Here is a 68,962-nt window from a genome sequence, read left to right as displayed (position 1 = left end):
GGAATAACCGGTATATTATACATACTAAGAATACATGTGAGATAAATTAAAATACTCTTTATTAATAACATAACAAAGCAGACATGAACTTACATAAGGAATAATAGATGCTATCGCCCCCCCCTCTCCATCTCTTTTCACTCTTCCAGATAAAATATTGTTAATTATTATTGTAGAATAATTTGCATAATTGGCAGCTTTAATAAAATAACCTGCCAGTTAAATTAAAGCACACTCCGTTACAATAAAGGGAGATTTAAGCTGTGTGCAATAGGATGCTGTGGTGCTCCCTCTCTCCTCCAGATGAAATATTGCCATGGTTACCAAACAAAGAAGGGGTGATGTGATAGCAGCCTATGGATGAGCAGAACAAAGGAGGAAACCTCAGCTCCTGTTTGGCTCGTGGTCGCCTTATAATGACATGAGTGAGGGAACAGTCATTGTTCTTTAGCCTCTGTCTAAAAGGATGCAGAGCATTTTTTTAAAGATGCAGCTGTTCAATTATAGGTTTAGCACTGTGCATACGATCTCCAGTCTCGTGTTTTGTGTTTATTGCTTTGGCTTAAGAGGCAATACAGTCTTTGAAGTGACTCTTTTGTAGATTCATAACAAGGAAAACACATTTGTCTCACATTACTCTGTGCTGAATACAGTGTCCTGCTGATGGTTGATATATTATAGCAATAATTGACTTTTTAAAAAAATGAATACAATTTCATTTTGCAGTGCGTACACCTTCCTGAAGTTTATGGTGATGTGGACGCTGGTGCTGCTGGCAGATTTCATTTTGGAATTCAGGCTGGAGTACCTGTGGCCATGCTGGCTCTTCTTTGGGAGTGTTTACACGACTTTCCACTGCCACGGGCTGGTGAGAACAACTCATTTCATATTCTATGCTGCAGCCCAGATGATAATAATTATGTGTAAGATGTTGATAAGACACTGTGGATTTGCAGAATCAATCCATTGAATCTTACTGAAATCAATGTTTTCTTTCTTTGCAGGTAATTTGTGTCGTTTTTGTTTGTGCTGCCTTCACTCTTGACATCTTTTGTTTAATTTTTGTTCCTTTGCACTGGCTGTTCTTTGTGGCGAGCACCTATGTATTATTCAATTACATCTGGCACACAGGTGAGCATACAGATTATTTGTTTTGTGCTGTTAAATCCCAAATCTTGTGACTATGACTTATTTAATAGAATCAGTGCTGTTTTTATCTGACTAAATATCGCTGTATTTTCACTTTCCATCTCTTCATATCTGATTATTGCAAATTTCCCCACAGAGAAAGGCATCTGTATATCAACAGTCTCCCTGTGGATTCTTCTTGTGTACACAGAGGCGTCACTTCGACTGAAAGACCTTAAAACATCTCATGCCAACTTGTCTCATCTTTTTGCTGCTCACTGGTATGTTGATTTGATGCAAATCTGCCTTGGGCAAAATTCAAATGCATTCTCAAAAAGTAACTGAGCTGTTGTAAAAACCACAAATATTCACTTTATTGATCTCCTGTGTCATATCTGATTGAGCTCAAATGTTTTTTGTAACATCAATTAGAATAGTGGATTAAATTCTCCTTTTTACACCCAGTGGTTGATTGACAGTGGGTGAAAATGTTCAAATATACATAGTTTTATCAATAGAGTTGGTTGAGTAGGCTGTGTTTATATTTTCTTAATCTGGCACATACAATATATTCTGACTCTCTTTTCCTCTGCATTTGCACCCAGCATTGGATATCCTGTAGTATATCTGGGGTTCGATGCCACCTGCTACTTCACTAACATCTTCAAGCTGCGAATACAGAAAGCGGTTCAGAGTGAGAATGACTTCCACATGCACCTCCTGCAGCACTCCCTCCCTCCAGGCCTACAGGTTTATCCCAAGACTGGCACAGATGGCAGCAGCAGTAAGTCTGTGCACCTGCACCATTGGTTCATTTACACTTTGTGGTTTCTACTGTTCTCACCACCTGCTGCTCTGCTCTGAATTATTATTTGTTTGTAGTGATTCTTTCATTTTTGGTTCCGGTTTCATTAACCGAGGGGCGTGTGAAATGTGTGCAGTTTGACATCTGAGTCTCTGTAGGTGGCAATATTTTTGTTTGTCTGATCCTAACTCACACTGACCAAATCACTCTGTTTTCTGATTATGGTAAGCAAAATGCTAACAATGCAACTGTACACAAGAAGCTTAGATCAATTATGACATTTTAAAATAGGCCTATATATTTTTGGCATTTTATGTGTTTATTAGACAGTATAGGGACAGTGAGGGAAGAGATAGAGGGACGAATAACATGCAGCAGAGGTCCTTTGCTGCACTTATTAACAAGAGCAGTTAATAATACATGGCCATTGTCTTAAATCCCATAACTATTGCTTTAATGCAACAGTAACATTGTCTAGAATTTCCACAATTATTAAAATAAAACCTTATAAATTCATTCACTCTTTGAGAAGTCACTTGCAGAGATGTAGGAAACATTTCAAGAGGAAAAGTAGAGAGTAAGAAAGTGTTTACACCAGACACTTTCTCATTTAGTTTGATTGGCTGATTCAGCTAAAAATGATGCCAACAAAACTCCAAATACAGAAAATGTGTTAATAAAAAAGTGGAGTTTGAATAGTTGCGCAATAATAAACAAGGCTGGACTTTTACTGTGGTCATATTTATACTTATTTATGTTTTATTCTTATCTGATAGTAACACCATCAATGTGGTAAAGTTACAGAGACAGGAGTCATTATAATGTTTAATGTTTTTTCAGGCTAAAGGAGATGTTTTCATATCACAGCTGCAAAATTTAACTTACAGTAGACTGACGGTATTGACCATTTTTGCTTCTGTCTATACTTGCAGACTCAAAATGGAAGATAAAGCCTGAATCAAGTCAATATCAGTATCAGAACGGTGCTGTTGTCTCTCATGACGAGTCACACACTGTAGACTGCCTCCAAATCCGCAGCGAGGAGAGAGCGACAGAGAAGGGAACACAGGAGTTGAGGTCAGCTGACTCAAACCGGCAGACACCATCGTCCAAAGCCTGTGTCGGCGAGTCCAGAGATCAGCTGTACAGTGGGGCAGGAGGTTCAGAATCCTCTACAACCCCAGAAAATCTACCTCAAGAGGAGCAGGGAAGCAAAGTCACGCGAGCGGCTAAGAGCTCCTCACCCAAAGTCCGCAGAACCAGCACGAACACTCCTTCGCCACCTGCTGGCAGAACTGAGAAGAAACAGAGATCCAGCTCAAAAACTGTCAGTCCCAACCGGGACACAACAGACAAGAGCGCCACAGCAGCTCAGAATTATCACGCCGAACAGATGAGCAAGTAAGTCACGATTAAGTTCAGTTCAATAAAGTTTAGAATCAGTGCTAAAATCTCCTCTTTGTCTCTCTGTTTAACTGCACACTTCTTCATCTTTCAGGCTGGAGCAAGAGCTGAGGAGGCTGAAAGGCGAGCTGCAAGTGAGCCGACAGAGTGAGCAGGAGCTGCGGAGTCACATCTGCAACTTGACCAACAGCGAGAGGAGCCTGAGACCAGAGGTGTCCCTGCTCAGACAGTCCAACATGCTGCTCCAGAGCAAGTGAGTGGTCAACCAAACCCGATGGAGAAAGCTTGTCTTTGGCTCCTTCTGTGGGCCGTTTTACACATTACATCTGTCTGTAAAAAGGAAGGCAGGAATGAAAACTTAAATTGCATACAAAAAACACTGAGAGATGTTTTAATCTTCAAGAGAATGGATGAATCTCTGTCTAACATGGACCATAATTATTGTCATATTTAGAGATTGTGCCTCACAATTTTCTTCCATAATGCTCATCTGTAAATTAATGATAACTAGTAGGCATTACTTTTTTGCCTTTATTGGATAGAATATAATGACGTGGTAGACAGGAGACAAGGGGACAGGTTTAACTCCAAGGACATTGTGTTTATGTGGCATTTGCAGTTGCCATGGTGCTCCAACTAGTTGAATCTGAATCAAATCTCACACAGTATGAGATCTTTATACATGAGAATATATTTTTTCTCTAAATATTCATGATTGTTATGTACAAACACAATCTTAACATTGAAATCATTGTGATAAACATGGGGTCAATTTGATTCAGCTTTCTTTCCAAATACTGTCTTGTATAATAATCACGATGTCTTCTCTTGTACACACCATAGTAAATGTTGTTCAAAATGTGTCTCCACAAAAAGTTTTATATGTAAAGACGAGATGAGCACCACGAGTAGATTGAACCTGAAAAAACATTACGCTGGAGAAATTTGGCTTAGTCAGTAGAAATTGTCCTTTCGACACGTTTAGCACATCAAAGGTGCTTCTATCACTACATCCACCAGCCAGAGGCTTTAAAAGTCGTTTGAGATGAGCATGTTATGCACAGTTTTCATAAGACATGCTCCAGTTTTTAAATCAAGGTGCTCTCCAACTCAACAACTACAAGAATGATGAGAAACACATTAAACATCTCATGTCAGTCTGGTTGGATGTTGCATTATTCCACTTATTTATTGTCTTATCCTTGATGGTATTTAAAGTGAGTTTAATGCGTCTCCTTCAGGATTCTGTGTCTGAGCAAAACCAAGCAGAGGGACAAACAGACCAGTGCGATGCTGGAGAAGAAGACCAGAGCAGAGACAGAGGCCAGACTCTCTGTTGAGAAACAGTTGGCTGAGCTTCAGGCTCAGAAACTGGAGGAGGCGGCCAGCACGGCACGCAGTCTATCAAACAGGTAAGTCACACCTGTAAGATCTGAAGTGGATTACTGTCTGCTAAATATAATTAAATGCTGCTGACCAAAAGCTTAATGCACACATCATTTTTACTGATTAACATATTTACTTGCATCCTGTATAACCATCTTCCATGTGTTTAATGTTTGAAAAATCAAAACCGACTTTCAGAAATGCCAATGAAATGTTTCTTTCTGTGTGAACTGGTCTTCACTTCAAATGAAACCCCTCACTTACCGCTCAATTATTTTCTCCGTCTCCTACACCAGGCAGGAACACTCTGAAACCCAAATGTTAAGGAAAAGAGTAAAAGATCTAGAGACAGAGTACAAACAACTACAGCTGGAGTATCAAGTGAAAGAGAGTCGTGTGGTAGATCTAGAGAGTGATGTTGAGGTATCTTTTTACTCTACTTGGGAATGAACTTGTGATTTTTAAGTGTCTGTGAGTCTCAAGTGGTCCAGTTCTTGGTTGTCAGTTTGGTCATGTAGTAGTTTTTTGCTGTTTAAGTTTCTGATTTCATGTCTGTATTTCTTTGTGTTTGTAAAACTGGGGTACATTTAGTTTTTATTTTGGCCTGCAGTCAGCATATTGCACTTTATCATCACATCAATATGGAGCATTGTTTTATGGTTCTTTTTTTTCTGACAACAGCTGTGTACATTGTTGTATTGTGTGGTTTTTGATTTAATTTTAATGGCATACTCTCCATGAAGCATGCTGAAATCACTGCATTGCTTTAGAAAATTATTTTCCCAGTACAGGATCACAAAATGTGAGATGTCAAAGTAAGTGTTAACACAGAAAGAATCATCCCTCTGAATATCTCAATAATAATGTGCAGTTTTCATGTTTATTGAAAAGCTGGCCAATTCATCATCAGTGTTTGACAACTGTTTTATCTGTGGTGCTTTGGTTTCCTAAGTGAATGCATGTAAACACATTTCTATATTAACAGAAGAAACAAAGTGAAGCATTGACTGAACTTTTAAAGAGGGAAAATACTCAGGAAACCAAAGCACTGATTCCCTCAGGGGGTCACCGCTCAAAGGTACAACTTCTGTTTTTTCTGTTTTACACACGGTCTTACTGTTGGTGTGTTTTTGGACTCAGGCTCTGGGAAAGTACCGCTGTGTGGAGAAAGAGACGGACATGCTGCTGTCCACTCTGTCAGCCATGCAGGAGAAGGCTCAGCACCTGGAGTACAACCTGAGCGCAGAGACTCGCATCAAACTGGATCTGTTCTCAGCTCTGGGAGACGCCCGCAGACAACTGGAAATTGCTCAAGGTTTCACTCTTTCTCTGAATATTTATTTTGTCTCCTGCACAACCTAATTGAAATTCTTTTGGTATTTGTTTGGTCTGTCGTGTGTGACTTTTTCAGGTTAGTGCCTCCAACAAAAGAGGTTAGTGTAGGTTCTGTTTTATTGTTAGTTAAAACATATAAACCTTATTTGTATAGCACCTTTTAAAAACTGAGTAATTGACAGACAAAGCCAAGGCGGTACAATACAAGCAAAGACAACACAGAGAGCAGTAACAAGGCCAACATTAACAAGATGAAAGTAGAAGAACTTAAAATAAAATAAGGAGTTTATAAAAAGGTTTAAAAAATAAAAAAGAACATTAACATTGAACAAACGACATCACATAAAAGCAAGTCTGTAGAATTTAGATTTAGGAAGTGATTTAAAAATGATAGTTTTTATTGGGAATCCTGGTCCAGTAGCACCACCATGTGGTCAAAAAGCATTTCACATGATCCTACATGGCCCCTTGTCCTCCAGTCCTCCAAACATGGTTTATAACATTAGTATGAGAAAAGATACCCATCTGTTATGTGATATTACATATCATTTTTTATATAACTGCACGTTTGACATAAACTATTGATTTATGTCATTGTCATTAACTCTTAAACATAAGATGCAATAGCAGACAGTTTACACATCATATCAAGAGAGAATGATTCTGCAGCATTTGATGGCATTTTATGCAGTGTGGTGCAAAAACGCTCAGTTTAAATGTCCATACATACAGTGATCAGAGTACAGAGTTATGCACATTCTTAATGTTTTCTAGTTTTGAATGTTCCTTCCTTCTCTTCCTATTGCTCTTCCTATTCCTCCTGATTATAGGTTGACATATAAATTCAACTGAACTTCATGAATGGCTCTAGAGGATCCATCTCCTCACATGTACCTTTGTGTGTCTGACAGATAAAGTGATGAAACAGGACAGGGAGATAAGTGAGATGAAGCAGAAGATTGCGGAGGTGATGGCCGTCAGCCCCAACGTTTCCTACATGGCCCCTCGTCCTCCGGTGCCACAGTATCTCACCAAGTTACTCAACTCCGAGCGCTACATGTTGAATCCACGAGCGCTAATGTACCAGTGTCTGAAGAAATAAAAGGATGCCGTCGCCTCTGTCAGACCATTATAACATTTGAGAAGGGGGCGTTTAATGGATTATGTTACAGAGCTAAATGACACCATGAAGTCATCTACTTCCAGCCATGAGTGGAACCAGAATGATCCTCCACAAGTCAAATGCCTTTTTCTGCACTGTTGGTGCTAACCTGATATTATTCTGTAAAATTTTCTGTTTCCTCCCACATAAAAGGTCGAAGCGTTTCACTCCAAAATAAGCTATCTGATATGCAGAGCTGCTGTAGGCACGAATGTTTATGTAAAGATAAATCAGTCCTTTCAGCATAAACCATCTATTTGGGATGCAACACAGAAAAGCACAACATCGCTGAAATTTCAGAACCTGCAGATTTACTGAAATAATAATCTGATGCTTGATGTGGACATTTCTATTCTAAAGAGAAGAAAGAAAATGAAAGAATGAAATACAAAACAGCAGGGACTAAACTGGGCCCAAACATATTTCATCTTTCATATCAGCCTCATATCAGTAAACATTAATTTGTGTTCCCTGATTTGGGGAGTTCTAATTTTTATGAGCAACTTCTGCAGTTTGAAGCCTCCCACAAGTTACCCACTGTAGTTTTCAAAGATTTGATGACCACTCTAGCAGAATGATTCCTGGCATTAAGCAAAGCAAAGCAAAACAAAGAATTCATTATTATTTAGGTCTTATTATAAGTATTATCACACAAAGTTGAAGAATATGATCACCTTTGTTTGTGAATTATCTTGATCTGTTATGATATTGACTAAAGCATTCAAACTTCTGAGATCTAACAAAGTTAACTTATTATATCAGGAAAATGTCTCCTGTGAAAGGAGCATACTATTTAAAAACTTATGCTCTAAAGTATTTAAGATTTAACGGTGCGACAGATTTTGGTAAAACGTGTTCATTTACATATGATGTCTCAATATAGACAGATGATAAATTATAATATAATATTAAATTATCTCCAAGCTTGAGTTAGTTGTGTTAATGGACTCCTGTTGAATTTTATAAATATAAACATACCTTTATTCGGAAAAAATACAAATATTAGGTTCAAACAATATTTTATACACAATTCTTTCAAAGCATAAATAGAATGATTTACTGATAACATGATAACATTGTCATTTTCTAAATTTTAAATGCAAGTATGCAACAATATGTCTGTTTCTGTAAATAGTGGATTAAGCCAGTTTGAATTATGCTAACATTTTACATGAATATCATGGGTTCAGGCGGTTAACTTGTTAAAATCCAAAATATAAGGCAGTTTGGAATGAGATCTCTCATGTTGATTTAACGGATATTGTCTTTGTTTGAAGCTTCCTGGTTGAATCTGAGAGCTTTTTGAGAACAATTTGTGGAGATGTTTTATTGTTGGAGTGAACTAATTGAAGTTAAAGGTGCACATCAGGAAAGGCAGTTCTTTCTCTTTGTTTCCACTGACAGCTAATCGCTATATTTTGCTGTTTGGCAGCGCTCCTGCTCTACAGTGGCAAACTACTGGAAAAGAGAGAGAGAGAATTAAAATAAGGACAGCGGACTGACTGTTCACCATTTAGTCAGCCTGAGTCCATACTTTGTCCATGAGTTGGAGTTATGAATAACAAGAAATGGTGTTGACCAAACATGGTTCATGAAGTTAATTACTGTGCCTATATACATTACTTTCTAACTGGGAAGTAAAACACAAATTTAATGTGAAAGAGTAATGTGTTTGAATTGAAGTGCTATGTACTGTTTTTGTAGTCTTTGTTTTTTATTTTTTACACACAATGTACAGAATTGAAAATACCCACGCAGCTGAAAAACACTCATGAACTGGATGTCGCCATTTTGGTAGCTTTTTATTTAGAGTGTGTTTCTAGGGTGTTTTATATCAAAAATATTTTTTAGTCTTGCTGTACCTTTATTATACTGCTGTAATTTTGTACGGCAATGTGTTCGTCAGCATGAAATGTGTTTTATTCAACTGTTATTTGAGCACACAGTGTGACTTTAAGTATGTACATGAATATTCTTGTACAAGGGCTAAAGTTTCTTAAAATTTTGAACAAATAATTGATAATTCAAACAATGATGCTCTGAAGGTAGATCATCATGCTCCTGATACAACAGGATTGTTTTTTGTATAAATAATTTAAACAATTGTATTTTGTCATTTGTGAGTCTTTGTATGTTATTCCACTGAAACTCAACACAAATCCCAGCAACTTCATTTATTCACTATACAGATAAAACAGCATCAAAAGACAAGTTGACCAAGGACAGGACCATGCAGAACTCCCGATGTAGGCTCTCTCATGAAAGACTTGATGCATTGTTAATCATTTGATCACTATATTTCCTCAGGTTGTTTTACACCGTTTTAAAATTCAACTAGAAGTCATATGCTCGTAAGGGTCCATTCTCATTCAAAAAATACTTATACACTTAACACAATTCAACACCAAGACCTTACGTGCTGATAGTGTAAATCTTTATTTCAGGAAGTGAAAAAGGGGGTAAATGCATTGCAGTAACAGAGCAGTGTCCAGCATACAGTGTACAAGATGGTAACAAGCATGCCAGGCAGTCCCACACTTGTATTTTGCAGTATCTACAGACCCTGTCATAAGGTAGTCACAGCATTGAGTAGACAAGACTTGGATAGCTGAATTTTTTAATAACGCCATTTCCAAATCAACCAAGTTCCTCCTGTTGGTGTGAGGATGCCGGAAGCCACAGGACATTTCCAGCAGGAGTCAAATTATATAAAAAGTGTACAATAGTGCAAACTAGCCAAGAGATCCATAAACAATTAACAGATAAGAGTGGTCTGAACAAATAGCTGAATATGTAAGTGTGGGAGCATGTTTAAGCTCTGCTATCACACAGAATACTTCAGCTATGAAGAAAACCAATAATTCACTGCTACAATATGTTCAAATTTCAGTCCCAAGATTGACCAAAACTTTTTGGAAAGTCACTGCATGATAAATTACTTGAATCTATCTGCACCATGGATATAATGAGAGATCTTGACTCCTGATGCAAGCTTATTGTGTGCACCAGTTTCCATTTAGATATACAGAAGCATACATGCATTCACCACACCTGTTGACAAAACACCATAGATCATGTGCTTAAAGACCAAAGCATCTTCAAATGGCACCGGACCAATCTCTCCTGTGTAAAATGTCATCTAAACACAACCTTTATTTGAACTAGCCCTAATCAATAAGTGCTGCAATGGGCTACTTTAAAAAAAAAACAGAACCTACAGTAGAAGTTGGACCACAGTCAAGTGACGACACCCTTTTCATAGAAAATAACAGCTTGATTTAAAGAAAGAGTAGCCATTAAAAGCATACATTTAAACAACCACCGGCCTTAGTGCTGGAAGTGAAGAACACATTCAAAAAAAGATACACAAATAAATAGTTGGATTTTGAATATTTTATCTGTAGCTGTTACTCTTTAACTTGTGTTGCAGCCGCATGTTTCATGACTACATTGTATTTTTACAGAATTTTGAAGTAGAAGTGATGTTGCATCTGTTGCACAAACTAGCTTGATGCATTCAAGAGTCTTCGAAAACTGATACAAGGTAGGACAATGCCTCACTCACTGCTCAAGAGAAAGTTAAAAGGACCAGACAACCAGACTAGACCTTACAACACCGTAACACATACACCTCAGTATGCCAGGACAAAGATTTTTTTTTTCATACAACTATTAAACAGTTTGAAGTAAAAATGTTTAAAATACAGTTTTAATACTGACTCAAGGAAAATACTGCTGTTATCCAGTTTTGTTTTGCTTACCTCTACCATTTCTTCACTACTTTAGAACGGAAAGAAATAAGCAAAAAGTGACACATTTGTATTTTCCTTTAAGTTGCAACTAGGATTTCCTCTTTTAAAAGAGAAGCAGATGGCTGTATTGGGTGGGAGGACAAAAAAAAAAAAAAAGATAGAAAGCGACAACCACTTAGTGGCAGCTTTTCCCACCAGAGGATACAAGGACAGGCTGCAGGATCTGCAATCAGACCAAGGATTCCTCCCCCTTTCCTTGCAAAGCTTTCCAGCAACTCGGGAGATGGAGCAAAAAGCTAGTCCTGTCGAAGAGAACGAGGAAGACTGGCAGAAGTCCTGATGAGTCCTCCGCTACGAGGAAACCGTCACCGGATTGAGAGAACCATTCCGGCTGTAGAACTTTGAGAAGGCCTCTTCAAGAACAGATGCAAGCCGTGGCTGATCGCCCTGAAATGGAGAGACAGTGAGGTTTAAGAAACATCTTCTGCGTTGGTTATACTACTAATAGACTGAGTTTTAGAGTCAGCAGGGTCATGATGAACTCCACTAACCTCACTGATGAATCCGAGCTGAACAAGCTCCACAGACAGCTCGTTCACGTTCTCATCTAAACAAAAACACAAGGCAGTCAGAACACTTGCATGGTGACCAAGTGATGAGGACTCAATGGGCAACAAGCCTGTCATGTCAGCATCACTGACTATCACAAATTGTGCCATTAAAGCATTCACCTTTGCTACTGAAGTCATTTAAGGAAACCCTGTGTATGAATGGGTCTTCATGAATACAAGGAGGTACACTCATACCATTAACATTTTACAAACTACAGATTGTAGTCATAGCTGCTGGCACTCATGCAAACACTTCTCTGATAACTAATTTTGACACTGCGACTAATGGGCAACAGAGACAAGTTGATACAGTGAACTTGTTAGCAAATAATTGCCTATTTACACAACCAGCAGATACAGAGCGACATTAGCATTCACCTGGAGTCACATTTTGGCTACTTGGTTAATGCAAGTCCAATATTCAAGCTCCTGCTGTAAACATCTGGCTCATCAGCTGCTAAATTATTAACTGCTTTCACTAGCTATTTAGCTTCGTCTACCAGCTGTTTGCTGTTTAGCTTTGTCTGTGCTGTTTGGTACTGAGCAGCTAGTGTACAGTAGAGTTTTTATACTTGTGGCTGAAAAAAGCTGCAGGCAGTGACTAAAAACCACACTGGTGAGAGCAGTGTGTGTGAACCAAAAAAGTAAAACTGTGGTATGCAAGACTAAAACAAGAAGTTGAAAGATGTTCAAACGCTTTGTACATACATGATACTTATGTGGGTTTGTCAGTACTAAAACTGAGGGTAACAGCAATATCTGCAAATGACATGTTGATGTTACAATTTTACGTGCATAAACAAAAACAAAATTGATCTTCAAGAAATATAAATACTCACTTGGTAACAAATCACAGCTCAAGTGCCTGTTCAATTTATCCTCAAGTTTCAACAGCAAGGTCAGCTAAAAGGAGAATGACAAAAAAAATTAACAAAACAGCATGTTCACCAATAACCATAAGTAGAAGTCATATTTAGAATTGATCCTTACATGATGCTTGGTGCCCTCATCAACAGGCTCGATATTACACTGCATTTGAAGGACCTGTGGAGTTACAGAATATAACAGTTAAATGTCTGGCTGAAGAGGAGTACATGAACTGAAGAGAAAATGTCATGTCATGGCCTATTAATACTATAATCAAAGAAATAGCCAATGGGTGTTTTAATAGTAGTGAATTACTATTTAGTCACAAATATCTGACATTTAAGTTATTAACAAAAAAAACCCATGATATTATTTAACTGAGGTCTAATTTCTGTGCGCTGCTACATCCCAGTTCTTACCTTCCTGGTCTCAAGCTCTGCCGGTTCGGGGGTCGGGCTTTTGACTGAGGGGGGCACTATGGGCGACTTGACTGTCTCCTGCTGAGGTTGCTGTGGACACGGCATCCCAAACGCAGTCAGAGGATAGATCCCGTTCCTAATACACCACAGAGAAAAAGCAGTACAACTTAAGCTTGAAACAATTATACTCTACAATTCGGTTAATGATTTCATGTTGTGCTGTTGAACACACAAAATCAGATGGTATATGTAAATAGTTTATTTTTTAATTATGTACTTCACAATTTACATACATTTAGCTCTTGTACAACTGGAATATCCCAATGTTGGCCTAAATTAAATCTAACAAGAGAGTTAAAGGCATTTCAGTGGTGGTATGTCAGTTTCTCATAGTAATTTTCCCATCCACATATTACCATGTTGTTGTCGCTTGTGCCAAACTTCAATAAATGTACCACCTGATTTGACTTAAATGTCTAGGTCCATGTTCCCAGCTGTGGCATAATTGTTTCCTTACCTGACATCTTCTAGGAACTTGTCCAGCTCAAGGGCAGGAAACTGGGAGAGTCTGAAGGAAAAGACAAGTGTTACTCATGCTGAATATGTGAATTTTTTCCATTTCACTCCCCCAGATGTGTCAGGAAAGTTCAGAAATAGTGTCACTTAACTGTAATGTAACCTTTTAAAACCACAAAAAGATTAAAAATTATAAAAAAAAATGTAAATGTATGATTATGAAGCCCAGTCAACATCTAATTTCATATCACAATGTGCTGTGATAGAAGAACATACATATGTATGTGTTCATATGTAAACATAAATAAACATGATAAAGTGAAGACAGAGAAGCACATGAGCCAAAGATTTTCTCCTCTTCCTAATTCCACATTTTAATCTCTATAATGTTGTTTTTGATACTCAAGACTTACTTCATCTGAACTCCCTCCCTGCATTCAACAATCACCAAGTTTGGGTCCATGTTCTTAGTCATCTCTTCTAAAGCATTTTCTGGGATCATATCTGCAGGAAAACATAGAACAAAACAATCAAGTAAAACACTTAGCTCATTTCAACTTTCAAATAAAACAAAAAAAATAAAATGTTTTTAGTCCTTTTCATGTAAAATTGTTTTATTTGTTTTTAAAGTACTGCAGGTTTTGTGTGTGTGTCACTTACGCTGGTGGCCAACAATGCAGTGTGCAGCCAGCAGCTTGAGTAAAGGCACCTCAAACAAGGCCTGGTGAAACAACAGCTCCTTGGCTATGGGTCGCTTACTGGGGTCCACCTCCAGACACTTCTGAATAAATTCCTGAAAAAGTGGCAGGAAAAAAAAAATTGAGGTCATGGATTTCTCTCTTTCAAAGATGCACCCAGGCTTTGAACATTTCGCTCACCCGTTGCAATGTGTCCTCTAGAGACTGAATGGCACTGTTTATGGCTTCTTGGGACACGTAAGACGAATCTCCATTACTCTGGATTTCTAACACAGCCATCTGAGGGCAAGATTAGACAAAGAAAGATGTAGATCAGAACTCTTTTATCTGAAAAGATTTTTGAAATTATTTCCACATTTTCTGTTTTGTATCCTGATTTCTATTTCTGTGACTGCCAAAAAAGCTGAAAAACACTGACTGCCCAGAAGAACAAGCCCTCCTCTCACCTCCAAGGCGCACATTCCAAAGGAATAAATATCCACGGCTGTGGTGACATTGGCAACAGCTGAAAGCAGACATAAACTGATCAATATCACAAAAGCACCACCATTAATCACCACTGTATCTGAGACAAATGAAACGCTAGCAGGATCTTACCTCCATATTCTGGAGCAAAGAAGTGAAGGCTCTTCTGCTCTTCCCGGCAGGTTTTTACATGGTTGTTAATGGTATCTGGAGCAACTAAAATTGTGGAAAGAAACCATGAAAATATTAATATAAGGGTAATAATAGTCAAGGAATCCAGAGCATCAACAACATTTAGTTATTAAGGTACATAAAACATTTTTTTCTCAAATATCTCTTGTTGTAAATGATTTCTACCTGAGCCAATCTTGATGAGGCCGTTGTGCTGGATGAAGATGGTATCACATGTCAAGTTGCCATGAATGATTGGAGGGTCGCAGGAGTGCAAATAGCTGGAAAAAGGTGAAAGAGAGTAAAATGGTTGATTAATGCAGCTGTGTAATGAACCGTCCAGACCTCTTAGATCACCTAGGGCAGATCTGCTTTCTGTCCCCAGAGTCCAATCTAAACATAGAGAAGCAGCGTTCAGTATTTACGCACCACATATCTGGAACAAACACATTTCTAAGCAGTTGAACAATTAATCAGTTTAATATTTCTGGCCACATTAATCAAGTAGCTGGGAAAAAGTATTTTTGTTATACTAACCTGAGAGCTGATAGTATCTGTATGCACCAGCGCTTCCAGGCCTGACAGGAAAGAAAAAGTTGATGTGACACATTAAGAAAACAAAAAAGGGTAAATAGGATTTTTTATCAACTGTCTGCAAAAACCATTGTTAAGTTATCGTACAGCTTTCACACCTTTTCATTCATGGTCTTGTGGTTTTTCTTTGTCTTTTTCAAAAACTGTTTGAGACTTCCTGAAGACATGTACTCAGTGATGAAAATGACCTGCAGACAGAAAAGCAGACATGTAAGAATGACAGCATAACATAAACACCAACTGAAAAAAGAAAAGAGCACTCGTGATATGATCTCCTACCCTCGCTCTGTTCTCTTTCACTTCCGCCCAGTACTTGTGGAACTTCACAATGTTTAAATGCTCCAGCTGGATCAAGTTGTCAAAGACCGCTTTGACTTTTTCCTGTGAGGAGAAAAAAAAAGAAGAAATAATCAATAAAAACAGAAAGCCACATATTTAAACTTGTAACAACATTAGTTCTGTGAATGTTATTCTCCATTTTTTGGTAAATCTTAGTCGGGATTTACTGTTTTATTACAAAATATTTTTACAGTGCGGCCCAAGTGAGCTCATTATGTGTTAACAACATGCCAGTTTCCAATGACCCGACCATGTGCCGACCAGCAGGTTGGATTAGTGGCTGGGTAGACCGTCCAGTAAGTGCAGGGTCAGATGCAAATTCCACTGTTGTAACTGAGTGTTCATTGAATGTCATTCTGGGTCTTTCTCTTAGGTCTATACAGACCATCAGCAATTTAATGTGCAAGAAAATCCTACTGAGAACCCCTGATTTTGCTTCCAGCATATTTACACTGAAAAAGTGCCTTTTAAATATCTGATCACTGAGCAGCTCAAACTGCTCCAGTTGTGGGTTACATGCCTTGCTTATGGGCATCCAGCAGCAGCCAAGCACTGATTATCATGCATTTTGTTTCATAAGTAACTAACAGACCACATTTTCAACTGATGTCATTTCCAGGGCCAAGATAAGAGACAAAACCCTCTTCAGAATGAAACAAAACCATGCTGACTAAAACATTAAAGGCAATATTCAGAGCCTTAAATACCACTTATTTTAGTCTGCTTGCTCGCTCTCCTTCAAAATTTCTGAAAATCGTTTTTATAACTTCACTGGTACACAATGAACTTTGGTTTGGTGCTGCTGGCAGCAAACAGCAACAAGTCCAACCACTTGCTAAGGAGATTAAAACCAAAAGGAGGAAGGAAAACCAGAAAGGCTTTCACATTGTTAGCAAGATCACAGTAAAGAATGCAACCTAACACAAATACAAAAATACATAATCCTTAAAAACCATGTCAAGGCATTTTTGTCCTCCTGCTGATATCATTGCAATAACGATCATTTGTTATTATATTGTACATATTGAACTACTTCAAATTAATTGTACTGCGTCAGCCTAGCGAAGCACCCACCTCCTGCAGTTTGAAATTTTTCCTTTCTGAGAACATGACCTCATTCCACACCACCTCAACTCCTTCCTCTGTGTCCATGGCCAAGTAAGCATTATCAATCCCGGGGACGTTGCGCTGATTCACCTTAAGGGGAAAAACAAAACAATGCATGAGGTATTATCTGCACCCTAATAAATGTAAACTCTCAGGCAGATAATAGAGGAGCCCTGGCAGAAAAAGCAGCTCTGTAACCTTGCATTATGCACAGCCAGGAGGTTCCTGCCTGAGGACCTCGAGCTACCTTCAGGTAGATAAGGGATGAGTAACTCAGAGATGAAAAGCAATCCTCTACCTCTTCTCTACGTTTCTGCCAGCGTCCACACGGACTCTCCTCCAGAATCTCTGACTCATCCTCGCTCTCCTCTTCCTCATCTTCTGTGGCTGCTGTGGCGGGAGGCTGGGTCACCATGGAGACAGGAGGAGACACTGATGACACCGTCTGACCTGTGGCTGCAGTAGCCATGTCTGCTTTCCCCTCTTGGGCAGTGTCCTGGGCCTGCTTGTTCTCTCCCTCAGACATCTTCGTCGTTGTCAGGCCCTGCAGCCGGCTGTGTGACACAGAAATGCCCCCAACCACAAATATTAACCCCCCAGTCCATGACACAGGCTTTCCAACTATTCACAAAGTTAAACACAGAACCATGAGAATGAAGTGTCACTTGAAAGTAAGCTGGCATGTGCGTGGTATGGTGCCATATCAGACAAGTTTCTATGTTATATGTTATTGTTAGATTGTTGTTTATTTGTTGAATTTTTATTGAACCAGTGAAACAGTGTCTATGTTATTTGTTAGATTTCTTATTGAATATGTTTTGAACGCTGAACCCAGGCAAAATCCTTGTACTTCTATTCTTTCCAAATAAATGATATATGACATGCTGCTGAGTTAAACAACATTAACAGCTGAGCAAAGAGAAGTTAGCTGAGGTAGCAGTCAACAGGAAAGGCCAAAATAAACCGCAATTAAAAAAGTATTAAGAATATGAGTACTAAATAAGGTGATACATACGTGTTGAAGACGGGTAATGTGACGATGCCAGCTCCAGTTTAGCAGACCGACCCCAGCTTGTTGTTTAGCCTTTTTAGCTTTAAATCTTCTCGGTTCCTCAGCGGAGTTGGCAGCTAGCTTTGTGACGCTGCTAGCTCCTTAGCAACGGCAGAGCTAACGACTTCACTACCGGAGACAGTGGCGGAAACAACCGGTGACAACGTCCACTAAATGACCGTGGTTTTATTCAAGATTAACATTTAATGTATCTATGAGGTGTTTTAGTTGCTTGCTGGGCCAGCTAGCTGGTTAGCAGCCCACCGCCCCTTAGCTGCTGCTTCTCAAGACCCCAGCCCTGCTAACTACAACACAACAGCAGTCCTACACGTCTTTACTGAGACACAACATTACAGCATTTCATCGAAACTCGACAGAAGAAACAAAAAAAGGGGGTCAAAGAGAGACGTAACTTTATATTTTCGACTTAAGCTAGGTTAACATTTAGCCAGATATGATGGCGACAACTTCCAGATGCACACTGCACTACAAGCCCCGTCACGTCAGAGCCGACCGCGGTTGCCAGGTTGAGTTTGTACGATCCCCCTTCTGCAATGTGGATAAACGGCAACACAGTTTATTTGTTTGTTTGTACTACATTTCGACATGGCACAAACGATTCCCCCAAGATATTTTAACATGTATATAAGATACTCTACTTTGAATAATAATCTCTGTGTGATGTGTTTTTTTTCCAAAAAAAAGTTGTGAAAATCTTTAAAATAAAATAAAATATACAAATATGCACCTTTTTTTTCAAAGCAAGATGTCTCCTGCTTCACTGTTAAGTCCATTGTCAGTGTTTGTGCACTGGAGGCTTTAAGTTTGCACATCACACTTGTATAAGTTGAATATCAGACCACGACTTGCTTCCAAAGCATGGCTCTATCATAGGAGCTAGATTAATTATATGACAAAATCATGATATTTGAACGTACTATCGTAATACCTTTTTCAAACAATTAAAATATTAATAATTTTGACTTTATGTGACTATTTTTATCATTCCTAATTTTTCAAATGTTATTTGGCTTCCATAGTGGATATTCTAAATAGAAACCAAATGAGAGTTACCTGCCACATAAAGTGTTCTCTCCACCCAGACTAAAATTGAAACAAGAATGTAGGTTTCTCTCAAACCTGGCAACCCCTCACCTAACATCCACCTATTATTTGTTATTGGCATAGATTGACAGATGATCAGGCCAACTGAATACTGAACTATGATAAAAGGCTGGTTTTGTCAGCTGCAACAAACCATTGACAAAGAAGTAAGTATTGTGTTTTACCACTGGATGTCAATATAGCTGATATTTGGATATGTTGGACCCAAGGCTATGGAGGTCATATGTCCAACTCCAACCATCAAAGAAAGCTACCCACCAAACTTACAACTTTCTAGAAATCACAAAATTTCACATGTATTAATTCAACTGTTTATATTTATTTATTAATTTATTTGTAAATGATTAATCACCCAAAATGTTTATGTGTTTATAACCAGGTGTGACTGCAGTGGAGAATACCAAGTCCCTTCATTTTAGTTAATTAATTAAGATAAATAAGATGTTTTTCTTAACTGCAAATCATGCAAAGATATTCTAGTAGAGCCCCAAATTTAAAATATAGACCTGTAAATGTGCATGATAAGTCACCTTTAATTAAGAATTAATCTCCAATGCTGTAATGTCTATTGATGTGTTATGAATAAAGGGTCAGACTATTAACAGTTTGTAAAGGTTAAATAACACAACATGTGTGAAATCCATGCTTGATCATTGAATGTAAACTCCTCCTCATGTCAAAAAAAGACCCCAAATTACCAGGAATTTTACTGTGGACATGACATCAGTGTCCTCAATAGTTACACTGCTGGTTGAAATGCTGACTACAGTCATTTCATTGGTACGTTAAAATATTACATTTAAGTTATATATATAATCATCAGGTTAATGATGACTATTAACTAGAGGTGTTATTTTTCTGTAGAGCTTTGGCTCAAGTAAAAAGTGGGTCTCAAATTGCGTAGGGGAACAGTCACTGCATACATGATCATAACCATCTGTCATCTGATTTACACCATATCTTTTTCAAAATACCTCCAAAAGTGTTGCAATGTTTGCAGGATGTATGATACAGACTTTGGACAGACTCACTGAGCAGCAGACTGTGACCTGAAAATGTTGGGATGGGGTCAGGGTCCCTCTCTCTCTTCGAGAATCCTCCTCCCCTCCTTCAAATTGGCCTATATTTAGACCCAGCACTGGGGACACAACAGTGAACGAGTGAGTGCTGGCGTGATAGTTAGGGTGGTGACTGTTCATTGAGCAGTGACAGTTTTTCCATCAAATAAAGGAACTAAAAGTAAATCATCAGGGTCAGGGAAGGCACAGGAAGTTCTTTTGGGGCTGTTTTGCAAGTTCCTGCTCTGTTTCTACACATAAGGAACGCCTCCTGAGTTTCTTTATTTTTCACTTTTCAACTGACCTCTGAAGAAGGATTACCAAAAGGCTGTGGTGGATACTGATAAGATGGGGGACAAGCAACAAAAACGGCCTCTTGTTGAGGAGACAAAGGTGAAAGTGCTTTTTGAAACTCAAGCATCGCTCGGGCCCGATGACAAAGCTGATCACCCTCTCACTGGGACCAACTCCATCTATTCTGCAATCTTAAGCAGAAACGAGACTGTTAAGGATGCCAAGCGTCTTAAGACTTTTTTGGAGCTGCGAGACAAATACGTGCAAAAGAAAGTATTGTTTGAAGACCCTCTTTTCCCTGCAAACGACTCCTCGCTCTTCTACAGTCACAAATCTTCAATGAAGTTGGAGTGGAAACGTCCCTCGGTGAGTGCCAGTCTTCTGCCATCACTTCCCTTAAGCCAAGTCGTAGCTAATATAAAAGTGGCTCTCACATGTTTACAAAAGCTCTTCTTTAAAATCACCGTGTATCTTATCACTTCGTCCACCACAGATGGGTGGGTGGTTAAGTTGATATGGGTGCCTGCTTGGTGGTGCATAGCTTTGGGTTCTCACCTTCTGCACTCACTGACAGCTGACTCTCACACAGGAGGACGCTCGCTGTCAGTGTCAGGAAACATTGTGGCAACTCAGTGTTGGCTGCACAGTTTCATATTTTTCGGATATACATGACATCCACAAATATTTGATGTTCTTCCAACTCTCTGCACCAATGCCAAATGGTATTGACATGTATCCTTGATGGCAGCTGCTAAAGGGATGTTTGGCAAGAGACGGTTAGCTTCGCTCAGCATGAAGAGACACGTGTCCTTTACTCGCAGTACCTGCCAACACAGTGAGAAGCACGTAAACACAAACAGACACAGAAATACAGACAAGTGACACAAACTCTTGACCAAGACTTACTGAATTAAAAGTAGCAACAATGTAAAAATACTCCGGTCCAAGAAAGTCCTGCATTTAAATTATGTTTCAGTAAAAGTACAGAAGTGTTAGCAGCAGTGATGGAAAGTAACCAAGCACATTTACTCAAGCTCTGTACAGAAGAGCTGTTTTGAAGTACTTGAGTTTAAGAGATGCAACTAACAATTATTTTCATTATCGTTCAACAGTCCAAAACCAAAAATAGTTTACTACCATGTATGATAAAGAAGGGTAGAAAATCATCACATTTTAGAGGCTGGAACCAGCAAATGTTTGGCGTTTTTACTTTAAAAATGACTAAAATATAGTCAAAAATGGTTGGTGATTCATTTTCTGTTGATTGGCTGATCAATTAATCAATTAATTGTTGCAGCTCTGCTTGAATTATTCCATATAAAGGTTCTTTATTCTTGAACTCTTTTAAGTTTGAAAAGCAAATATTGTAGCTTTTACTCTACTACATGGAATCCAGTGTAATACAAGTTGGAAGCTTAATTACTACTTAATGGCATGTAACTAGCCATTTAGCTGAGATTAGTGATACATGAATCCAATCCAGTGGTCAGCAGTGGAGCACGCTCTAAATGCGGAACATGAGGCTGCCTTTTTACAGCCTTAGTTAAGGCCAATCGTGTGATGAGTGGAACAGAGTCACTGCTGTGAAGCCCCTGATTTAAAACTGAAAGCTCCCCCTGTGGATTTTTCTTGTAAGCAAACAAAAGTTATATTTACATTCAGCCACCAGAACACACTGAGTGTATCTTTATGGTCTAATGAACATTTTGATTCTATTTCCTTCCTCATAAAACATTTCAAATGCAGATTTTTTCTTAAAAGTTATAATCCTGCATTGTTTACATCCATATTTAGTAGCTTGAAAACAGGGACCTTACTTACAATGAAACTGCTCTTTTGCTTTTTTTTGTTGTTTTTTTGTTACTGAATTGTTTCAAAAGGCTGATCTTTTGTGCTTGTGACCCCTTAAAAGAAAGTGATTCCTTTTTCATTTCCTTTTTCGTTTCCTTCTCAGACTGTTTATTTTAAGAATTGGTAGAGGCCTTAAAAACATTTAATATTTCATAATCAAAAGGCAAAAAAATAAGAGAAGTCAGAAATATATACTGCATATACAATACTTTTATTACATAATTTCATATCATATCAATATAATTCGTTTTTTATGATAACATTTATATAAACACTTTATTCATTCTTATCCCTTCAATTTTTTTGGGACCCTTTGGTTGGGAACCCCAAGTTGAGAACGCTTAATATAGAACGGTTAGGGTAAGAGTTGGGTTGCAACATGAATACATGACATGACATGTAATATAACTGCTTGGATAAGCTGATTAGTTCCAGTAAGCACACAAAGCAGTCAATCATTCATGCCATCACAGAGATATGCAGTTCTGAGATGAGAGCTTCTCTGGATTCAACACAACGTTAGCACTTGTTCAGAGGCCTAAAGGGTCATGACCAGGAGACCTGTAGCAGCTGCTTCTTCATAAATATGTAGCAAACGCAGAGGGGGTTTCATGGTCCCTGCCCCAACCCAGCTAGAGAAATCCATTCAGCTGGGTTTCAATTGCAGGGTCAAGTCCTCATATTGTCAATAATATCAAATGTAAAATACAGATTTTAAACCATATATTGTTGTAGAGTGTGAATGTTGCGCAAATGATTAAAGTGACCAATCAAGTTTTTAATTTTACAATAAGATTTACAATCTTCATACAAGACTGGCTATGATTCAGATAATTTTGGAAAGACTGGAAACATTTTAATATCTTGTAAATAGAGAGGATTTCTCAATAATTTAACACATAAAGAAGACATGCACATTCTAATGTAAGCTTGTTCATTCAAACTGAAAATATAATAAAGTTGTTATAGAGTGCAGAATAATATGAATTTTCCATTTAAAAAGTGTAATTAAATTGCTAGAAATTCTTGAAATTACACTTCAACTCTCCAACTTGCTACTGTAAAGTGTCCACTTGCCACTTCTGTTGAATATTGGACCATGATTGGTACAATATAAATAATATACACACATTTTCTGCCTTCATCAGATGAACATGAAAACATTCTTCTAGTGTCAAATTCTGTACGCATATGTCACTCTACACAATGAGGCCCAAATATCTGAATGAAACACTTTTTGAATGGAAAGGGCTTTTCCATCAAATGCATCTGTCATTTCATCTGCATGGTATTTCACAATGAGAAAACTCTGGCACCAATATGGGGCTAACTCTGATTTCACAACACATGCAGCAATACTACCTAACAATCTTTTTTCTGTGACAGGAAATTTGTGAAAACCCCCAGTTCATCGTGGATGGTGCCAACAGAACAGACATCTGTCAGGGAAAACTGGGTAAATTTCTTTAGCTGTTTCTGCTTTTAAATAATAATAATAAGGAACTCAAAAGCACTGTGCTGCATGGAAATGATTGACGTGAGTGAGAATTTGGTGATTAAGGATTTGATACATGCTGGTCATCCCCTCTCTGCATTTCTAGATTTTCCAATGTGGACAAATGGCTCCACCAGGATATGACTGTTTGTATGCTAAAACCTATATGCTCAGAAGTCTAAAGTATGAAATAATGATAGAAAAGAAAAAGAACGTTTCTGAACATAGAAGTCATACGAAAAAAGTCACACAGTTTAAACTTGGAAATTCCAGCTAAAGACGACTTTTTAAAATTTGTTATACTTGCAGGAATTGTCCAGTCAGGGGAAACAACCAGAAAAGATCAGTCACAACACTGGTTTGAGCAAAGCTATGTGGGGGGAAAACCAGAACCAGGCATACATAATACAGCTGGGATGACCATGAGAGCCTTAGCTCAGTTACCTTTCTGACACCTGCAGCCATATGGTTTTAATCGCTGACAACTGCATTACTTTATGACGTGCTACGCTTGGATCAGATGTTTTCATAGCTCATTAATCTGCTGTTGACAGGTGACTGTTGGCTGCTTGCTGCCATCGCCTGTCTGACTCTGAGTGAGAAGCTGCTGTACAGAGTGATTCCCCCGGATCAGAGCTTCACTGAAAACTATGCCGGCATCTTCCATTTCCAGGTTTTAAAGTGACATTTAGCATATTGTGAATTACACAGCTGTTCTTTTATTTATAATATCCCTGATCATGAAATGACTCTTTTTTTATCATTTTTTTTGCTACAATTTAAATTAGAATGAGGATATACAAACCTTAGAAAAAATCAGTATTAAATATGATATTTTACATGTGAAATGTCTTAAAATGTGTTGAAGCACATGTGCTGTTATGAATATGTGAAGGTTGATATTTCATGTGAAGGTTGTTGTTTTCACAAAATCCCATGCGACTTGAATTTTCAAATGGCAAATGGTGTGCCACATATGGTCAATTATGCTGATATATCAACAAATATTATATAAATATTTCTATTGACGTATTCAGTTAATAGTTTAGAAACTGTATCCAGTATCAGGTTATATTAACTCAGGAGAGAAAAATGATAACTGACAAAAAATGTTTGACTGTAACCTTAATAAACAGCTATGAATCACTATTTATCTAAACAACACTTTGCCTTGTGATATTTCTCTCCTCTGTCTGATCTCTGTTGTCCTGTTTTCACTCTGTTGCATCTCCTTGGACTCAGTTCTGGCGTTATGGCGAATGGATCGATGTGGTTGTGGACGACCGCATCCCCACCTGCAAAAACCAGCTGGTGTTTACCAAATCCTTCCGAGAGAACGAGTTCTGGAGCGCTCTATTGGAAAAAGCTTATGCCAAGTAAGTGTAGTCTATTAATGTGCACTGTGACGCAGAGGCGTACAGATCATCACCTCCATATGTTGCTGTCAGATTCAGTGGTGGTTTAGATTTATCACCATCCACTGATAGAAGTCATTTAGTCTCAGCAGTCAGTCTTCAGGAATATTTGATTATTTCAGGTGTTTTGCAATGCATTGTTGTAAATGTTTTCATCACAATCACTAAATTCTGTTCGGGTTTAAAAAAAAAAAAAAAAAAAGTTTTGTTCTGCGAAAACATCATGTATTCTTCAACCTTTTTACAGGTTTTTGATGCACTGTTTTTCTCATGAAGTAAAATGTTATCATTCTCAACAAATAGAGAATCAATATAAGGCTACTCGATTTTAAGAAAATCTGTCAAACAAGATGATTTACACAAGGAGCCACTGACCTCTCACCTCTTCAAAATATTTCAACTTAAATACATTTTAAGTCCCAATTTTAAACTAAATGTCTTATGACAGTGGACATTTTTTGCAGTGTGGTCTCGCTAACGAGGCCTACAACTCCTGTGTCCTCATGTTTCTCACATTGCTGCAGACATCATAAAAAAAATCTACGCTTGGACATGTCGGCACATTGACGAGAATGATTGACCCCTCTCTCAGGTTGCACGGGTCTTATGAGGCACTGAAAGGGGGTAACACTTTAGATGCCATGGAGGATTTCACAGGAGGACTTACCGAGTTCTTCGAGCTGTCCGAAGCACCGAAAGAGCTCTTCAAGATCATGAAGAAGGCCCTTCAGAGAGGTTCCCTGATGGGCTGCTCCATAGATGTGAGTGGTAGTGAAAACTGGAAAATAAAGTGCACAGAAAACAGAGAAAGGTAACAGTGTACAGAAATGAAAACAATACAGAAACGTATGACATCATTTGACACATGAAAAACAAAAAAAAGGAAGAAAACTAGAAAAGCAGCACCAGGCATAACTTTACACTGTAAAAACTAAAAAAGTGAAACCCTACATGTGAAACCCACCTTTTCCCAGACAAACAACTTAAATTCAAGAACTTTCTCAAATTTAAAGTGAATTAAAGTGTAAAATGTTATTTTGTCACTCCACCAGCTCACCTTTTAGTCTTTGAAGCCAGAATAAATGATCATTTTGTAGGAGATATTCCCTCAACAGCCATTCTGCGTTTTGCTCATGTGTTGTATCTCCTAGATTTCTTCAGCAAGTGAAATGGAGACTCGGACTGAGCAGGGGCTGGTCCGTGGTCATGCCTACTCCATCATAGGCCTGGAGGAGGTACAGTAAAATATCCACTGATGTGCAGATCTGGTAGTCATGAGACAATGCCTTTTGTTGAGTAATGTTGACAGGATGTTGTCTCTAGTGTGACGAGGTTGCAAAGGACACTAAAATTCGTCTGATTCGCTTGCGCAATCCCTGGGGTTGGGTGCTCTGGAAAGGACCCTGGAGTGCAAAGTAAGATGTGACTCGAAAAAACATTTTTCTTGAGACTGTAATATTAGACTCTAATATTTGCAAATCATTCAAGCTGCTTATTATTATGTTGGATTTCTGCCAGTATAATTGGAAACACTATTGTAAAGGATTGAGGACCTAGCTGACAGTGTTACTATTCCTAGTCCTATCTGCAGACACCATCCAATTTGAACCAGGTGTGACTGATAAAGTCCATACATACTACAAGCCCATATGTAATGCTGTGCTACAGTATAGCAGCTCTTTTTCTCATGCTGTGTTGAGTGTATATAATGTGGCTTTATCTTTCCACAGTTCAGAACAATGGTCCACCATTTCCATTGCAGACAAGGACAACTTAAAAAAACAGACTGTGGAGACAAGTGAGTTCTGGTGAGTTAAACAACTTTGAAATATCCTCTTTAATGTTTACATGTTGGTCCAGAAGCACCATGAAATGCATTCAGCCATCATCCACAGGTAAACAATTCCAGACCGTTCATTACCTCTAAAACCAATGACCATCAGCCTCAGCTGCGCTAATGTGCTAAACATTAGCTTACTATACACGTTGACATGCAAACACAGATCTTCTATGATACATTTTAATGGTAAAATATCACTTTTGATTTTTACCTACAAGAACTGACAAATTTATATCTACATAGGGAGCGGGTCCTCTGCCATGGAGGCCGCCATGTTTCTACAGTAGCCCAGAATGGACGAACAAAACACTGGCTCTAGAGAGGGTCTTTCATATTTTTGCATGTTTTATGGTCATTGTAGGGGAGGGAGAGCTTGGAAGTTGAGGGAGTGTGGAGAGGTACTCAGTTGGTTTCCATCTGTAAACTCATCACTAGATGCCACTAAATCCTACAAACTGGTCCTTTAAGATTGAAGAATTCCATTTAACAACTATCTGCTCTGGTGTGATGACCATTACCTGAAAGATTTTTCACTTAACTAATTATTACTAGTGTGGTCAGTCTATTACAAATGAACTTTAATTTATTAGAATCAAAATTCTAACAAATCTGTGATGTTTTAGTCTTGTTCCAAGTTCATTACAAGCTTCTTTCACGTTCCCATCCAGGATGTCCTTTGATGATTTTAAGAAGAACTTCACTAAGTTAGAGATGTGTAACCTCACCCCTGACACGCTGCAGGGTGATGAAAGGAACAGCTGGACGGTGTCGGTGAATGAGGGTCGCTGGGTGAGAGGCAGCTCTGCCGGTGGCTGCAGGAACTTCCCAGGTAGTCCTCAGCTTTTTTGTATCACCTTGTATTCCTTTAAAAGCCAATATTGGGCGCATGTATCTAAACTTAGGTCATGTGACTCCTTGTTGCTGATTTAGACTTTGTGTTTTACAGACACCTTCTGGACGAACCCTCAGTATCGACTCCAACTGTATGAAGAGGATGACGACCCAGAGGATGAGCGGGTGGCATGCACCGTCGTCGTGGCTCTGATGCAGAAAGGTCGGAGGATGCAGCGCCATCAAGGGGCCAAATTCCTCACCATTGGATTTTCCATCTATGAGGTAGTGATCACATGACGCTAAAACAGTGAGCTTTGCTCCAGGTGACAATGAATTGACATCACATTGAACTTTTTTCTTTGTCTCTGCAGGTGCCGAAGGAGGTATGCCCATCTTGGAGAAAGTCGTTATTTTAATGAAGTCAGCGATTTAACAGTAATGGCCTGCATCTCTAAAGACATCTCTCTCTCTCTCGCTCTGTGTGTGTGTGTGTGTATGTGTGTGAGCTGTAGTAGTACTTGTACAGTTGTAGTATAGTTGCATAGTAGTTCAGGTTCTTGTAACATCTCTATAAAGTAAACATCACAACACAGGCCAGTTTACATATAGGATTACTTTCACTCTCGACTAATTTATCAGTTGTTTTTTAAAAATTATTCTACCAATTATTGTCTACAAGATAAAAAAAATACCCGTCACAATTTCACAGAAAAACAAGGTGACAATTCCATATAGTTAGTTTGTCCAACCAGAAGTAAAAAATATAAATATATCAATTTTCCAGCTATATAAAATAAAGAAAATATAGCAAATAGCAAATCCTCATATTTTAGGAATGAGCAAATTGGGTATTTTTGCTTCGTAAGTTACTAATTGTTGTTGATACATTTGCTGATGATGGATGAATCAATTTATATTTTTAATATGTTTAATTTCATCTTTTTAATTTTGATTACTTTCCTCACTTGAATCTCATGTTTATGTCTTCACTGTTTCCACACTGTTTTTTCCCTCACCCACAGATGTGTGGACAGAATAACCATCTGCAGAAGGATTTCTTCTTGTATACGGCCTCCAAGGCCAAATGCAAGACTTACATCAACCTGCGGGAGGTAACGGAGCGTTTCCGTCTTCCTCCAGGAGAGTACATCATTATCCCCACAACCTTTCAACACCATGAAGAGGGGGAGTTCATTCTCAGGGTCTTTTCTGAGAAGAGGAGCACCTCTGAGTAAGTACCATTGAGACTGTGTCAGGGGCCATATTTGGTGGTGGAGCTGATGTAATTTGGGGTTGAATTGTTTGCAGTAAAACTGTAGAATATAGCAACACTTTAACAATAAATGTCAGGAAAACTGATGTGTCTGTCTCTGTTTCTCCTCACAGGGAGGCAGAGAACACAATCGAGCCAGCTCAAATACAGGTTTGTAACGTGATGATTAATATAGTGGTGTCAACATATATTTTAATATTTCTGATTGATATTGCAGGGTTGAAACACATATGTTAAGCAATTTTAGGAAGATTTTTATTTCCAGTCACACTACATGTCTCATTGTCTGTTTCCTAAAATTGTATTTAAAATGTCAACTTTTGGGTGAGTATTGAGATATCAGTGTGCATTTGATATGCTGTAAATCTAAATTGTGTAGCCTTCATATTTCATCAATCTCATTCTTCCAATCTCTCTATTCACTCATCATTTTCTCCATGAGTAACTAACAGACTTGCGTATTCAATCTTTCCTCCATTTCATCTCATTTCATCCTTCTGTCCTTCCTTGTCTTATTGTCCATCAGCAAGACAAGAAAATGAAAGAAAAGGTAATGCATGCATGTAGCAATAGCATTGTTAGATTGCTTTTAAACTAACCACTGCTCCTCTTCATCATGTGATGGCTTTTAGCAGTGTTGGCGATGAGAGTTTGTGCCATTTTTATTATAATAACTAATTGAATAACTAAAAATTAACTGTCTCTCTTCTGCTGTTTTTGTCTTTTATCATCCTTCTCTCCCCTTGACAACCACTGCGATTACCCACATGCCAGCCTATTGTATTTGTGTCAGACAGAGCACGCGCCAACAAAGAAATTGAGCATGACGGCATTCGGGGAGAAAAGAGGAAGAAACCAAAGGTAATTGACTTGTGAGGGGTTGCAGAGTGTGTGTTATTGTTGTGCCAAAACACTTTCACTAATGCCACCCAGCAAATAGCGCAATGTGACATTTGCCCTGCCGTAATTTCTGGAGACTGACGGCTCTGAAATGCAATCTTGACCGGGTCGAATAACATCGCTGGGAATACAACAATTGACTTCGAAGCCAACCAACCCCAGTGGCTCAGCTGCACCTGTTTTCCTGAAAGGCCTCAGTGTGTATAAGTCACATGGTCTTTTTCTCACATGCTGCTCTCCTCTGGCAATATAAGGAAATGCATCCAGTGGTAATAAATCATAAACAATGTTGTGATAGTTACTGTATAATGCAACTGGAACAAATTGAGGAAATTAAAAAGAAAAGTTAAAATTTTTTCATCAAATAATATGGTCATATAAATAAAGATCACAGCTCATCAAATATATATAATATCTATTTATGCATAAACTGATAAAAATCATTTGGTAAACCATTGAAAAACTACATTACCCTTTTGTATGGCTTTACACATCAGAAAAAGCCACTTTCTAGAAGAATGAAGATATCCAAACTTTAGCCCTATACTTAAATTCAACTTCTCAAAATCCTCAAAAGAATTTAAAAGTTTCTTTTTGGTACTAACTACAAATATATTCACAAATTATTTCTTTCTTACCTTTCACTCAGAAAAAACACTTTGAACCCGAGGAGGAAACAGAAGAGGAAAAGCAATTCAGAGCCATTTACGAACAGATATCTGGTGAGGTGAGTACACAGAGAGACTGAGGACAACACTGAACAAAAATTATGAATGTCTGACTATTCTATGTGAACTGATAAGTAAAACATTATTCCTTAATCAATCAGGACATGCAGGTCTGTGCCAGTGAACTCAAAACAATCATGAAGAATGTGTTCTCCAAACGTGAGTACACAGAAAAGATCATGTTCAGGCTTTGCATGAGGTGCTGATCACTCTTAACCGAGCTGTGCTTTCCTACAGATAATGAAATAAAGACAGAGGGTTTAAGCCTGGAGACGTGTCGGAGTATGATTGCCTTGATGGATGTATCCTTTCAGTTGGCTCAGACTGCAGATGTGTTTATGTGTAGGGTGGACAGAGCAGCCTCATGTCACGTGTAATTACCAAGTTGTTGGTTTGAATGTGTGTACTTGCTGGGGATGTTGAACGGGAAGTGCTGATCATCCCCAGTTGCTCAGTGGAGCTTCTTTCTACTGTAGAAACGTAAGGAAAGTGCAATTATAGTTTTATAATTACACCACAAAAACATTTGTTTTTAGCCAATTCAGTCTGTATCACCGGGTTGGATTGGGGAATAGCTGAATAGCACTAAGAGTTTATTTCGGGCTCTGTCACTTTTTTAAGTCAAATGATAGAAACAAAATCAGAAGGTTAGACCGCCCATTCTCCATGTTAACTTTCAAAATGACATAACAAGCAATACTTTGTGTCATCTTTCCATAACGGAACCATTTTCAGACTGATGGGACCGGAAAACTGAATCTGCAGGAATTCAAACACTTGTGGAAAAAGATTAAAGCGTGGCAGGTAGGACAGTTTAAGTTACCTTTACTTCTACTGCTCAAAGTTTTGGAAAAAAAAAAAAAAGAATCTACCAGTTTTTATTCTTGTGTTTGCAGCTGATCTTCAAACGTTATGATCAAGAAAAATCCAGCTCCATCAGTAGTTTTGAAATGAGGAATGCTGTTAATGATGCAGGTGAGCAGCGAGACATCTTCACCCAGCGGCCTTTCTTTTCTCCTCACACCCCATACTTTGTGTGTGAATCCTGTGTTATGATATAAACTATTGCATGCGTAACTGATCTGTTTCTTTCTCTCCACACGAAGGCTTTCACCTCAACAAACAGTTATATGACATCATAGCCATGCGCTATGCAGACGAACACCTAAACATCGACTTTGACAGTTACATCTGCTGTTTCGTAAGACTAGAGGGCATGTTCAGTAAGTACTGGTACTGTATGTTACCAAAAGTCAAACCCAATTTATTTTGATGTAACAGGTAAATAAATGTGAAATACCAAATGTTTTAACAGAACCAGTGTCGATAAAAACACTGAATATATTGAGGGAATCCTTTACTGATCCCAGGAGGGATATTTAGGATTTGTTTTTACATTTTTTAGGGTGGATTTGCATTATTGGAAGGCCAAATTGAACTTGCAGGTGTGCTGCTGAACTCAAGGTTAATATTAAGAATGAAATGAATACTGATCTGCTATATCTCTTGCAGGGGCTTTCAATGCCTTTGACAACGATGGAGATGGAATTATTAAGCTCAATGTCCTGGAGGTCAGCCAATTTAAGTATTTTTATCTTCACAACATGCTCTTTTATGCTATATTATATGTTGCGCTTGGTGTTACTTTTTTAAGTAATTATAGAGATTTGCTTGTGATGAATAGTTGTGATGGCTAGTTGCTTGAAATTTTCAGGGATTGTTCTGCAATATCAGATGTCTAACTTATAAAATAGTTGGCTCAAAGTGTCATATCTGCCAAGTTATGGCTTGCTGAAAATTTTACATAAAAAATATTTTTCACACAGAGCCACATCAGATCTTTTAAACTTTGATATATAATACTAATTTTATAGTTCTTTCTCAGAAACTAAGTGCAAAATCTGAAAGAAATCAAGCAATCATTTCTGATTTATGAAGCATTAAAAATGGAAATGCATATTGTCCATATATGACAAACACTTCATTGTTTTGGGTGACTGTTTTTAACTCAAGGTCCAGTAATTTTTCAAAGGTTTTATCGATATGACACAGTCCTCAAACTTTAACTAAAATGTGAGTATAGTCCGAGGGACCATAAAAATAGGAACACATGTAGCCTTGCAAATTAATGCTACCTTACTTAAAATGTTTAGATTCAATTGATTATGTTTTGAGGCTGTATTTTTGATGATTTTGCATGTGGCTGACTCTTATATTGGGTTGTGTTCTTTATTTTTCTGGTCACTCAATTAATACTGGGGTAAATGTATTTTCAAAAAGGAACCTTTTGGGCTCATCTTTGTCTTTCTTTTGCTCTCTTTCCAGTGGCTTCAGCTGACCATGTATTCTTAGTCACCTTCTTGATCCCTGACATATCTGACAGTTGGTGCTCGAGTTCAAGAAAACAAAGTTTTCATGACTCCCTGGACAGCTTCTTACTTTTCTCCAATGAGCCCAAATGTAACTTTGCACAGATTTTGTGATTTCAACAAAATCAGACTTCTCCGGTTTTACATGATAATGAGATTGTTTTTCCTAACTAAACCTATGATGGTTTAGATTTAATCTTAATGTTGTTTAAGCTTGTTTTGAATGACTGAAAACCTAACAACAATAAAGCTGATTCCTGAAAAATTGTCAGTTTTCTTTTTGGCACTAAGCCGCAATGGCCAGTGAAACACTGATGATATTAACAGATATTGTTATATGATCTTTGTTGCTAAAGGATTTTTTTTTAAGCTGTAAAAAATGTGGTAAGTATAGCAAAGCTAGAAAAGAAATGTTTGAATATGAGAAAGTAGAGCCAATGAGTGTTGTTTGAGAAATCTCATTTTTAAAATGTAATGCAGGTAAACACTGTAATACATACAATTTTACTGCTGTACACATACTTTAGGTATTAAATACAAATGTAATACATACAGTAATGTACAGTACATACACTTATTAAGGCATGAATTTTATACAGCTTCATACAAGTTACTCTCTGGACAGTTTGGTCTGCATTTGACGTCCTTTATCACTTTATCCAATTTCCCATAAGGAAAAAGATGTGTTTTCTAATCAAAGGGATTGAGACAATGCCTAAAAAATTCTGTGGGAAATAAACAGGTTTAGTTCATTAAAAGATGGTATACAAGTGTAAAGATGCAAAACATTTTAAATGAATGCAAGACATGTTTTTTTTTGGCATTTTGACACTGAGCAGAATTAAACACTGCACATCTGAATCCCTTCATAAAAACAGCCTCAGGGATCAATAACAAGTCTCCTCTCGCTATCACAGTTTCGACAAAACAGATGTTAGAGAAAGTCTGAGGTCAAAGAAAAAACGCTAGAAAAACAGGAAAAATTCCCATTGGAAATGAACAGTAATGTAACCACAAAACTGAAAATCCTGAAAAGAACTTGGTGAACAGTTGGTGTGTGAACTCTAGCCTCGTCAAGGCTGCACCTTACTGTCTTTGTACACGTGGCTCTGCGTGTGTTTGGGAAGTTCCTGCAGCAAAAATACACAAGACTCAAGAACTGAACTACAGAAGTAAAACTTAATTGACAACAAAGCAATTAGTGGGAAATTATTTAGCCACTGTTCATTACCTTTCTAACTTGCTGCTGTGTGGAAAAGAATGCGCTGCAGCCTTTCCAGCGGCATTTGACTGTCTGCAGTTTGGGGTTGCTGTGGTCTCCGATGAGGTGCTGCTGTAGGTGCTCCGCCATGCCGAAAATCAAACCGCAATTCTGCCACTGCACAGGGGGCAAAGGTCACAGTGACAAATGTTAGCACACAAGTGAAGGAAGGAAATCGAATAAATAAATATCTTCAAGTATATAGAGAATGTGTGCAGACAAATGTTTGTACTAAAAGAGATGGAAATTATATCCTTGCCCAGCAGCGGAAGTTCTTCATCAAGTTGAGCTTTACTGCTTTGACACTTCCATCATAACAACCCGTGTAGATCTGCATAAACAGAGTTAAACCACATTATTAAAACAAACATAAAGATCCTGTGAAATTCAGTCTTCTTTTACATGCAGGTTGAGATTCAAACAAATATGGCGACACCAGTTTTAGTCCACTTACCACACTCTTATGGATAGCCATGCACATCACCATATCACTATGTCCACCGTACACCTGCAGGCGGTCATGAGACTAGAAACAAACAAATACAGAGTTGATATATAAGACTGCAGACTCAGCAGGTTTCAGGAAGTCAACTTTATAATCTTTTCAAATGGCGACGGGCATTGAATTACTAACAAAAGAAAGGTTGTTTGAGTATGCTACACTGATGGGGAAGCAGAATGAATTAGGTCAAAGATGTTCACACACACACACACATATATTTGGTTAATTTTCTTTAACGTGAGGAAAATAAATTATTTCTTTGATTTTTAGGGGTCCAGGTAAAGCCATTTAAATTGTTCCTCATATTTTGATTTGGTCAAAAATGATAAAATATACAAATCGTCCCTTTATAAATCAGTTGTAAAATCACTGGTGTTCAATTTGGTAACCACAAGTCATTGCTCCATTGAGTCTACTTCATACCTGCAGCTCATAAACTCGAACCAGTTTATCCAGACAGGCTGTGACCATCACTTTCCCCAAGATGACAATGGATGTGACGGCGTGACCATGACCCTTGTAGATACGAACCAACTCACCCGTCTGTGAAGAAAGAGAAATATAATAATATAAAATAATCTCAACATTTTTATTGCAAATATAGAAAATATCAATAAATTCCAGGGAATCATTAACACTTACATGGATGTTGTGGGCATGAACAGATGCATCACTGGAGCCACTGAAGACCAGGTCATTCACCACCTGACAGGACCAAAGGAATTATAATTCAGTGCATCTGTATTACAGGTTTTCTTTGATTATCTACAACAAACAGAAGTTCATCCCCTTATGTTTTTTTTTTACTGTTATTTTGCACATTTCTTTAATATAGAGCTTGAGTTTTTTCTAAGGCGAAAATCAATAAAAACATCATAAAAAAAGAAATTTGCTCCAGCAGTTATAACAAACAATGTCGTGTTCAGTTGTCTCTTTGGCTACGTTTGAGAATCAGCTGCAAGTGTCAAATTCTGAATTTTGAACCCGACATGATACAGATCATAATTACTAAATCTACATGTAACTTTTATTTGTATGCTCCAACTGGCATTTGTTTAAAGTTTACTACACAAGATATGTCGAGCGAGCAAGAGAGTAAGCAGCGCTGGCGGGAACAGAGCCGTGATAAAATGTTTTCTGATTGTTTCATGGCAGTCGTCATCTCAAGGAAAGATAAAGACACCCGAGAAAAACGGCTTTTAGTTTGCAGACATAACTAAACTTCCTCACCTTCATACAGAGTACAGTCTTGGAATGTCCCACCAGCGTGCGCAGCAGCAGACCGTTCTTGGCGTCTCGTACGCTGATGGTACTGTCATAGGAGCCAACCAGCAGCACCCGGCGGGCGCCCTCCTGGGACGAACCCAGGCAGCTGACGCCTCGTGGGCCATGGCACTCAAAGACATCCAGCTGTTTCAGAGTCTAACAAGAGCAATAATGACAACAATCCATGACCCGAAGATATTCAGTTTACTATCATACTATACGTATTATACTATAGATACATCATACTATCATAGAGGACTAAAGAAAACAGAATATATTCACATCTGAGAAGATGGAATCAGAGAATTTTAGCTTTTTTTTCTTGAAAAATGACTCAAAAAAATGTATCCATTGCCAAAATAGATGGCGGTTAATTAAGTAATATCTAAGTTGGACACCTGTTCATGGGTCGACACCTGTAAAAACATAATCTGACAGAATAAGTCAGGTCAGGTTGCACCCAGACCAAAATAAACCCTGTTCAGATGCCTGGCCTACTCATGTTACTTTAATGTTAATGAAACCACTTTAGCAATTTTGCTTATGATTTATTTCACGTATATTAAAAATAACCCGTTACTTCAGTCAGAGAGGGTTAATGGGTGGCAGTTTTTCATACTTTAACTAGCACACTATTACATTGCATACACTGATGCAGATTTTCAACGATGCAACAATTTTTTTGCTTATTTATGAGTACTAGATGGGAAGGTTTTTACTCACCTTCAGATCATGGCTTGCCACTGATCCATTAGCGAGCCCAGCATACAGGATGTTCCAGGCTATGTGCAAACACAACACTCGGTCTGGTAGAGGGATCTGCTCCAGACACTTCTTAGACTAGAGGAGAGGAAGCAAAGAAATCAGAGAATAAAAAGAAATTAAAACAACATCAAGGAAAAGGTCACATAGGTAGGTGTACGATTTAAAGTGCAATGGTTAAAAATCTAATGGTAATTAAACTAGTAAATTATAATACTGCGATATTGATTACCGCACTGAAATCCTACACCAAGCTGTTAAGTCGCCAATAGGACACATTCATGACAGCAGCAGGATCAAAAGTGCAATGAAGCATCAATTGTAAAAAACGTGTTCAGAAAAACTAAAATGAATGATCTCGCCAATTTAATAAAGGTTCAAATATAATATATAAATAACAAGGAGGAACATATATGACATTCATTTTTTGTGATGTAGGCTTGTATACATGTTTTATACCTTTATGCTGTAACAGCAGATAGTCTGGTCACTGGAGCCGGTGTAGAGGCATGCCGGCATGTTGGGGAGCGACGACACCAGCAGACAGTTGAGTTTGTTTGTGTGGCCCTCAAACACTGCCTGGCACTCCCCGTTCTGGATACAGAGACATGAAATCACTTCACTGTTTCAATCAGTCCATATTATGTTGTTGCAGCCTTAGTCACCTTCTTGACAGTAATTTCTTTTATTGGAATAACAGCATAAGTTGAGAAACCACTGCTTTGTAAAGTGGAGTGGAAAAAGCAGCTCATCAATAGTTTTACTGATGATATCATTTTTTACATTTTGATTTCGTTTTTCTCACAGTCTGATACAAACTTCAGTTGTAAGACAGGACAGAAAGAAGAAAGTTTGACAAAAATGGGTTAGAACACAGGACAGTGAACTGCATACCACCAGATTGTAGGCTCGTGCTGTGTTGTCCCCTGAGCATGTGTACAAGAAGCCATCGTGGACCTGCAGGCCGTGGACGGGGCCTGTGTGGTTTACGAAGGCACCAAAGAACGGTTCCTCATCCCCGACTGGCTGAACAGACTCTGAAATAACAATAACAGTGGTTAAAGTGGTTTCAACACATTGTTTCTCCCTTATATCTCCATCGATATTTACATTTACTGCAAAGAGGAAGCTTGATACTCACCAGGTTGAATATTCGCCTCTTTCACTGGCTGAAATTTTCTGGAGGAGTCAAGAGAAAATGTAGTCACATTTACTTATCTGAATCTGCAGATAAAGCATCCTTAACTTAATGTAATGCGCAGGATTCTACTCCCAACACGATCTTGGATGATAGCTCACCTCTCAACATTTTGCTGAAGTGTCTGTGTGTTTGCAGAACTGAACTCCACACTGACAGACTTCTGAAGAGGCTCTTGATGAACTGTAACATTTGAGACAGTCTCAGGTGAGTCCTCCTTATCTGATTCGTCAATATCAATGACCACCAGGTTGGAGGGCTCCACCATTTCCACCGAGTTATCGCTCTCATTCCCTCCATCGTCGTCTGATGCTGCAGCCGATGCGTTTTTATCTTTTTCAGGGGCAGAAGTTGACTTTACTGCTGTCAACTGTTTCCCTTTCACTTGCTCATTGCTGAGATTTCCCACCATCTCCTCCTCAGAGTGACTTTCAACCAACAGTATTTCTTCCCTTACTAAACTTTCTTTCTTTACACTCACATTTAACCCTTCCCTTGGCACGGGCTCCTGCTGCTTGTAGGAAGACTCAGCAGCAGGTGGCGTATTCACCAATGTGGAACACCCTGGCCTGAGTTGTATGGAAGAGGTAGCAGCAGTTGTGGAAGCAGCCAAGTGTGGCGGTGAGAGTAGCAGTAGATCAGAAGGAAACAAGGCCACACGAGGTTCAACAGTGTTACATGAGACGGTTTGGGCTAACAGACTTGGCTGTCCAGCGCTGGGTGGTTGGTAGATTTCTTGCTTTACTGAAATGCTTGGCAGGGACAGAGAGGTTGGAGGATGCTGACTGATGGAAGATGCTGGGTTTGAGGCAGATGGTAGCTGGCTGGAGGTATCAGCTGTCCCTGCTGATGAGGTGGAGGCTTTCTCCACAGCTTTTGATCCTCCTGTATATCCTTCTGGAAAAGATTGAGACAGGAAAAGTTAAACCTTTTTTGGGTCTACTGAAAAGCATTTAAATCAGAGGGTTTCCATACATGGTACCTTGCATCCCCTGCAGGATCTCAATCCGTTTCGCTCTCAGACTGTTGACCTCAGCAGTAAACTAAAAGAGCAAGAAGAAGAATTCAATGTTTAACTATGGATAGACAACTGAGGAATATGAATAATATCATGTTTTATTCATTCGAGGTGTTTCTATACCTGCTGTTTCAGCAGCAGGAGTCTTTGGACTTCTGCGTAGGCAGCTTGCAATGCATTGTGGGCCTGAACCAGAGACTTGTCCAAATCCTGCAGCGAGTGGCTCAGCTCCTCCTCCCTCAGAGACACTGCCAACAGCTGGTCCATTTGGCCCTGGTCTAAAGGGATGAAGACCAAGAGAAAAATACAAGATATGGATATATTATACGTATGAACTACCTAAATTCACAGTGATTATTGATAAGTTGAGATAGGAGTCATCATTTTTACAATTCTTTCTAATAATACAGAACATAAAATATCAAAATTACCCTTGTTTGACTTAGTTTTCTTCTTTTTTCCACCTGCCTCCACATCAGAAATGCCATCATTCTGCAAGAGCACAAGATAAAACAATCACAATTATTAAAACTTACTGGGACATTTCAGCATTGATAGCAATACACTATAGAGGTCGACCGATACAGGTTTTTTAAGGCCGATGCCAATTTTTTTTACATCAGCCTTAGCCGATTTTTTTGAGCCGATATTTGAAGCCGATATTGCATTTTCTCCCTCCATTTACATGATAAAAATGACATAATGATAACAAATGTTACACAAGTCTCAATTTAACCAAAAAAAGAAACATTTATTTACGAAGTTAACAAATTAACAATTATATTGCAGAACATACATTTAAAAAAAATAAGAACATAAATATGCAAGCATAAATCAAATAATTACAATATTGCACACACTAGCAACAAGCACCATAATCTTTTTAAGTAAAGTGCACTAGGTAATCTTGTAATGACACAAGAGTGTAAGGAAAATGTGTAACCAGCAATACAAAAAAAACAACATTTTTTAAAAAATGTGCATAATCTGCATATTAACCCACATCAAGTACCGGAGTATTCTTTACCCCACCCACCCCTCACTAAAAGTTCTTAGTACTCCCAGTTTGAAAGCTGCAGGTTGTAATGCAGGACACAGAGACGCTCTGCATTTTCTCCCGTGAGCTTGTTTCTCTTCTTGTCATAGATTTGGCCAATCTCACTGAATACTCTCTCACTAGGAACAGAGGAGGGAGGTGGAGAGAGGAATTTTCTTGCCAGTGGTGCCAGAAGGTGCAGGCAGGATGTGTTTTGTTTCCACCATTGCAGTGGCTGAGCAGTCTGTCTGTCGATCAACGGCTCCTGTAGGTACTGATCCATCATCATTCTCTTCAGAGGTTGGTCCATGAGCCTCTAAAAGGTTTGCATACATTTGTTCAAGCAGGCCAGATGGACCAGGTTCTTCCTCGTCTTCTTCCTCCTCCCTTATCAGTTTTGGATCTGGGCCTTGATCCTTCGAGGAGGCCCTTTTTTGTTTCTCAGCCTCAGACACAGTGGCATGCTCTTCTTTTATCCATTCTTTTGCATTGCTCAGTGTGCCCGGTGCTAAGGCATGACCCTTATACAGAGGATCCAGCAATGTAGCCAGCACCAAACATTTGGTCTTCTCAGCCTTTTCAAACCTCGTCTGTAAGCTTTGCAGCATGGTATCCCAGAGTGTTTTAATCCCCTTCATTTTGGGACCCTCTGCTTCAAGTACCATCTTCAGCACCGCAATGCTTGGGATGATGCAGGAGATAGAGGCATCTGACCTGCTCATTTCCAATGTCACCTGTTCAAGTGGCCCCAGTGTAGCAATCAAATTGGAAACGAGAGCCCATTGATCAGCTGTTAGCATTGAGAGAGTGAGACAAACACAAATGCATTTGGCATTCGTGTTTTCACTTTCAAAGTGTAAGGCAATAACACAGTTAAGTTAGACGGTTAAAAATACTTTAAAGTTTGAAAACTTACCGTTCTCTCACGGGAGCTGCGTTGTGCTGCCAGCGAGGGAGGTGCATGCGCTTCACGTGCTCTCCAGCGCCTCCAACAACACAGGGCTGCATGTAATTGCGCCTGTCTGTAAATCAGGCCGAAAAAGTATATATATATATCGGCAAACGCACCCGCGCATCGGCCGATGCCGATACCAGTAAAAAAAACGCGAATATCGATGTATCGGTCGACCCTTACACTATACCCATAAAATCATACTACTAACTCTTACTAAGTTGTGTTTCCTCTTGTTGGCACTGCTGTCGTCTCTCAAATCTCTGTTTTCATCCCCCAAGTTTGGTTCCACTTTCACTGGCACTGCTGCTGCTGTGTGAGTGCTGCCCTCCTGTGTTGGAGAAGACTGCCCCACACTCCCCTGCATCCTAGAACTGGACCGTATCTCGGTGAGAGAGTCGTTATTTGTTGTGTACTGGGGTGGAGGACGCTGGGGCCAGTGGGTACTCGGCGGAGCGCCTGGAAGTGACTCCCAGTGGAAGCCCTCTGAAAGCGGCATGTCGTTGTCCTCCGTCTGCGCTGAGCATTCTTGGCCAGAGAAAGGGTTCCCCAACTCAGTTCCAAACCTGTATCCACACAGAATAAACACAGCAGATGAAAAAGGAAAATTCTGTTTGGCAAACAAGAAGTAGAATGGAAAATGAGGATGATGGAGAGAAAAGTTTTAGAGAAAAGACATTAAGCACCCACTCTCATAATGACTCACTCACCTGGGCATGCCATTACTCTTCTCCTGTTTTTTCCATCTCATATCCCTCCAGTTCAACTTACTACGGGCACCTGATAAAGTTAGCAACTTCTGCATAGTTGGTTTAAGTCCATCCTCTTTGCCCCCCTGATCTTTGCTTGGTTTGTGGGCAATTCGAACTTTGGGCTCAACAGATGTGGTCTGATATCCCCTGACTGGAACTAGACTGTCAAGGGCTGGAATAGCAGATGCTCCCCAAGACTGACAGCTTTCACTGCTGTATGATGGTCCATCTGAGTCACACACAACCACTTTGCTCCTCTCCCAATGCTCAGTCGTTCCTTGTGTTGTTTTGGAAGTTGTCTGCTTAGCAGGTAGAAACTGCACACATGCATCTGCAGCTTCATTGTTGTGGTTCCTGAAGGAGCCACCTGCTTGCTGCTCTTTCCTAGTTCCAACTTGTTGAGCGGTGTAATGATCAGTCACCTGGGCACCTGCCTCGCTGCTCTGCTTCCGAGCTTCACGATCTGCTCTACATGGTTCCCTCACACCCAGCGCCCTTCTGATTTGCCTAAGCATTGTGCTGACATCCATATCCCGTATGGGCGCAGCATTGGCAGATGTGTTAGCAGAATTAGCAGCTAGTTCTTGTCCTGGCTGTGAAGTACTTGGCCTCACATCTTGGTCTTGATTGAAGATGATGGATCCATTTACAGGGAGGTAGTCACTGGTGAAGTCTAAATCATACTGCTCATTGTAACAGTTATGGCTGATGGCAGGCCATGATAATTGCTGCGGTGTCTTGTCACCTCCTTGGGTGTTAGTTTGGTTGCTGACAGAAAAGTTCTTATTATACCTACTGGATATTTTGTTCTCCTTGTTCTGAACAACAGCATAACCACTGCCTTTCTGGTGGGTTTCTTGCATTTGTTTCAGTGTTGTCCGGTTTGCTATTTTGGATTGTTCAGGGTTTACTACTCTGGAAGCCACTTTGTTTTTTCTGGTGATCACCGATTTCACATTTGCATGCTTCTGACCAGCTACCTGCTTCAGTTTCTTTTTTTTCTTTTTCATAATTTTCTTCCTGTGATGGAAAAAGACAAGAGTCATAAAGAGAGTTGCACCACACACACCAGTTTACTGTCAAACCCAGTGTAACAAAAAAACATAATACATTATAGAGAGAATAAAATCTAAAATCTTCATATTGAGAGAATAACAATCTTACTCCTCTTTCTTTAGAGTCTTGTTTCTCTCCAGGATTCTGTTCACGGCCTCTTTGTTCAGAGTCTTATGCAGCGAAAGGGCCTTCACATTTTTAGCCATCAAGCTCTTCAACTTATCTTTGTGTTGAGCTGTGGAGATGTGCTGGGCATACTCATTTAAACCCATGGAGGATGCTCTACACGCCTGGCATTGATGAAATGAATGTCTGTTAATAGGAAGACACAGATTTTAGGATGAGTGAATCTCTGCTTTTGGCTCTTTTAATTGATTTTGAAGTAAAAACAATAAATGGTGAGCACTCAATTTTTGTATGTTGTAATTGAGTCATTACAAAAAAACTAAAAAGAATTGGGTTTGTGTAACATTAAAAGTTTTTAGGTATTATGCCTTACAGCAGTACCAATGCATTTTTGATACCTTACTTTAAAGGAATATAAACATGTTTTTTTCTACAGAGTTCTTTCATTCACATAACAAAAGGAGTCAAACTTCTTAAATATTAAATGCTGTCTGAACAGAAGCTAAAATTAGTAAAACTGTAAAATTATATAATATATATTATTAGTGAAATCACAAATTGTCACTTATCCAAGAACAAGCACAGAAGAGTAATAACCCATGCAAGTGCTTGATGCTAGTTTTGGAATATTTAAGTTTGGTACCAGCAGTTTATAATAGTCAATGTTACACAAACATCAAAATGTACTACAGAGCCTGCCAGATGTGTGGGGAAATAAATCTTTGTGCAGGTAAGTAACATGACTTGCTTTTCTCCTAGCGTGTTCTCAGAAGTCTTGTGTATGCATGTGTTTTTACTGTAAGAAAAAAATCATGGGTTTGTTTTTGCACGTCCTCTGAAAAAAATGAGCAAAAAGAGAAAAAAGGTAAAGAACACTCAACATGGTGTAATCGACACATTTTACTCACTTGCCCAGCGCTGTTTCCATCTCCCGGTGATGCAGCATGCTGTGCATATGCTCTTGCGATTCCTACAGTTGAGACATATTGTCAAATTATTAGAGATATGATAGCCACATCTACTATTCAATGAAATATCTACGTATAATTAGAGGCACTTACATGTTTCAAATATCTCCTACGACATAAAATACAGTAGACGCGTCTTTCCTTGTTTCTTCTTTTGGGTTTTGGGTTGGTCTCCTTCTTCACAGCGGGGTTATCCGCCTTCTTACGTGGGTTCTGAACCTTTGCCATTTCTGGAGAAGTGAAATATAAGGTAAAAGTGGAAACAGGGCTTCACACCAAAATACCACCTACGCCAGTGTTTCCATACCGCAGAGTAAACATAATTACAACATGAATTATGGTGTTATTTACGATATATAGCTATTAATGTGAAGTTGTCAACAATATTAAACGCTAATCATTAGGTCTATTTTTTTGACAACAGCAACAACGTGGTTATGAGGTGAGCTCCAGTCTGATAAGGTGAACACGTTTGAGTTTAACTACAGATTAAAAGCGACTTTGACAAACAACTGCACAACGTTAACGCCATTTAAGTAGAGAATTAACGGTTTACACTCAACATAATGTTAACATTTAATGATTATGTTGTAAAATGAATATAGTTACCGCACGAATTTCACATGGCAACAAGACTGAGGTGCTGTTTGAGCGCCATGTTTTTCAACGTGACGTGACGTCGGCCAATCGTGAGCTAAAGATGACGCCGGAAGTTCATCAGCGGGAAGTGATCATAGATCTACAAAACATCTGCTAGATGCTAGGTGGAGGTTTTAGTGGTGGCGTCCTGTAGTGAGGATGTTTTACAGCTCTAATGAAGTACAGGAAGCGTCATTCAGTACGGAAGAGGAGTGTTTGCTAGCAGTTTATTATCTGCTTACAGTGTTTTTATCGCCAATTTACTTTTTAATCTGTTTGGACGCTAAAATGTGTAACGACTGTGTCCAAAAAGAGTACCCTGACCGAGTAAGTTAATGCTATTTGGAGATTTGAATCGTTTACTTTGTGTACTGGGAAGTCTACACGTCAATTAAACAGCGCAGTAGTGATGTAGCTAGTTAAAAATGAGGAAATATAGTTCTAGTTAATTAAAGTGGCTCACATTATCAAACCGTGATGATATGGTGCAGGGGTTGACATCAAATGTGTTGTGCCACAGAGAAAGAAAGGTGTATTTGTTCTTGTGTTTTGTTGCTCAGGGGAACACTTGTCTGGAGAATGGCTCCTATCTGATGAACTACCTGAGCTGTGCCAGCTGCCACCAAAGGGACTTCGTGCTGATCAGTAACAAAGCCACGGAGGATGAAGATGGAGAGGAAATTGTCACATACGACCGTAAATCACTTTTCCTTTGGATTACAGCTCTGACTGAAACATGTACCAACCACATGATAATACACAGATAATACACGACACAGTTTAAAGCGTGGAAACTATTACAGTACATTAAATGTTACTTGTTGTGTAACGTTACTTGGTTCAAGTTTTTTCAAGTCTTAAAACAACATTCAGGTGCCCAAATGAACAGTCAAATAGCTTTTTCCTACTCAAATCATCCCTTTATAATGTATTTACAATGTGAGTGATGGAGTCCAAAATCCACAAGCCTCCTTTTGTGCATTTAAGTTTATCTGAAGCTAATATAGAGCTTCAGCCATCCAAATTAGTCAAATCAATTAGCTAGATATCTTTTAATAGCAAGCAATGATATTTCAAACAATGTTGTTTAGGGCTACAACTAACAGTTATTGTAATTATTGATTCATCTCTGGATTATTTTCTTGATAAATCAATAATTGGTTTGAGCAATAAAATTTAAAAAACTAAACAATGAAAAATGACCATCTCAGTTTCCCAGAGCCCAACCCAATGTCTTAAAATAGCTTGTTCTACTCAACTAACAAAATAATTTACTTTGATATAGGGCTTTAACTGTAACAATTATTTTAATTTCTGATTCATCTGCTGATAAATGTCTTGATTAATCGATTCATCATTTGGTCTATAAAACCTCAGTAGTGCAAGGTGATGTCATCACATTGTTGCTTGTTTTGTCTGACAAAAAAATATTCAATAGATCTTACTGAAAGAAAAGGAAGAGCAGAAAATTCTCAAATTTTAACAGGTGGAACCATCAAATGCTTTTGCTTGATAAATGACAAACAATTAATTGTCTATAAAAATAGTTGATTATTAATTTCCTTTCGATCAACTAATTGAATTTTCTTCACATTTGAGAGTCTGCCTAGGAATTTTTGATAAAGGTTCTTTAAAAAAGTTATTTAAACAATTAACCAATAATAAAAAAAGTTCTCGTGAATAAGTTGTCTGTTGATAGTCTCATTCAGCTCTAATAATTGGCTTCTCTGTTATTGAAGCTTATCAATGCCAATGTTTTTTTTTTAAAAAGAAGAAATGATCAGTAATTACATGCTGTTGGTTTGCTTTTAGTTGGATTTTGGTTTCCTGCCAAATAATCCATCCACCTCCACAACATGTTAAAGACTGATCCACTGTGTCCATTTGTCCTTCCAGATGTTTGTAAAAACTGTGACCATGTCATCGCCAGACATGAATACACTTTCTCTGTTGACGATGAGTATCAGGTCAGTAAGAGTCTCTTTGTTTATTCTGAATTACTAATGACATATAACAACATCAGTGCTGGTGCTGTTTTAAGGGTCTGATTTGATATCTAATTTCAGCGCTCATGTTTAATTGATGGCATAGTCTTAAGTCTGAGGGGGTTTTTTTGGTTTGGTTTTTTTTGTCCAGGAGTACACTATGCTTTGCATGCTGTGCGGAAAGGCAGAGGACTCCATCAGTGTGCTGCCAGATGATCCCAGACAGTCCGCTCCTCTCTTCTAGAGCTCAAGAAGCACCAAATCTGCAGGTCATCGTTCCCTTTATAGATCAACTATCCCCAAGCTGATGGATGTGCCGCTGGCTGCTCACTCCTGTCATTTTTATCGTACATTCAGTTTTATGCATGTCTTCAATTGAGCACACAGTATTTTAAATACTTGGCTGTTGATGGATTATTGAATGCTTATAGTGGTTGAGCAGGAAATATAACTTTTAATATAAAAAAAAAATCCCCTTAATGACAAAACCTAAACACTGTGTCATTTGACTATATTGTGTAAATAAACATTTTTATACTATGCTTTTTACTCAGTAATATCTGATGTTACAAAGTCAGAATGGCATAAAGGAAGCCTACTATGCAGTTGTAGATATCCAAATAAAATTATTGTATACACAGTGCACAGTGACTGCTCACTGCTCCTAATGCTTAGGATGGGTTAAATGCAAAGACTGAATTTCACTGTTTTCAACTGTATGTGTGTGATAAAGTACCTTTTACCTTTTTAAAAAAACTCAAATGTTTATGTTTAAGGAAATATGTGAAATAAATACAGTATAATCACCCATTTATTCAATTTGAGGTTATTTCTATAATCAATTAGGTTCTATGCCCAAGAAAAGTATTCATGGACAACAAATTATTCAGTGTTGTGATGTTTATCTATGTTGATGATGCTACCATGTTTTCCAGATTTTGTCAGAATTCAGTTTTCAGTCCTGAGCTCAAAATGTATTTCAGAATATTAAATTGCTTCATCTGACAGTCTCACCTTCAGGCCATTTGGTGTAGTTTTAGTTTTGTTGGAGCAGGCAAGATTCACACCCTAATCTAATATAAACATACCTAATCTCATTCCTCATATTCATAAACATCAATAAACCTGTTGAGATATTAAGCAAAATGAATTGTCAGAATGGAGTCTGTGTAGTAAGAAAGTCCAAAGACTGATTGATTTAAACTTTATTCAAAGAACGTCTCTGTTGAGAACATCTAGATAATCTAAGTGCTTGTCCACATGAACACATTCTCTAACATCCTGTCTGTAACTGCAGTCAAACTGGTGGTTACACATCGCCTTTGACTTTTTAAGTTGCAGTGACCACAACAAAAACAAAAGCACTGCATATGCAAGAGGAGCCTTCATTTCACTGCAGCTGTCATATGCGACTCAGTCAACAGCTCGTCAGCAGTCTCTCTTGTGCTTGCAGGGACGTCTGTGTCAGAAAGCAGCAGCTTCGACAGAATTTGAGTGATTGTTCTCGGGGGGGGGGGGGGGGGGGGGGGGGACGTCACAGTCTGGTGAAGTTTTATAAACTCCACTACTAGTTTGTCATTTGATCTAAATGATTGTTCAATGTTTAACCATCACCTTTACTCATTGCCTGTTTCTTCTGTAAAACTAGTTTGCGATTAAAACTGCTCACAGTGACGTCAGTGGGTTATCCAGAGTAACTGGGGCACTGTTAGTGGAAAGATGATGCTGCTGAATTTTTTATAAATGTTGTATATATATTTGTAATTTGGGTGAACTGACCCTTTAAGCTGCACAATGAAAACTACAGTACATGTAGCCAGGCAGCTATATTTTTAAGCTCTGCCTTTTATTCTAATTAATAATATATTTTTTAAAGTGTAAAAAAAAAAGAAAACAACAACCAAGACATAATGAAAAACATACTTTTTTTTTTTTTTTTAAGCTTACACCTCGTGCTGTTCTCTTGATGTGAGAAATAAAAAAAATGCACGTCTTTGCTGGTCTACATAATGATGTATTTGGATCAGAAGCAGTTCAATAAAAATACAGATGTTTTAGCTGATTGTACAAATGAATAAAAAAAATAATAATTGCAATGATACTCATGCACTTGTACAATACTTAAGTATGAGTGCACTTACATGTACATTCTAATACGCGGATTCCTTTTGCATGACAAATATTTTCTAGCAAAGAAAACGCACACTACTACACTGTGATATGCCAAAATGAGCAAGTCATTGTTACATACTATAATTCATCTAGCAGTTTGACAGAAATGAGGTCAACATGGGACTGCATGCCCTGGTTTGTTCATGGATGCTGATGTTGGTATACTGCTTGAAGTGTTATTTACTATTAGTGTTCTTAAAGCGAGTACATGGTTTCTATTAGTGTATACCATTTTCCTAATGGTACATATCTACAGTTAGCATCATTTTTTTTACATCCCTCAAGTATTAAACACTGTCTTTTTGGTCTCATATTAGGCCTACATGGAGTGTTAAGAGAGGAGTGAAATGCGAGGTAAGAGTTGGCAATCTCAAGGTTTCCCCAACCTTTTAGTTTCAACTGCAGGCATCAAGCCACATTGTCAAGTATTTTGAGATACACATCCAACAAATGAATAAATAAATAAATACAATTTATCATACATTTTACATTACATACAGTACATTCCCTTGAGTAAATACCGTATTTACACATGCTATCAGGGACTGGATGTGAGACAGCCTCTCGCTACAGTTGCACCGCCCGGATCAGTCACTTGTGTCAAATACAGTCATCGGCCCACTTTGCCTGCACCTTTCCCCTCGTGCATCAGGCCCCTTCCCCTGGAGCCGTGGCCCCACTGACCCTGCGCGGCGGACCTGTCTTGCGGGTGAGCGTGTCGAGGAGGAGGGGACCCGGAGAAGCTGGATGGCGAGCGGCTGCGTCCCGGGAGTGCCACGCCCTCGCGGAGCTCCTGGCGGGAGGGGGAGGAGCTCAGCGAGCGCTGCAGGGAGGAGGAGGTGCTGCGAGGACGAGGTGGAGGGCTGAAGAGCATCCCGCTGCGGTCTTGCATCAGCTGGGTCAGACTGGCCAGGAAGTCTGCGTCACTAGTGCTGCTGGCACGTACTCTTAGCCGCCGCCGTCTGGAGAAGAAACACGAGACGGTATGATGATGATGGCTTTTATATAATGATACAAAGACGTATTTATGATCAGCATTTCTTCAGCAAAAGCTTTCCGTCTGTTCACGATTTACTTTATTTATTTTAGCAGCAAGAGTCTGGTTTGCTGCAATTTGAACAGATAAAACAGTTTTCCTTTCGTGTAACCAAATCAACCAAGCAGAAAAATCATATGGATTACAACTCTACCATCTAATAAAAACATATTGAAATCCCGGTATTTTCTAAACAGCTCCACTGCACACAGCTCGTACCTGTTGTCCACACATGGACGGATGGGTGGTTTCCCCGGAGGTGGTCGAGGCAGAAACCTGCTCGTCAGTTGCTCGGGTATAAAGGTGGCGCTGACAGGTCGCGGGATCTTACTTTTGCTACCTGATGAGGAGGACAGAGAAAGAGGGTCTTCTCGCTCCGAGGAGAGCCTGTCTCTCGGGAAAGCGCAAGGCAGGTTGTCACAGGACAGCGACGGGGACGGGGAGTGGGTGGGGGAGCCAGGGACCGGACTGCTCCAGCGATGACGCCTCTCCATGGCTAGGTCCCTGCTCGGAGATTCCAGCGGAGCGCCGGGTTCTCTTACAGGGATTCGGCTCAATCTTGGGGACGAGGGAGAGTCTCTTCGCCTGAGCAGAACTGGGGGCGGAGAGGACGAGACGGTGACGGTGCTCTCCATGGCGCCTCCGGCTGTATCAGCTTGGGGCTGCTGGTTCGGCTCCGAGGAACGATCAGGCAGACCGGAATCACTCTCTGGGTCTCTGTCGTTGGTCAGATGGGAAGTGAGGCCCTTGGCTGGGCTTGGCACTGGAGCTAACTCCAACTTCCCTCCATCCTTTGAGAGTTCCCCAGGAGGTTCATCAGATTTATCAGATGGGGCCTCTAGTGGTATTGCAGCACTCTTCTCCTGTACAGGAGACTGTGGCGCACAGCTGGAGGACTGAGAGGAATTCAGTAATTAATGGATGTGGATTATTATTATTATTATAAAAGAGGTATCAGCAAATGAAATTCCATGTTATTTTTATATAAAAATGTGTGAAATACATTATTAAGTCAAGTACAACAAAATGCTTGGTCACCCCTACCTGTTCCATCTGGGATCTTCCCAACATGACTGAGGGCATTTGTCCCAGCATTCCTGGCAGCCTCCTGTGGCCCAGCAACCATGTGCCGGGCATGCTCATCTGCGACAGGACAGGGCTGCTTGGCACTGCCGGAGACTGGCCATCCTGCGGCTCAGAGGAGTTCTCTGTCTCAGCAGGCGTGTGGGACCCCGGCTTGTCCTCGTGAAGGGCTTCTGCCAGAGGCTTGGTGGCTCCAGAACCGCTGCCTTGCTCCAGCTCCAGCATCACCCACTCCTGGGAGTCTCCCTCCTGCGGTACGGGACTGAGATTCACAGCGACGAAACCGCTGCTTGCTGCGCCCTCCTCTGGGTCGGGGGTCGCCGTGCCAGAGTGCTCCTCATTGCAGGGGGGCGTCTGCTGCCCGTGTCCCCTCTCAGGAATGCATTTCTCCCCGACCTGAGAGAGGAGAGGACGCTGTTTGCCCAGGCTGAAACAAGATATTGTTAGTGTCAGAGGAGGTTGATAACATTGTCGCAGATTGTCACAAGTGCATTTAGATGTATAGAAAGTACTAACTAGGCCTCGAGGAAGCGTTCGATGGTGGGCTTGGGTTCAGGTGCGAGTCTCTTTTCAAATGCCAAGCTTTGACTGTGTCTTATCCTCCGGAGCAGCGGTGCAGCCCGTTCCAAGAACATGGTCTCTGATCGCACCCGTCTGGGAGAGCTCTGTATGGAGCCAGTGTTGGGACTCTGGTTCCCCTGGTTCTGACTGTGCTCATCCTCGCTCACTACCTGAATACAACAAACGATGACAACAAGGCTGAAAAAAAACATGTCTTTGAATGAAGAGGTAGACAATCCAACCTTCTTATTTTGTCTAGAATGACAAGAAGGTAAAGAGGGGGAGACTCAAGGAGAAAAGCTCCTGGGTACATTATATACAAGGCCATATGGAGTAGATGTAGTCTTAAGTAATTATCATTAAAAATGAATGTAGATTTATGTTAAACCCCATTGTGATTTATTGCTGTCTTTGGGGATGTTTTGTGCATAAAATCCACCGCACTGCAGCTAAACAATACATCTTACTCCACAGCAAGAGAAGAATAACATTACAGCAGGAGTCTGGAACATTGAACTGAGCATTAACAGTAAACCATGTCGCCTTGACCTTCCTGATCACCGGCTGGGCATGTTTATGGTTGCGGTTACGGTCCATCTCTTCCCATACATCTGCGCCGGGCGTGGTCGGCGTAGGGATGGGGGGGCAGTTGTCAGCATCACTGAGGCGCTCCCCTTGCAGGACATCCTCAGTGTTCTCCCTCTGCAGCTCGCACGGCAGCACCGAAGCATTGGCCATGCTGTGGAGGAGAGAGGGAAGGTCACCCTGCAGCTCGTTTCCAAAGCACTATTTAGAGCGGGGATTTCTCAGGGATCTCTGACAGTGCAAATTTCTAGTCTAAAAAAAGACTCTTGCCATACCCTGAACACGTATCCGACGGAGTGTGAAGGAAGTTTGAATAGCAAAAGTTCAACTGCCCTGAGCCAAAAGCAATTTAAACAAAAACAAAGCTTTTTTTCAACACTGATTGAGCTCTTTTAAATGTAAATACCCCAAATATGCTGGTGTGAGACGGGTGAGCTGTTGAGTGGTTGCTGCGGCAGTGATGGTCAGCATATCCTCTGAATCACACTTCTCCCAGTCGTAAGGGTCATTCTCCAGCACATTGTGGCTTTTCATGGCATTGTCAAACACTGACATCAGGAGCTGTCACAGAGAAACCACATGCATCAGCGTTTGACAGACGAGGGAGAGGAATAAATAGCGTGTGCAAAATATGCCAAACAATAGGTGGCTAACCTGATAGTCAGGCTTAGTGAAGTAGTCCAAAATCAAAACGTGATCCAGGAAAATGCTAAACTCGGAGGGAAGGTGCTTAAGCATGAGTCGGTGGTCGTATGTCTCTTTTAGGTTTCCTACTTGTTCCTGAGAGAATAAAAGAGAATATTTTGTTTGTTGGAGCAGATACATGCTGTAAATAAAAAATAAAAAAATCTACAATGAGGAAGTTGAAGCACATACCTTATCTTTGATTTTCCTCCAGGGAAGCTGACCAACCATGAATTCAACCAGCATGTAGAAGAGGGACCACAGGTCATCATGACGACCCATTTCCTGCATATTCACAGAGATGAGTGTGAGTAAAGGGTTAAAAGGGAGAGAAAAGAATACAACTTTACAGTCTATGAGGTACTGAGAGTATACATAGGGGAACATGTTCTTGGTCCATGCTCACCTTATTTTTATGAGCATTGATTGAAGCATATCGCACAGTTCCTCTAAACCCTGCCACAGGACGAGGCTGAAAAAGAATAGAGACTTTCAATTCAATTCAGTTCAATTCAATGCCTTTATTGTCATTGCACAGCAGTACAATGAAATTGTGTCTGTGGCTAATACACATAAAAACAGCAACAGACAATAAAAAATAAATAAACCAGCAGAGAGATAATAAAAAAATGTGTAATAAATAGATAAATATAATACAGATGTAGTTATGAATAACAGAAGCAGTTCATATTACAATATAAGATGGGGTTACTGAAACACAGATAACACACACTTTATCCTTTACACCAAGTCTAAATACTGTATGTTAAAGGCAACATGATTGACGGTTTTATGTTTGACTGGCAGGACTGATGGGATTCAACCCTTTGTGGGATGTTCACACGTTGATGTCACATGAGGGTTGTTGAGATCACACAGAAGTCATGTGAGAGTTGACAGAGTCACGTGAGTTAAGTTTGTATTTGGTGTGAAACGTTCAAATTTGCGTTCCTTTAATTGTATTAGTATTTCTAGATATCCTATCAGGTGGGTGACTGGATCTATATTCTCTGGTCAGACAGCATTAATTTATCACGTACAGTAGCTGAACGTTTTCTTTGGACCCATATTGTAACATTACACTAAACATAGTACTTACTGGACGGACTTCCTGGCTGGAGTTAGTAAACTGACGGGCTAAACCAAAGTCAAGCATATAGCAGCATCTGCAGGTACTGGCTAGTCTTCCCATTGCAAAGTTAGACTGTAACAAAAGAAGCACAAAAAAGTTCCCAAGTTTTGGTCATATGATGTGCAACAGAAATTTGACTCGTTCAACAAATTCACAGACTATCTAGAGGTCATCTTACCGGTTTAATGTCACGGTGGAGGAAGCCCACAGAATGGATGCTTTCAATGGATTCTAAAATCTGCTTGCCAAGTCTTAAAGTTGTGGAGACAGAAAAGGTTCCGCGGGTCATGGTTCTGCGCAAATCAGCCAGATTCCTCCCCTGTGGACAGGAAATCGATGTGACTTGACGCATTCACGATGCAGAGAGGTATAACGTATGTCAGAAGCAAATGAAACACTTGACTAAAATTCGGTGATAAAAAAAAAAATCATACCTGGAGTTCCATCACCACATAGTTGAAGCGATCGTTTCGGCCGCAGCCCACAAAGCGACACACGTGGTCTTTGCCTGTCAGAGAAATAAATCAGTGTAAAACTTTACGTTGATGTCGTCACATCTGTAAAACGACAGCCAGACATGTAATCTGTTACATTACTCATTCATATTCAGTCATATGTTTATGTTTCTCAGGATCAGTGTTACAGATTTCTGTGTACATATAAATACATACAGTATGTGCAAATGTCATATCCTGTTTAATATTGTACACAGTACGTCGAACATTTTTTTTTAAACGATAGACAGGATTTTCCTGTATTAGCTGGGAAACCTCATCTACTCACTGTATGTGTAATAATAAACCAAAATAAATTTACAATGATTTAAGAAAGAGAAAAGTAGTAGTATCAATATAGCTGCTGATTATTTTTTTGGTCAATGGAGTAATCGTGTCCCTTCCCTGTCACTGAAGGAGGGACAGTAGCTCTTACCCTGCAGCTTCTTCAGGACAGCTACCTCCATCTTCAGCACCTGTTTGGGTTGCTGAGCAGACTCCACCTTCAAGGCAACGGTGGCCTGGCTCAACTGATCCAAAACCTCGTAGATCTCCCCAAACCCGCCACCACCTATCTTCCTTGCCTGTAGAAAAGCACAAATGGAGCTACAGCAGGTGCAACAAGGGACCATCCCAAAGTCTAGTGGAGAAAACTGGTGCATGCCTTTCATTTTGGTTACTGGTGGGGTTTTTTTTAGTGAAATGACTTGATTCAATGATTTCTCTTCCTCCTAGTGACACCTTACCACTTTCCATCTGTCTCTGACCACGTCTGCCACTGACAGGATGTCTGTGTGGTCTCCAGCCCCACTCATCCTGAGTGCTCTCAGCTACAGCCTGCACCTGGCATCAGTGACGCAAGCCCCTCACTAAAAACATAGAACAGATTTTCAGATTCAGTTAAATTTTCAGTTTGACAACCACAGTATACTGCATGCTACTTACTGAGCATGCTATAGATGAAAAAGGGAACCAATACTTGTTACTGATTGTCAGTAGCGGAAGAAGTACTCAGATCCCTTACGTACAAATACAGCAATAAAAAAATACTCCTTTACAAGTTAAAGTCCTGCATTAAAAGTCCTACATAAGTACAAAAGTACACACAGTACCAGTAAAAAGGTTAGACACACTTGGGAATTGTGTATTAGTAATTACGCATTAGTAGCAAAATGGACCTAAACCATTAAAGTAAATGTCATTAGTTCTCTCTGTATGACATATTATTAAATATGACCTCATTAGATGATTAATACTGAAGCATCAGTGTGTAAGTAGCATGTTACTGTTGTAGCTGCTGGAGGTGGATATACACCAGTGGTTCCCAAACTAGGGGGTCGGGCTCCTCCGAGGGGTCAACAGAAAAATCTAAGATGATTAATGGGAGAGGAGAAAAGAAAAAACGTTCCAATACACCAATGTGTTTTCAGTTTTTGGACTTTTTCTCTAATCTTTGATTTTTGGTGAAATATTGAATCATTTGAACATTTACTGAAATTAAACTATGTGAGAAGTTTAGAGGGAAAAACACACTATTTGGTGGAGCTGTTAACAACTCATAGACATCTGAAATGTGACCCTGACAACACACTGATTTTTGTAAGATGCCAAAAAGGTTGGAAACCACTGTTGTCATCTTTGATGTTGTATTTTAAAAGCTTGTTATGCATTGTGTCACATCTTCATCTACAAAGCAACTAAAGCTGCTAAATAAATGCGGGAGTAAAAAGTACAATATTTCCATCTGATATATAGAGGGAGTATTAAGTAGCATCCAAAGGTACGGTACGGTACAAGTACCTCATATTGTACTTGGTGAATGTACTTGGTTACTTGGCTCCACTGCAGATTATTGTGCTTGAGATAAACGCTGAGAACAGCTGACTGATAAAGGTAGCCCCTCTGACTCAGATGAGAAGCTAACCGATGCTTGCAGCTAGCTTTGTCTTGTTTCTCAACAATGTCTCACGTTACCGGGGTGGCATTACGGCTCATAATCGGTCATACACCAGTCGTTGGCGAGGATAAGCCGTTATGGAGCTAATCTGGATATGTGATGGTGTTCAGTGCGGCGGCTCCGGTGGTCCTGTGAACAAGCTAACTAGCTATGTTTACTAACGCTGAATGATAACGGAGGGCTGGAAACCCTCTCTGACCTCTTACCGCGCTCCACTGCACCACTGCGGTCCTGGTTAGTGTGTGTAAACCCGAACAGCCTCCATGCTCCCAGTCTGCTCTCAGCTAGCCAGGTCATTCCGGGCGGGTGTTTATTTCAGAAATGAGCTGCTGGTGATGGACCATAGCTGATGGGAGCTACGTGTTAGCTAGCCTGCTAACGGATGCTGCTGCTGCCCCCGTGCTGCCTCTCACAGCGGCGGCCGTGACGTCACGAGACTGACCTTTCCTGATTGGTCCGCAGACTCCCGCATCAATAAGAGCAGGAGCACCGCATCACCCTACTGCGGGGTCACCAATCAAATACATCGATCATGATGATTGTCGAAAAGATGCAAACTGTAGCATTGGAGTAGCAGGAACCCCAACACACAGCTGTGATTTGTTATGGTGTTAGAAACCTCTACCTCTACTTAAGAGGAAAACATTTTATTTCTACATTTACCTGACAGATAAATGTTACTGGTTACAGATTTAGATTCAACTCACAAAATATAACACATAAAGTATGGTGCATTATTATTATTGATTAGCCTATGCAGCATTATATAAGAAGTAAATGCTCCACCTTTAACACCTTAAATTGAAGTACAGTGTGCTAATATCTTTCCTTCACTCCTCGCTTTCAAGTAAAAATGTGAATTAAGGACTTTAACATGATTTTTACTGCGGGATATTAATACATTTGATTAAGGAAAACATTTTGAGTAGACTACTTCTTCTACTGCTGCCAATACCAACATTTACTTATAGAAAGGATGAAAATAAAGCAATCCAGAGTTTGCCTGCACTGTAAGAAGTCTTTCAGTGGTATTGTCCATTTTAATTTATTTTTAAAAGTATATTTAATCCAATAAATCAATTTATTTTTCTTTTTTAGTTTTTTGAGTTAACTATAAGTAAAAAGTGTGAATATTTTTCGCAACTTACTTTTGTATGTGATAAAATTAATTTTATTGGACTTCAACATAAATTGATTTAACAAAACTCCGTTTAAACGTTTATATCAGACGTGAAACGTCACGACCCGCCCACCTGCATGCAGCTACGGAAGAACAAGCCCGGGCAGTCAGCCTTTACTGTCGAATGTTCCTGAAGACACGTTTTTTCACGGAGCCCAAGGAAAACACTTTACTGAACTCATGTAAGTAAGAATTTATATTGTTAAAAGTCAGATTTTGCCAGAATTGAAATGTATAATTTTGCAATTTGCAAAAGCATGGCTCAATGTTATATTTTGTGTACTACTTTTCCCCGTCGTCGACCGCCATTTCAAATGTGCTCTTACCTACAACAGCTCATTAACTTCAACCAAACACTGTTTATACCTGTGCAGTTTTTAATTAGCGTTCTCTTTGCGTGGTAGTTTAATATTTCAAATATATAGTGACTTGTACAAAAAACTATCAGCGCTTCGACGTCGTATTTGGCAGTGTAGGCTGCCACACACACACACTGTACAATTAGCACGATATCAGCGCATTTACTGTTAGCGGTCAAGCGCTACCTGTCCATGCGCCCGTGTCTCTCTCTCTGTGTGTGTGTGTGTGTGTGTGTGTGTGTGTGTGTGTGTGTGTGTGTGTGTGTGTGTGTGTGTGTGTGTGTGTGTGTGTGTGTGTGTGTGTGTGTGTGTGTGTGTGTGTGTGTGTGCGCGGTGCGACCGCACGCACGCTACAGAGACGGCAGGTTGAGGGGCTGACTGGCAGAGATGAGAGATGGTGAAACCTGTTTATTTTTATTTTTTTCTTTCTGTGAGAGACTGTGGCGGGCCTAATGGGAAACACTGAGGTTGCTGTATGGTATTTTTGTAGGCCAACCCGGAAGTTATCATCACTCTGGCTCCTTTTGACAGGAAGTCATTTGGGTTTTTACATCATGTTTTGGATATTGCCTTAGGAAATAAGCTGTGTGTGTCACATAAATCATTCTTTTATGTCTTGTTCAATAGGATAATCTTCACAAATGAGTATATTAGGGTATAAAAAACATATTAAGGGGTCATCAGGCTTATATATCCAAGAGGTTAGAGATGAACCATAACTTGTCTTTTTTTTCTCTCTCTCCAATGATAGATGGGATGGCCCTGTAAATTGTGCAGCACTGTTGTACCAACCAAGAGTGACATTTTAAAGCATTACAGACTGCACCATGGGACCTTTGGACACAGCCATGCCTTGCCATGCATTCATATAGGTTGCCCATGCTCTTTTAAATGCTGGAGTTCCCTTCGCTCTCATCTGTCAAGATACCACCCAGAAGTCAAATTCCTCAACTCACCTGAAGTAAGTCCTTCATTCACCTGCCCCCTGTGTAAAAAACCTGGATTTCCTAATGAAAAAGATTTTTTTGAACACATAGGTCATCATCTCAAGAATAATGAGACTGTGAAATGTGTCTTTGAAGGTTGCGATCATCAAACTAATGTGTATGGGACTTTTGCAACACACAAACACAGGAAGCATACTCCACATACATCACAAGATTTTAAACCAGGGGTTATCTCCGAGTTACCAGAGGAATTACTTGATTTTGGAACCTCTGAAGAGAGTGGTGACCACAGTGGTGCTAATTATGAAGGTAGTAGCACTAATGCACACTACGAAGAGGAAAATGGAAGCAATGTCGTTGTAGAGTATATAGCGTCCCTCTTGTTGAAATTAGAGAGTGTTCATAATGTTTCAGTTCGGTGCATTGATGAATTGGTTGATGATCTTCACTTTATAGCAAGTTCTGCCCCCATTTCTTCAGTTAAAAGTGTTATTGTTTCACATTTTGAGAAAAATAACCAAACCATTGATGACACTTTTGTTACATCTTTGGTGGAAGAATTGTGCAAATCAAATCCCCTGAGCACAGCACTCAGTAGTGTTGGTCCTCTATCCTCATCGTTCAAGAGACGACAGTATTATAAAGAAAAATTTGAAGTTGTTGAGCCTGTTGAGTACGTCCTTGAACCAAATGAGAAGAGAAGCTTCCAATATATCCCAATTCTTCAATCCTTGATTCAGATTTTGGGTAAAGAAAATCTTAGAGAAAAAGTTTTAAGTGAAGAACAGAACAAGTCGTCTACTAAATATGGATCATATCGAGATGGTACAATCTATAAAGAGAATTCTTTTTATTCTGAAGAACTAAGAATTACACTTGTACTGTACGTTGATGATTTCGAAATTTGCAATCCGCTCGGAACATCAAGAAAGAAGCACAAGATTACAGCTGTATACTGGGTGTTTGGCAACCTTCCACACTCTTCTCAATCCACTCTCAGCTCTGTATACTTGGCTCTTTTATGTAAAGCAGTTGACATCAAAAGATTTGGCTATGCTGAAGTGCTTGCCCCTTTGTTAAAAGACATTGCTGTCTTGGAGCGTGATGGCATCTACATTTCCTCTGTTGGACAAAATGTCAGAGGAAGTGTGTTTTCTGTAGCTGCCGACAATCTAGGGGCACACTCAATTTGTGGACTAGTGGAAAATTTTTCTGGACCATTCATTTGCAGATTTTGTCTTGGACAACGATCAGAATTTCGTATAAAGGAGGTGAGGTCTGGTGTATTTCCTGCTCGCACCCAAGAAGCATATGCCGCTCATGTATTGACTGTCAAAGAAAACCCTGCTTTGACGCACTGTTTTGGTGTAAAAAAGGCTTGTCCATTGACTGAGAATCTGAGCTACTTCCACTGCGTCACTGGCTACCCACCTGACATATTACACGACATTTTTGAAGGGATTGTTCCCTTGGAACTGGGTCTGTGCTTCAGTGTTTTCATTTCTAAGAAATATTTCACATTTACTGAACTTAACAGTGCTATCTCACAGTTTCCATATAAATGGGCTGACAAGACTAACTGTCCTCAGCCAGTGCCTGCAACCTTCTCCTCACGAAAACGGATTGGAGGAAACGCACATGAAAACTGGGCCCTGATACGGCTGTTGCCATTCATTATTGGACACAGAATACCTTTGGATGATCCAGCCTGGCTTCTGCTCATGACTTTAAAAGACATTATTGAGCTTGTTGTTGCTCCAGTCCATAATGAGGAAAGCATTGCATATCTTGACTCAAAAATTTCTGAACACCGACACAGATTCCAGGAAGTGTTCCCTAATGAAGAGTTGATCCCAAAACACCACTTCTTAGAACACTACCCTGAATTGATAAAGGCATTTGGACCTGTGATTGCTTTTTGGACGATGAGGTTTGAAGCTAAACATAGCCAGTTCAAAAGGATTGTAAGGCATACTGGCAACTTTAAGAACATACTCTTGTCCCTGGCTAAGAAGCACCAGCTTATGATAAGCCACCACCTGCATTCCACAACAGTTTTGCCTGCTCTCAGTGTTGTAAGAGTAACAGCAGTTCCAGTGGATGTCTTGCATGTAGATATTCAGGAGTCAATTAGGCATCTATCTCCTTCTCAGTCTCAAGTTCAGCTGGCTAACACAGTCACCTATCAGGGAACGAGGTACTCAAAAGGCATGATTGTGGCCTATAGTTCTACTGCAGGTCTTCCTGATTTTGCAGAGATTGTGCAGATTGCACTTATTGGGGAAAGAGTGCATTTTATTGTGAGAACACAGAAAGCCTGGTATGATGAACACTATCGTGGATATTATCTGGAGAAGACGAACCAGATAACTCTTGTTGAGCAACAAAGCCTAAGTGATGTTTGTCCTCTGTCAGCCTATATTGTTGCAGGAAAGCAAATGGTGACATTAAAGCGTCATATCTGTCTCCAGTGTTGAGTATCATTGTATTATAACTTCATCTTCTGTCTTCCTAGAAATGGAGCAAACTGTGAGATTCCGAGTCCTCATTGATCATGAAGTAAAGAAACTAACTCTCAGCACTGGAATACCTTCAACTGTGGACGAGTTGGTTACAGCTGTCAAAGAAAGTTTTTCCATCGCCATAGATATAAGTCTTCAATACAAAGATGAAGAATTTGATGACTTCTTCACCCTGACCTCTACAAATGAACTGAAAGATAAAGACACACTTAAAGTTGTGTATGTACCCATAGACTTAACGATGACACTTGTTCCCCAGGAAAGCACCCGTGATGCTTCTGATGTCAGCCCTTTATGTGAATCTGTGAGTCTCTCTGGGGACTCAGTAGATACTGTGATTTTGAGTCCCTCCCCCTCTGAAAGGCAGAGCCCATGGCCTGCTGTGTTTCCCATTCCAAATTTCTCTCACAACACTGAACTTGCGTTGAAACAAGGAAATGAGATTTATTTAAGAGATGGCACCCTAATGACATCACCATGTGTCAAATCAGACATCCTAGAGCGCCTGGCTGAGGCCATGTTTTGCTACACAGCTTACCCAAATGATGCCCAGAGATCTGCAGTGGCACAGGCACTAGTAGAGAAGCATCCCTGCTTGAGGGAGCCCGGATCTTTTAATGGAACTTACGGGTGGCAGCAAAGCCTAAAGTACAAATGTGGAAACTATCGGACAAAACGGAAAGCACTGGGAAGCCCTGAACTCCTAGTAAACTCACTGAGTTACAAGTCAGAGGATGAGCGAAGAGCTGCTAAAAATGTCAAGAAACCAAAGAGGGCAGAAGTGAATTACCTGCCCTCACACCCACATGGTGAAACAGATGACACGCTTGAGAATCTGAGACTTGACCTAATTGCAGCCTGTCAGAGAAAGGACTGTGCCAGGAGCATCAATGATATGATGGCCAGAACATACAGTTGGAGAAGAATGGAAGTGGTTGCCAAGTCTCCTGGGGTGGCAGAATTTAAGGAAAGATGGCCTGCCCTCTTCGAACCATTCCAGGTAAATGATTTATCATTCTATTTTTTAAGTTTTTTTAAGTTTCCATTGTGACTTGGACATGACATACTAGACTCACTTTTTGCATGAAAATGTATACTAAAGCCCTTAATATCAGTCAACATGTGCTGTCTTACAGATTAATGAAGAGTTCCGAAGGTGCACTGCTGTTCCACTGGAATCAACATTTATGTCCCAGCTGGACAGGTACACTCCAAAGCTCCTGGAGCTCTTCAGTGCAAAAGGAGGAGTGACTGGTCAGCGCATCAAGAACTTGTTGATGGAACTGATACAGGTGGGTTAAAAGTGGTTTAAAAGCTTAAAACTGACTGTAATCATGCTCTAAAGGAATAATGGTATCACAGATTTGGAGTAAAATTGACAACAAAATTCATTTATTTATTATTCTTCTATTAACACTAGGACCCAAGTGCCTCTGCAGTGATGAAGAGAGATGTGACTCTGAGATGCCTCATAGAGTACATGGGAGAGAGTGGACAGGAGCTAATCTCTGACTACTGTGTAAGTATTGTTTAGAAGCAGGTTTGGATCAGTCTGATGTCTCAGTCTGAAGCTTAAATTGGGTTGACTTTTATGTGATCTGACTGAACCAGCAGTTGTCAGGTGGAGGTCGAGCATGAAGCTAGTTGGCAGGAGCCCCAGGATAGCCGATTAGCACGGCACCACAGAGTCTTGTGTTTCTGTTTGCCCTAAAAAACAAACAAACAATGCAAACAAAAAATACTCCCCTTAAACAAGCATTAAAACATTTTAGTATTAGTGTTTGTTTGTTTGTTTGTTTTTTTAAATTCTTGTGGTTCTATTCAGGTTTTTTAAATGCAAATTAAAAATGGCAATAAAAAGCATGTGGCTGGACATGCATCTATTGTATCAAGTTTAATGTACAAGATCTCAAATTCAAATTCAAAAGTTTTCAAAATGGTCTTCACAAAAGTAATCATTATCTGAATTAAATCACACAACTTATATTAAATATAAAATTAGATTATAATTTTTTTTAATTACTGTTTTTGTATCTCAAAGGGAACTGCAGAGACCACTGTTCATGAGGACCTGAAAATGAAGAATATGAGCATCTACATCTGCCGTGAGCCAAATGCAGTAGGAATCATCATTGAGGGAGTACCAGTACTTACTCATCTTGGAAACCTGGCCAAAGCATGCTGCCTACTCCTGGGGTTGACATATGCACTTAATCTTGAGTATCCGTCCAAACTTTCCAAAACATTTGAGGTGTTTCAAAGACTTTTTGTGGGACTGGACACACTGCGCCCAAAACCAACCCCCAAATTCATGACTCTCAAAAACAAGCTTCTAGCTTAGGCAGTCAGCCATGAATGTCAGCTTACACTTATGAACAGCTATTTTCTTGTCTGTTCAAAATCATTATACATTGTACACTGAGTGGAATTCTTCAGAATGTTGTAACCGTTTGTCCTGTTCAGGTTTTATACAAAGCTGCAAGTCATCGTTTCTGGTGTGTAAATTGTTACGTTTTTTATGTTTTATACACACTAAACTGTGAAGCTGCAACTGGTCAAAAGGTGGGATCTGTGAGTTGTTTATATGATGTACACAGTAAAAATGTACTCTGAATAATCATTGCCACTGTTTGGATATGGCTTGTGAAGTTGTTTTTATATTATGTACATGGTAAACAAACAACAACAAAAAAACTGCTGTGAAGGCGTTCAAATGTTTTATTAATAATATGTACACAGTATTTAAAAATAATCTGCAGGTCTTTTTTGTATGTTTTATACACACTAAATTGCCCCACTGTGAAGCTCCAGCTGGTCACAAGGAGGGATCTGTGAGTTGTTTAAGTTAAAATGTTTTAAAATATACACACTGAAAGACACTACTGTGAAGGGGTTCTGCTTGTGAATTGTTACAGAAGTACAGATAATCCTAATGTTAAATTGTCTTAGTAAGAAACTTTACTGTGAATGTTCGAAGTAAAACTTGAGATGCTGAGGTCATGCATTCTTTTATGCACTAAATACTGATGTTCTTGACTGTTAATACTGTCCAGCTTATTGACACGGTTTGGATATGGCTTGTGAAAATGTTTTAATATGTATACGGTTAAAAAAAAACTACTGTGAAGGTGTTCTATACAGCACTTTAAAAAGTTGAGGTCATGCATTCTATGCACTAAATATGTATGTTGACTGTTCATACTGTCCAGCTCATTGCCACTGTTTTGATATGGTAATGATTTAATAAAGGTCTTGATTTTTTTATTATTATGCTTACTAATTATTTTAAGCAGTTTTCATTTTCAAAACAAAGAAAGGGTGAATTGGTCAAAATTAATAAAATAGAGTACAAAAAATATTTTTTCATTTAAATGTTACGTATTTTAATTAAGCCTTGTGTGTTTAATATGCTGATGTTTTTTACATTGATTTTACTCAATTTCTTGGCTTTTTCTGTAAACGCAACTTAATCTTTTTGCTTACCTCGAAATGCATATTATTAAGTTCTCCTTACTCAAAATACCAATTAGTTGACTAAACTTACAAAAAGTGGTTGGAAAATGTTGCCTTATTTTTATTGAGTTAGATCTAGGCAACAGTTTTTGCAGTGTGGGGCACCAAAATCACTGCAGAGCTGCAGGGGGCGTGGCAGAGAAATCTGGTGCCCTGACAAAATATTTTTTCTTTTTAAGATGTTATAATATATTTTCTATGTACATTTCCTAAATTTGATTTTATTGTTAAGTTGTTAACTTTTTTCACAGATTTTATTTTTCAAAAATGAAAAAAAGCAAAAACAATATTTTCTCTATTCCATTGTGATTTCACATATTTTGAATCATATGTATGTACAATATTAATAATTAATATAATTAAAATGTTGGAAATGCGAAATTCAAATTTAATTGAATAAATAAATACATTTATTGTTATTCTAATTTAAATGTATTGTCCTTGCCCTTCTATTTTATATCTCCGCTCACAGTGTCATGATCATGACACTTTTGGAGACTTTTTATGTATTTTTGGTGTACCAATAGATATTCCTCTTGCTACAGAGCCAGAATTTTTTTACATTTTTTTTAAATGTATTGTCCTTGCCCTTCTATTTTATATCTCCGCTCACAGTGTCATGATCATGACACTTTTGGAGACTTTTTATGTATTTTTGGTGTACCAATAGATATTCCTCTTGCTACAGAGCCAGAATTTTTAGGCTTTCCATTGCCATCTGCAAGATGGATCCTGAAATCCTCCAGATGGAAAATCACTTTTATCCCTGTTTCAACCAGGCCCAAACATTCAAGACTCCTGTGTTTCTCCAAAGTCTCCCAATGCCCCCCTGGAGCAGCCAAGGGGTAACAATCAAGCCTACATACCTGTTAACCCCCAGCAGCCAAGCCATCCTGTTTCTCTTCCAGCCAGTCACTCCAGCTTCCTCTTAGCATCTTAGCCCACATACAGGGATGCACTCCAGCCAACATCTTGGCCTGTACTCCAGCCTGCTAGCCTTCAGCCTTCACACCGGACTACTCTCAACCAGCCTGCACTCCAGTTGATTAGACTCACGTTCATGAGCTTGCAACCTGCCTGTCCTGAGTTGATTAACCTGCTATCTACCTGTCCTGATCCTGCATTCCCTGAACCTGAGGAGAACAACTGAGGAGCCACCCTGATGTTCAGCGGCCACCCTTTGAAAGGACTCTTTTTGACATTTTCATGTGGTACCATGAGGTCTCCAAAAGGAGGCATGGTCCCCGTAGCTCCCAACATCACTGGTTCTCTCAGTGGTCCAGCACCATACAGTCTCCACTCGATAGAACCACCACTGATGCCTATAGCCTGTTCCTGAGCCGCAGCAGTCACCAGTTCCTGTGCTGCAGTAGTGTCCTGTGACTGTGTCTCAACAGCCTCCAGTTTCCCTGGCTCCACTGGCTCACCTGCCAGTCTCCCAGCTTCCGAACTCTGGTCCTGCATTCCAGCCACCGCACTCTGATTGAAGTCCTGAGCAGTTCCACCCATCTGTCCTAGCATCTGGTTGACCTCCACAGTGGTTCAGCCTACATTGCAGGTCTCCAGAGTGGTCTCGTCTATGTCGCCAGCTTCCACGTCATCCTCAAGAGTGGCTCTGCATTTCTGGTTATGCCTCACTCTCTGGTTCTCAGGTACCTGCTCAGGTACTTACCAACCCAATCTTCCCCCGCCTTTACAATAAATAGCGTGTTTTTATCATATCCCTGTCTCCTCACCGCTGCACGTGTCTGCAGTTGTGTTCAGCCGCTCCGTTCCACATCACTAACAGTCTGAAATAGTGTTTTTCTAAAAAGTTCTGTGTCACTGAAATACATCATATCAAGTGCAGAAAATATCCAGTGTGTCCACATTTGGTGCAAATATGCATTTAAAAGTTTATATCCTGTTCAGGCTTCAACAGTTTGAATTAGTAAATCAAGTGGGTATCTTCTACAGTTATGTCTTTAGATATGACATTATGACCTTTTTGACTGTTGTTCTTGCTGAGCTGCAGTGGAGGTATTTTCATACTAAAAGGCCTATAGTTAACATTTTGCACAAAACAAGGACTGTGGATTTTGACTGTAGTTTTAAGACAAATTTGAAAAATTGTGAAGTATCCTGTGAAGTAATTTGTAAAACAGACTCACAAATCATATATAAAATCTAATATTGCCATAAAGCCTACTCATTGACTTGCACACAATAGTATGATACAAACTATGGGTTATATTAAATTGATAGTTACCATGGTATGTATGGCAAAATCTGATGCTAGAATAATATGTATTGTTTCAACCGTTTTTGGAAGTACAATAGAGCATTCAACTTTAATCAGTTATTCATATCTTATTTGCCAGTTATGAGAAATATTATAGCATGCAGAAAATGTGCATATAGTTTGTCAACTATGAGTCTGCAAAGTACATATTTTGACTGACTGACTTATATTAACCTTTTAAATAAAAATGCTATGTAAAAGCTTAAACATATGCAAGGACATTAAAGGCATAATGAAATACATGAATGAAGTGACACACCTTCATTGCTCTGCCCTGTGAACGTAAGCATGCTGCTTTCACAACATGGGAATAAAGTCCTATGAATTACCCACACTAGTTAGTTTCAGTTGGGTGCATCTGGCAATAAAGAACATGACTCATGTCATGAGCAAATGTATTTCATAAGCACAGGGGGGGATTTTTTTTTGGATGTTTCACTTATGAAATGTCTCAATTCACATTAAAATCTGTAATACATGCAAAAAAAAAAACCAGACTGATAATAGATCCCATTTTGGATGGATGCGATGCACACATGAATAAATATGTTATAACTCACATTCATCAGTTTTAAAAATGAACGAAAGATGTTCCAATGAAATGAATGAAATTAATTTAACCTAAAAAAACATCCAAATGAATAGAAGTGTTTACAAAATGTTAAAATTTGAATTTTGTTTTTGTTTTCATTAAGTAGTTATAGTTAAGTTTAGTTAAGTTTCCTGTATGTAGTGACTCATACAGTTTCCCAGTCCATGTTTACCATCCTGTGTTTTTGTCAATCACTTGCAAAGCATCTTTCATTGCACATAAATAAAGTTGTATTGGTCGAATAATAGGAATTCTTCACAAATGTCAAAGGCTGGAGGGACACATGACCTAATGTCTCAGTAAACGGTGTCAGTGTCCGCGTGACGTGCTGACGAGACACCGCTTTACGGGTCAACCGTGACAGCAAAACAAACGTACACGGATACAGTAATGGGAGTGGCCAGACTATCGGATTGGATAACAGGATGCGAGTTGAGCTGTTTTGGGGTGAGGCGCACCACTTTGAGGGTGCACAAACTTTCTGCGTGTTTGCGCAGTTTTGCAGCGCTTCATATACTCCGGATAAACCAAAATAGCAACTTGAAGGTCCGCTCGGCTCGGTAGCACCACACTCAACTGTGCGGAAATACCATCGCAGACAGCTGCACGTCGGAGTTTTCACACACTCGCTGTGGTCTGGGCTCAGGGTTAGTTTACTCGTTGATGCGGGGAGAAAGTTGTGGACATGTTTTCCTGGAAGTGCTTGGCGTTACGGATGCAGTGTGCAACATTGTAACGACACAGTAAATGAGCCTTTTTCCAGCCCGTCCGGATTGTGGATTATGTTTTTGCTGGGTTGTAAACTCGCCCGTTCGCCATATTGTGCGCTGTGAAACTCGAGGGAAAGTTGTCAAGAGTTATGACATTTGTTGCGCACAATCCCTTCATGGAGCTGCATGCAGTCGACTTTGATCGAAACCAAAGTGACTCCATGGAGCTGACCATGGAGAACCCCGTGCACCATTGATAAGGTATATCCACCCTGTTTAACTAATGCTTGCTGATCTGCTGTCTTGCTTAACAATCACTCTTCAGAGCGCTTCCTTATTACTGATTTTTAACATAACACCACTGGCTATCGCTCGGGTGATTACACGAGCCCCTTCGTTTCCTGTATTTCTTGTTATGCCAAATGGCAGCTAGAGTCAGCGCCTCCCTGCAGCCGCCTTCAAACTTCACCTTTTATAAACGTCCTTTCTGCACGCACCTGGACGTAAATATCGAAATATAGCTTTTGGTCTGCCAGCGTTCACTTCAACGGGCATGCTCTCTTTAACTGATTTTCACTTCACTCACTGGGCTATTTGCTTGTGTAGGCCTCAATTTCCTCTTTGCTGTAGACGAGTGAAAG

The 68,962-nt window shown here is 39.5% G+C and overlaps 7 protein-coding genes across 11 annotated transcripts in view; 4 read left to right on the top strand and 3 right to left on the bottom strand.

Annotated features, from left to right (window-relative positions):
• Positions 1–7,160, top strand: part of si:dkey-12h9.6 (macoilin) — a 7,876-nt gene extending 716 nt beyond the window's left edge. Inside the window, exons 2-9 of the mRNA XM_062437468.1 lie at positions 727–868; positions 1,005–1,131; positions 1,286–1,409; positions 3,432–3,590; positions 4,579–4,749; positions 5,020–5,146; positions 5,864–6,038; positions 6,970–7,160. Coding sequence (XP_062293452.1) covers positions 727–868; positions 1,005–1,131; positions 1,286–1,409; positions 3,432–3,590; positions 4,579–4,749; positions 5,020–5,146; positions 5,864–6,038; positions 6,970–7,160 — 1,216 coding nt within the window. The remainder of the gene's footprint in view (positions 1–726; positions 869–1,004; positions 1,132–1,285; positions 1,410–3,431; positions 3,591–4,578; positions 4,750–5,019; positions 5,147–5,863; positions 6,039–6,969) is intronic.
• A 2,477-nt stretch (positions 7,161–9,637) lies between these two features.
• Positions 9,638–18,276, bottom strand: nrbp1 (nuclear receptor binding protein 1). The gene is made up of 18 exons (XM_062437282.1): positions 17,775–18,276; positions 17,058–17,313; positions 16,727–16,849; positions 15,593–15,694; positions 15,412–15,501; positions 15,257–15,297; positions 14,906–15,000; positions 14,681–14,764; positions 14,530–14,588; positions 14,264–14,362; positions 14,046–14,178; positions 13,799–13,889; positions 13,387–13,437; positions 12,870–13,005; positions 12,574–12,627; positions 12,423–12,486; positions 11,524–11,579; positions 9,638–11,419 (listed from the first exon to the last, which is right to left on the bottom strand). The coding sequence occupies exons 2-18, from the start codon at positions 17,283–17,285 to the stop codon at positions 11,324–11,326; spliced, it is 1,602 nt and encodes a 533-aa protein (XP_062293266.1). The 5' UTR covers positions 17,286–17,313; positions 17,775–18,276; the 3' UTR covers positions 9,638–11,323.
• A 2,029-nt stretch (positions 18,277–20,305) lies between these two features.
• capn3b (calpain 3b) lies at positions 20,306–33,251 on the top strand. 2 transcript variants are annotated; one of them, XM_062436997.1, is made up of 23 exons: positions 20,306–20,653; positions 23,525–23,594; positions 24,188–24,306; positions 24,876–25,009; positions 25,641–25,809; positions 26,200–26,283; positions 26,372–26,463; positions 26,779–26,856; positions 27,557–27,717; positions 27,835–28,004; positions 28,094–28,105; positions 28,745–28,953; positions 29,109–29,145; positions 29,522–29,545; positions 29,770–29,856; positions 30,545–30,622; positions 30,725–30,782; positions 30,861–30,925; positions 31,359–31,427; positions 31,520–31,598; positions 31,730–31,846; positions 32,136–32,194; positions 32,949–33,251. In XM_062436997.1, the coding sequence occupies exons 1-23, from the start codon at positions 20,342–20,344 to the stop codon at positions 32,973–32,975; spliced, it is 2,310 nt and encodes a 769-aa protein (XP_062292981.1). In that variant the 5' UTR covers positions 20,306–20,341; the 3' UTR covers positions 32,976–33,251. The 2 variants fall into 2 exon arrangements, with proteins under 2 accessions (XP_062292981.1, XP_062292980.1); XM_062436996.1 differs by lacking the exons at positions 20,306–20,653; positions 23,525–23,594; positions 24,188–24,306; ... (7 more) ...; positions 28,094–28,105; positions 29,522–29,545 and adding an exon at positions 28,142–28,157.
• Positions 33,252–33,450: 199 nt separating this feature from the next.
• znf106b (zinc finger protein 106b) lies at positions 33,451–44,555 on the bottom strand. 2 transcript variants are annotated; one of them, XM_062437107.1, is made up of 21 exons: positions 44,499–44,555; positions 43,983–44,119; positions 43,830–43,891; positions 42,904–43,107; positions 41,698–42,759; positions 41,199–41,553; positions 39,431–39,491; positions 39,123–39,277; positions 38,964–39,024; positions 38,083–38,878; positions 37,925–37,962; positions 37,678–37,820; positions 37,243–37,377; positions 36,745–36,861; positions 35,986–36,177; positions 35,398–35,460; positions 35,179–35,298; positions 34,708–34,779; positions 34,513–34,584; positions 34,224–34,370; positions 33,451–34,122 (listed from the first exon to the last, which is right to left on the bottom strand). In XM_062437107.1, exons 2-21 carry the CDS (start codon positions 44,115–44,117, stop codon positions 34,066–34,068), a joined length of 4,047 nt encoding a protein of 1,348 aa, XP_062293091.1. In that variant the 5' UTR covers positions 44,118–44,119; positions 44,499–44,555; the 3' UTR covers positions 33,451–34,065. The 2 variants fall into 2 exon arrangements, with proteins under 2 accessions (XP_062293091.1, XP_062293092.1); XM_062437108.1 differs by having other exon boundaries at positions 41,205–41,553.
• Positions 44,556–44,711: 156 nt separating this feature from the next.
• Positions 44,712–47,310, top strand: churc1 (churchill domain containing 1). The gene is made up of 4 exons (XM_062437106.1): positions 44,712–44,855; positions 45,089–45,224; positions 46,425–46,495; positions 46,665–47,310. Exons 1-4 carry the CDS (start codon positions 44,817–44,819, stop codon positions 46,755–46,757), a joined length of 339 nt encoding a protein of 112 aa, XP_062293090.1. The 5' UTR covers positions 44,712–44,816; the 3' UTR covers positions 46,758–47,310.
• Positions 47,311–47,763: 453 nt separating this feature from the next.
• ttbk2b (tau tubulin kinase 2b) lies at positions 47,764–56,583 on the bottom strand. 2 transcript variants are annotated; one of them, XM_062437105.1, is made up of 15 exons: positions 56,417–56,583; positions 55,007–55,129; positions 54,697–54,844; positions 54,201–54,274; positions 53,945–54,085; positions 53,734–53,838; positions 53,041–53,106; positions 52,827–52,919; positions 52,605–52,730; positions 52,357–52,511; positions 51,915–52,104; positions 51,321–51,535; positions 50,766–51,231; positions 49,941–50,617; positions 47,764–49,647 (listed from the first exon to the last, which is right to left on the bottom strand). In XM_062437105.1, exons 2-15 carry the CDS (start codon positions 55,073–55,075, stop codon positions 49,296–49,298), a joined length of 2,877 nt encoding a protein of 958 aa, XP_062293089.1. In that variant the 5' UTR covers positions 55,076–55,129; positions 56,417–56,583; the 3' UTR covers positions 47,764–49,295. The 2 variants fall into 2 exon arrangements, with proteins under 2 accessions (XP_062293089.1, XP_062293088.1); XM_062437104.1 differs by having other exon boundaries at positions 56,424–56,583.
• Positions 56,584–68,102: 11,519 nt separating this feature from the next.
• Positions 68,103–68,962, top strand: part of mideasa (mitotic deacetylase associated SANT domain protein a) — an 11,363-nt gene continuing 10,503 nt past the window's right edge. For both annotated transcript variants that reach the window (XM_062437409.1, XM_062437408.1), the window contains exon 1: positions 68,103–68,582. The gene's annotated coding sequence lies outside the window, so the exon portion shown is untranslated. The remainder of the gene's footprint in view (positions 68,583–68,962) is intronic.

Source organism: Scomber scombrus, chromosome 17 (genome assembly GCF_963691925.1).
Source record: "Scomber scombrus chromosome 17, fScoSco1.1, whole genome shotgun sequence".
Lineage (NCBI taxonomy): Eukaryota > Metazoa > Chordata > Actinopteri > Scombriformes > Scombridae > Scomber > Scomber scombrus.
Note: the sequence above shows the minus strand (reverse complement) of the source record. Positions and strands in the feature narration are given on the sequence as shown.

What these genes read in the sequence shown, in the direction of transcription:
- nrbp1 (XM_062437282.1), bottom strand. Translation starts at nt 17,285, where the DNA reads ATGTCTGAGGGAGAGAACAAGCAGGCCCAGGACACTGCCCAAGAGGGG. An exon ending in TGAAAGAGAACAGAGCGAGG is followed by an intron (nt 15,502 to 15,592) that starts GTAGGAGATCAT and finishes TTCTGTCTGCAG; the next exon opens with GTCATTTTCATCACTGAGTA. An exon ending in CAGATACTATCAGCTCTCAG is followed by an intron (nt 15,001 to 15,256) that starts GTTAGTATAACA and finishes ACCTTTTTCCAG; the next exon opens with CTATTTGCACTCCTGCGACC.
- capn3b (XM_062436997.1), top strand. Translation starts at nt 20,342, where the DNA reads ATGGGGGACAAGCAACAAAAACGGCCTCTTGTTGAGGAGACAAAGGTG. An exon ending in AAAAGAGGAAGAAACCAAAG is followed by an intron (nt 29,857 to 30,544) that starts GTAATTGACTTG and finishes CCTTTCACTCAG; the next exon opens with AAAAAACACTTTGAACCCGA. An exon ending in GAAGAATGTGTTCTCCAAAC is followed by an intron (nt 30,783 to 30,860) that starts GTGAGTACACAG and finishes GCTTTCCTACAG; the next exon opens with ATAATGAAATAAAGACAGAG.
- znf106b (XM_062437107.1), bottom strand. Translation starts at nt 44,117, where the DNA reads ATGGCAAAGGTTCAGAACCCACGTAAGAAGGCGGATAACCCCGCTGTG. An exon ending in GATCCTGCAGGGGATGCAAG is followed by an intron (nt 38,879 to 38,963) that starts GTACCATGTATG and finishes AATCTTTTCCAG; the next exon opens with AAGGATATACAGGAGGATCA. An exon ending in TGAAGAACTTCCGCTGCTGG is followed by an intron (nt 34,371 to 34,512) that starts GCAAGGATATAA and finishes CCCCCTGTGCAG; the next exon opens with TGGCAGAATTGCGGTTTGAT.
- churc1 (XM_062437106.1), top strand. Translation starts at nt 44,817, where the DNA reads ATGTGTAACGACTGTGTCCAAAAAGAGTACCCTGACCGA. An exon ending in AAAAAGAGTACCCTGACCGA is followed by an intron (nt 44,856 to 45,088) that starts GTAAGTTAATGC and finishes TTTGTTGCTCAG; the next exon opens with GGGAACACTTGTCTGGAGAA. An exon ending in GGAAATTGTCACATACGACC is followed by an intron (nt 45,225 to 46,424) that starts GTAAATCACTTT and finishes TTGTCCTTCCAG; the next exon opens with ATGTTTGTAAAAACTGTGAC.
- ttbk2b (XM_062437105.1), bottom strand. Translation starts at nt 55,075, where the DNA reads ATGAGTGGGGCTGGAGACCACACAGACATCCTGTCAGTGGCAGACGTG. An exon ending in TGTCCTGAAGAAGCTGCAGG is followed by an intron (nt 54,275 to 54,696) that starts GTAAGAGCTACT and finishes TTTCTCTGACAG; the next exon opens with GCAAAGACCACGTGTGTCGC. An exon ending in CGTCCATGTGTGGACAACAG is followed by an intron (nt 49,648 to 49,940) that starts GTACGAGCTGTG and finishes TTTCTTCTCCAG; the next exon opens with ACGGCGGCGGCTAAGAGTAC.